Below are 72,089 nucleotides of genomic sequence, written 5' to 3'. Positions count from 1 at the left end.
TAAAATGACAAGAAAAGAAAAAGAAAAATTTACATCTCCATTTCTTCTTCCTAGTGCTATCTCCCACACCTCTCTCTTCTCTCCCATCTTTCTCTCACAAACAACCATTAAAGCTCATTTGGAGCTTGATTAAACACCAAACTTAGCCCTAATTTCCCAACTCACTTAATTAAACCATGCCCTTGCAACTTGAAAAGAAGATTGAAGAAGCAAAATGTAACATCCCTCACCCGTCTACAGTATAGCCGAGCAAGGCATGCTACTCGGCATGCCGGAACACCTAGTCTGTGATTATCTCATTTCTTGAACTCAATTTGATTTTAAGAAGTCATTTATGTAATATTCATATCATGTTGATACTATTTTCATACTTTGTTAAAATCAGTGTTTCAAGACCGGTAATAAAAATTTGGCAAGGTGCCGTCTATATTTAGGACAAACTGTCCTTCCAAACCTGTTGAAAACAGTTCAATATGATAATGTCAAAATCTCAAACATTTCAAAGTCTCTATTTCTCAGTAAAGTCAATAGACTTTTACAGTCATTAAACAGTTCTATAATACAGTCCATAATAATTTAAATATATACAGAAAATCTCCATGTTATTTAATATGTACAAAATATTACAAACTTTAGAGCTTTCATAACATTACAAAATACAGGGCCAAATTTCAAATATACAACAAAAGTACAAAATACAAGATATCCTAAGTCCTACCATGTATGCAATGCAGTGCAGATGACTCTGGACTCCTGTGCAGATCTGATATCTCACCTGGTCGTAGGTCTGCTGGGCTCCCCAGCTGTATCTCCAATACCTACGTGTTACAAAAGCAACGCGCTAAGCAATTTTGCTTAGTGGTGCCAAATATAAAGAAATATATACTAAAATAAAGTAAATAAAGTGTTTACAAATTTTTGGTGGTGCTGTATGTCAGTAGACTGGATTTAGGTATTTGAATTTAATAGTACTTGAATTCTTGCCGTGTAGCCTATATCTTGACGGTGGATAAGCGGATATCACGGCCTTTGGGTACCTAGTACCTCGGGCCGTCACACCATCGGTCACAAAGTGTCTCCCGGTGTGCAAATAGCGTGGCTAAAAAGCCATATAGTCAATCTGGCGATAAGCCAAAAATAAATACACAATATGTATAGCCATAGGCTATTAAAGTCACAGTGCGACATAACAGGCCGTAAAAACACAGTATGGCATAAAGCCATTTACAGAACAGCTGTCAGAATCCTATTGGCATGCCAACCTATCCATACTAGTCAACTAGGCAAACTAGGGCACGTTATAAATTAATTGTTTAGTTCTTCAATCTTTGGAGTTTACTAACTATTGTATAATTCACAAGTCAATGCATATGTTGACCTTTTTAGGTAATATGGACAAGTTGTTTCTAGCATCAATATGTCACAATTTATATCTCAATATGCTGCCAATATAGTACAATTTACCATTTTTACAAGTTGGCATTCATTGCCAAAATGCTTCAAGCATCATTGTATGCAAAATGTCAAATTCTCAATTTTTGTGTGCTAGATTTGTCTAGCTTATAGTCCTATTTCCCTTGGTTTTTAGCTTCTGGTCAAAGAGGAAAAATTGTAGCTCTATGTCTTATTGCACGCGGGGCAAAATTTCAGGTCATTCCGAGTTGTGTAGACCAAGATATGGTCAATTTGCTAAAGCTGGACAGATTGCACTTTTAGTGCACAATTTGGTCAATTTTTTTGGTCACTTTTGGTTCGGCAGTTTTTGTGCGCGAACCTGTGCAAGCCATTTGACTTGGTTCTGGTCATTTCTGGGCTTTGGTGTCTTCATAAGACTTGTAGATATAGGTCTTATCTATTCATGGTCAAAATTTCAGGTCAATTGGACCTGTTTTGCTTGAGTTATGGCCTAAACACTAACTGCTGCCCAAATGGTCAGTTTTCAAGCCTCAAATGCAATAATCCGGATTTGGTCACTTTTTAAGGTCAGTTTCTAGGCAGAATTTTGGCAACCTTTCTACATGAAAGTTGGCCTATTTGGTGTCTAGTTTCACCCCATATTGGCCTCATACCAATTGGGTTCATAGTTTGGCACTTATGGCCTCATTTAGGTGCTGCCTTCAACACACAACCTGCACAAAGCTCATACACTTCCAATTTAATGTTCCTCCTCCTCCTCATTACTACAATATTCAATCAACAACGCTTCTATACATATATTGTACACAATTTCAGCAACAATTCTGGGCAGAATGTTCAAGTACTCAATGCACACAATCCATCATTAAGTTCAACATTCACTTCCACCAAAATTCAACATACTTCAATGTTAATATTACACATATACTTCAACATATTTATACTTCAACATCACTTACACTTGCTGCCCACAAATTGACATTAACATATATCATTAATAACCATATATTCACACACAAATTCATGCTATTAGGGGCTGCCAAACATGGCAGTTTGCTCAAGGCTTCAAGGTTCCATTTCACACCTTAAATCTAAACACTACATGTACATACTTATGCACAAACTTACTCTAACTTTCATTTGAATCAATCAACCTTCATTTTCATTCATTAGAAGTAAAAATAACTCAAGCTCAACAAGGGTTCATGGCTGCTGAAAATGGACAAGTCCATTTCTCACTATTTCTTTTATTTCTCTTCACTAAAACACTCACCTCAACCTAAACACAAGCTTTACTAAAGCAATGGAGGGATTTTGGACACTTACCACTTTTGGAGCTTGTTAAAACTTCACCAAATCTTTTCTTTTTTGTTCTCTACAATCTTCCCAAGAGGTGTGGACCAAGTTTAATGAAAGAATTTAAGTGGAAACATGGCGTGAAGGTGCTTGCATGAGAGATTAGGAAGCTTTGCCCATGGTGTTTTCATGGTGGTCCATTTCGGCTGGAGAAGATGATGCAGAAAACTAAAGTGTTTAGTGGACATACACATGTCCTTTAGGTGTTTAAATACCCCTTAGTGCCCCACTCACTTTTAATTAAGTAATTTTATATGTTAAGATTTTAATTATTCACTTTATACCCCATTTCTTGCACTATTAATATAATGTACCACAATTTTAATTTTTAAGACATTTATAAAGTGTAATATCATTTATTTTTAATGGAAAATGAGGTCAAAAGGCAACTCTAGGTGTCAAATGACCAAAATACCCCACTTCGGGTTATATTCCCGATTTTTTCGGTAATACCGATTTTTTGTCTGTTTCTCGATTTTTCGTTTTTCTTTGTACTAATTTATTAATTTTTCTTTGATATTTCTAGTGTCAATTACATTTCAATAAATCTTTATTTATGTCTCAAAATTAAATTCAGAGGGTTCCCTGCGGTCCTGGGGTCGGCAATGGGCTTCCCGGTGCGGTTACCCATCGCTGTGATGCCGGCTCGTTTAACTTAGCTTCGTTTTCTCTCTTTCATTTTTGTTTGATTTTTCTTGTATTTTCTTTTTATTTATTTCATCATTATATGTCTGTTCACCATCACCGAAGTGTAGTTCCAGACATCCTGACTTGCCTGGACTGTTATTTGACTACTGGAGCAACAGAACGTACAGAACACGTGCAATGGGGATGTTACAAAAAAGGAAGAAGAAATTGAAGAAATTAGAGCTTGGGAAATTGAAAAAAGAGGTTAGTAGTGAATTTCAATTTCTCTCTTTAAATTTATGCACATATAATTGAATTAACTTAGGAATTGTGTAAAAAATCAAACAAAAATGTTGGATTAAGGGACGAATGGAATTTCGGCCAAATAGAATTTCGAAAAACATTAGAAGAGGTAGGGTTTGATGGATTTTGAGGGAATTAAAAGTGTAATTAAGCTTAATTTAGTCTTCAGATAGTGTTTATACACTTTAATTGCAAGAATTTAATCAAGTAGAAAAATTAGGGTTCTTGACCCTTAGGGTTTGGGGGGAAAAATTTAGAATTTGGTAAATTGATTTACTTTGACCTAAGTGAGGTTTAAAATGGTTAAATGGTGTAATTTAGAATGTGTTGAATGGTGAGAAGTTAAGTCAAATTCGGATTGGTGAGGGGTCACTACTGGACAGCCTGACCTAGGTCCATTTCAGGGACTAAAACTGAAATTTTACCAACCCAATTGGTATGAGATCAATTAGGAATGAAATTAGACACATAAAGACACAATTTTTATTTGGAAAGCATGCCTAGAAAATGCCATTTAGATAGTGAACAATTAGGTCAAATCCGAGTAATGTGCACTGCCACTGTACAAAAATGATCAAATGAACAGTGTTTGTTCATTTGGCTATAACTTGGCCTAGGTAGGTCCAAATGACCTGATTTTTGTGGCATTGGAAAGGTATGACATAACACTACAACTTTCATGGAGAACACCAACCCAAATTCTGCCCATAACCAAATGAAATTGCCGCCCAAATTTAGTTGTCCAAAACTGCCAGAATCTAAACAAGCCCAGAAATTCTGGGTAACACCAATCCGGCTAGACTTAGTAAAATGGCCATATCTTGGCCCAAAAAACTCCAAATGGAGTGATTCAAAAAGGGAATTAAATATAAGACAATAAGGAACAACTTTGATGAGGGACACTTAGCCAAATTTCCACAGTAACCAGACCAATGGAATAATGCAAAACAGGGGATCAAAACTGAAAAATGGCAATTTCTCTTAGGAGAGTTAGAAATTGAAATGGCAACCAAGACCAACAAATTTGACACTCAAAATGTGGTATGTGGGTGTAATTGGAATTCACATACCTATTAAGCATGAGAAAGTCAATATTTTGACTTAAATAGTGCCATGAATAGTAACCCCAAAATGCAAATTTCAAAGAACGTTAATTTAAGCATATTAGGACTAGAATTCAGTAGATATGAATTATTTATTGGATTTATTATAAGTTATGATACTGAAACACTGTAAATTGTGTGTTTCTGTTGAAAAAGAGACTAGAAAGGGATCTTTAAGAAAAAACCGAAATTTGGAGTAAACTAGTCAACAAAGAGGTTTGTGCACAACTTGTGTTTTTATTGGTTATGTTTCTTCATATGTCTTTTGACTAAATGATTTCATTTCTTATTGTATTATGTTTATCAAATATTGAATTTATCTCAACAATTATTGAAATGTGTTATGGTATGAATGAGTTTAGTTTTAGAAAATGAAATTAGTTATGATTTTATTTTGTCATGAATTGAATAAAGTTAGCTTTAAAAAAATTTTGATTGAAACATACTTAACATGGGAATGGATAAAATTTGTTTTGAATTGTGATGAGCATAAAAGTTTTTGGATATTGGAATTGACATTGAATTGAATTGTGTTGTGATTTATGCTTATAAAAAGGATAAAGAGATTCATGATATTGTTTTATATCTCACTATAGATGCTTGACTAGGTTATTACTCATCTCTCTCATTTGTTGAGGAGACAATGGAGTTAGCTTTGTTTTGTTTTGAATACCATGGTATGTGCACAGGCTTAGATTCTCCTCTTATTAGAGATTAGATCTAAGTTTTTCATTGGCCCTTTTAGAAGTTGCATTATTGTGGTGTGTACTGTGCACGATGTTCCGACCTCCCCGACCATAGGGAGTTAGAATCCCGATTCGACCTCCTCGACCATAGGGAGTTAGAATCGCCCCGAAGATGGCCCTTACGGATTAGTCTTGCATAGTTAGTGAGATAAAGAATGGGTTTTGAATAGTAATAATTATGATTTCAAATGGGATTTATGCATAATTGATTTTATTGAAATTAAGATTTGTTTCCATAAATTACTGGAATTACTTTAAATGTTCAATTATGATTTGATAAATTGAAATTCTTGAGCAGAGTCATTTTAACAAATGATTTATTTTATTGGCAACGAATATTTTGATTTTTGGAATTTTGATTGAATTTCAAGATTTCCAAATTCTTTGCTAAAATTTTGGTAAGGTATTGTATATTATGTTTTAAATCATGGTTGTGCACCACTGAGTTCACCACTCAGTGATAGCTTTGTATGCTGTCACAGGTGAAAGTAAAGATAGAGTAGCTGAGTGAGATTTCTGGTAGCTGCGCCTTGAAGACTCATTGCGATTAACTTTGGATATATTAGAGGTATACCCTTGTACATTAGATTTTGATATATGCATGTAATTATATGTATGTAAATTGGTTGAGTAGTTGTACAAGAACTTTTGTAATATTATTTTGGGTATATAATTAAAATGCAAATTATTGTAATATTCAAATTTATTTTTGAGTTTTGTAATCAATGTAAATAATTAAATTTTTTTATTTTGCGAATGAGAAATTTTTTTTTTTTTTAAATGAGATGCTTCGAATTGCATTTGATTTTGAGTTGAGCTTCTTATATGAGATTGTGAGATGAAATGGATTTGTATTGGAGTTATGGTTGAGTAAAAATATTGGAAGTGTGTTTCTTTTTAGGTTTTGAAGAACTGTTTTCTCAAAATACAGCCAGTACTCTACCGAAATTTTTGTAAAAATTGCGGTAGTTTTAAATATCCAAAAATTTGATTTGTGACTTACTGTCAATTAAAAGTTTTAATATTTGTGAAAAAAATTTACCCACCAACTTAAAAATGTATAAAAATTATTTTAAAATCCCTTGTAGTATATTTAATGGGTTACCGATAGGCGAAGTATGGTAATTCGTTAGGTATACTACGAGATCATGTTATGCCTTACAGAGGAGTAGGGTGTGACACGCCATTTTGGCAATTACTTATTGCAGTATCCTTTAATCAGTCAGGACGTTAGTCACGATAAAACTATTTAAAGAAATAAAATTGATAATACATTTTCTCTACAGGAAACCAATATTGCTCCCAACAAAGAAAATCCGATTGAGCAACCAGTTGTACTAAGAAGAGTTTGCTTAACAAGATCTCGAACGAAGAAGATAATAGAAGAGCAAGAACAAGTATAAAACTTGTAAGGGCAGGTCTCAGAATTAAAGGAACAAGTTTTAGAACTAATGAAAATGATGAGAGAAGCGTTCCAAAATAAAGAAGCCACCAGACCCTCGCAAGAACCAATTCTACCAGTTATCACCCCACCCACAATAATAACTGACTCTCATGCCCAAAGGCTTCATGATCAAGCCTTAACTTCCTTCACCTTCCAACCTCCTATTTCTAATCCAGCAATTACTTTCAGTCCAACTTTTCCAGTCAACGAGCCATCTGTCTCCTACCATCAGACTATCCCAAATGTAGAATTTCACCCTTTAGTGCCAGTCCCTTCAGTTTACCCTATGGTTAATCTCCTGATCGGAGGAATAGTATATGCAGTAGGGGGAGAAAATAGAAAGAAAGAGAATGAGAAATTGTCTACTCTGGAGGAACGACTAAGAGCCATCGAGGGATTAAATATGTATGGCTCAGTAGATGTGTTTTCACTGAGACTGGTGCCAGATGTGGTGGTACCATCAAAATTCAAAGTCCCAGAATTTGACAAGTATAGCGGCAATTCAGATCCCTGTATTCACTTGGCTACCTACATAGCCAAGATGTCAGCCCTCACAGAGGATGATAGGCTCTTGGTCCATTTCTTTCACGAAAGCCTTTCAGGGGTAGCATTATGATAGTGCATACAATTGGATAGGAGTAAATTACGCTCCTGGAAGGATTTGGCAGATGCTTTCCTCAAGCTATATAAATTCAATTATGATATCACCTCCACTTAGAGAGATCTCCAAAACCTAGTGTAGAAAGAAAGGGAGAGCTTTAAGGAGTACGCCCAGAGATGGAGAGAAAAAGCGACTGAAGTCTATCCTCCAGTGACAGACAATGAACTCTGTTCTTTGTTCATTGAGACCCTGAAGGCCCTGTATTTCAACTTAATGATTGGGAACACTTCCAATAGCTTCTCTGATATTATTCAGAAGGGGACAGGATTGAAGAAAATCTCATGTAACACCCCTATATTCGATAGTGCGTTCTACTATTCTGGTGACTAGTGTCTGTCTAGAAAGCTAGGATGCTTAGAATTATACTTAAATGTTAGTGAGAAGACATAAAATAATGAAATACAATAGAGGAAAATACAAGAAAAATAAAGGAAAAATAAGATCAATGAAATGTGATTAAGTTAAACGAGCCAAAAACCGTAGCGATGGGTAACCTCACCGGGAAGTTGAGGCGAGGACCGTTGACTAGCCCTGGACTGCGGGGAACCCTGAAAAATATTTTTGGGACCTAATTAAAAATCTATTGAGGTATAAATGACATTAAAAATGTCAAAGAAAAATTAATAAATTAGTACAAAGAAAAACAAAAAATCAAGAAATAAAAAAAAAATCGGTGTTACCGAAAAATTAGGAATACAAACTGAATAAGGGCATTTTGGTCAATTGACACCTAGAGTTACCTTTTAACCTCAATGTCCATTAAAAATGAGTGATAGCACACTTTAAAAATGTCATGAAAATTAAAAATGTGGTACATAAAATAAATGATGGAAGTTTGGGGCATAATTACAATTAAGGAAAAATTTGGATTATTAAACATTTAATCCACCTTAGTAGAGCACTATGGATTTGTATATTGATTATGTAACACCCCTAAGTTCGGTAGTGCGTTCTATGTTCCGGTGACCAGTGTTGTCTGGACAGCTAGGATGCCTAGAACTACACTTCAATATGAGTGAGGAGACATAAAATAATGAAATACAAGAAAAGAAAATACAAGAAAAACAAAGGAAAAATAATAGCAAAGAAATGTAACCAAGTTAAGCGAGCCGAGAACCCTAGCGATGGGTGACCGCACCGGGAAGTCACGGCGTGGACCGTTAACTAGCCTTGGACTGCGGGGAACCCTGGAAAACATTTTTAGGACTTAAATAGGCCCTTATTGAAGAATAAATCTCATTAGAAAGATCAAAGAAAAATTAAATAATTATTACAAAGAAAAGTGAGAAATTGAAAAATAGACAAAATCCGGTGTTACCAAAAAATCGGGAATGCAACCCAAACAGGGGCATTATGGTCATTTGACATCCCGAATTGTCTTTTGACCTAAATGTCCATTAAAAATAAATAATATTACACTTAGAAAATAAAATGAAAAATTAATTTGGGGCTACCTAATACAAATAGCCAAAAGTGGAGTGAAAAAGGTGTAAATAACACATTTAACTTATTATATGATTTAATAAGTGTGAGTGGGCCACTAAAGGAATAAACTAAGTTAAATGGGGCATGTGTACACCAAATATGCAATCTGCAAATTCATTTCTTCAAAGTTCCTCAACCATGCCGATTTGAGAAGAAAGAAGAACTCCATTGCCGTTTCACTTGGAGCTTGATCCATCCCTCCATTTCATCTCCAATCACTTAGATTGCTTCATTAAAGATTGTCTACACATCATAAGGAAGAGCTTGATACCAAAATCAAGAAGTTTAATCAAGGTTTAGCAAGTTCCAACCATAGGTAAGTTTACATTTTTGAATATTGCTTTCTTAAACTTTGTGTACATGTTATGGGTGTTGGATTTGTGAAGAAAATTTTCAAGTTTGAGGAGTTATTGATATGTCCATTTTGGACAGCCATGGAGTTATGTATTTAATGATTTATTATTACATATATTTGATGTAAATTCATGTTGAGTAGAGGGATTTAATATCCTAGTAAGTTATTTCCATGAAAATGTGGTGATTGTGCACTTAAATTGGAGATTGACGAATTGTGGGACACTTTGGCATTGTAGAACATTTCGGCAGCCTTGGGACACTTTGATAAATGTATGAGTTCATGAAGGTATTGGCAGAATATTGACATTGAGGATTGATGGATATGTATATAGATTGGTTGTGTAAAGTGTATGTAAGAATGAGTAATGTTTAGGTGTATATGTGATTGTACTTAGACTTTGTAAATTTGAGTTTTAATTGGTGTATTGAGGATAATTGTAATCTGCCCAAAGTGACTTTAAAGTGAAGAGGTATGTGGTTTTGGTAATGTACCAAAACAGAATTGGTAAGGGAAGTGGACATATAGCAATTAAATGTGTAATGGATACATGTATAAGTAAGGTAATTAAGGGCAGTATGCATTTTAGCCTATAACTTTAAATGTGTAATCTCAATTGGTATGAGACCAATTGGAGGTGAAACTAGGCACAAAATTTGCCAACTTTCATTAAGAAAGCATACCAAAATTCTACTTGCAAGGTGACATAAAAAAATGACCAATTCGGATTAGGTGCAATTGAAACCTGAAAACTGACCAATTGGGCAGCAGTTAGTGTTTAGGCCATAACTCACTCAAAACAGGTCCAATTGACCTGAAATTTTAACCATGAATAGTTAAGACCCATACCTACAAGTCTTATGAAGATGCCAAAGCCCAGAAATGACCATAAGCAAGTCAAACAGCTTGCACAAGTTCTGGTCCAAAAACTGGCCGAACCAAAGTTGACCAAATTGACCTAAAATTGACCTAATTTGATGCCATTTGACCAGCAATAGTATAATGACCATAACTTTGTCTACTTAACTCAGAATGACCTAAAATTTTGCCTCGCGTTGCATAAGACATAGATCTACAAGTTTGTAGTTTTGACCGAAACTCGAAAACTGAGGGAACTAGGTCGTCCGGCTAGGTCAAACTAGTATACCGAAATCCAGCAAGTTGCATTAAAATGCACTAAACAAGGAAATGAGTTTGGTAAAACATACCAACCCTAAAACCCTATCAAATGTGACATATTAATGACACTAAAACCTAAATTACCTAGAACACATCGAGGGTCAGTATATTAGGTGTTTAAGCAAATAATAGCTTTCAGTGAATTATTTGTCAAACATTATCGATAGAGACAGTTTAATTTAGTACTGAAACACTTCAAATTGTGTTTCTCAGTTAGTAAAGAATCAGGGAAAGGGAAGGAAACACTGAGTCCAGACCAGGAGACAGTCATCAGAGGTTTGTGCACAACTAGTTTTTAACTGATTTTGTTTTGAATATTTCATATGATTAAATGACATATTTTTCTTATGTATTATGTTTAACAAGCATCGGATTTAATTCAATGATTATTGAAATTGTTATAGTATGTATGAATTTAGCTTTGTGAAATGGTATTTCCACAAGTATTAAGCATTGTTATGGATTGAATAAATTATTTTTTGAAAAATTGTGATAGAACATGTTTTGAATTGTAATGGTAATTTTCATGGAAAAATGCAAATTTATAATTTGAATTGTGATGAGCATAAAAATTATTGGATATTGGAATTGACTTTGAATCGAATTATATTGTGAATTATGCTCACTAAAAGGATTGTGATATTGTTTTATATCTCACTATACATGCTTGACTAGGTTATTACCCGTCTCTCTCATTTGTTGAGAAGACAATGGAGTTAGTTGTGTTTTGATTACCATGGTACGTGCACAGGCTTAGATTTTCCTCTGATTTGAGGTTAGATCTAAGTTTATTTTATCGTTATGGCCCTTGCGGAAGATTCCTTATTGTGATGGTACTGTGCACGATGATTCGACCTCCCCGACCATAGGGAGTTGGAATCTGATTCGACCTCCCCGACCATAGGGAGTTAGAATCACATCGAAGATGGCCCTATCGGATTAGTCTTGCATAATTAGTGAGATAAAGAATGATTTGTGAGATACAGCATGGTTTTTGAGCTACAGAATGGCTTTTGAATGGTAAAGAATTGTGATTTCAATTATGGTTTATGTATAATTGATTTTGTTGGAATTACTTAAATGGTTAGTCATGATTTGATAAATTGAATTTTGTGATCAAAGTCATTTATACAAATGATTTACATTATTGGCAATGAATATTTTGAGTTTTGGAATTTGATGAGTATTCAGATTTTCAAATTATTTACTGTAAATTTTGTCAATGTATATTGTACTATGTTTTAAATTATAGTTGTGCACCACTGAGTTCACCACTCAATGACAACTTTGTATCTTTGTCGCGAGTAAGAGCATAGAGCGATGAGTAAGTTTCTTTGAAGACACTTTGGACCAGCTCCAGGTATATTATAGGTATACCCATGTACATAGGTCTGATGTATGCATGTAATAATATGTATGTAAATTATTTGAGCAGTTGTAAATTAAAATTGTACATTGAAGTTGTAAAGTGAATTATGAGTTATTTTGACTTGCAAAATTTGTATTATATTTCTTTTATCTCATCCTTTGAAAATACTGAAAAATTGTTATGGATTGAGTTGAGAAAAATATTGTGTTGAATTTTGTTGGAGTTGAGATTTGGAAAAATATTGAAGTGCTTTTTCTGAGTTTTACAAGAAGCTGTTTTATCCAAAATACAGATGGCACTCTGCCAAAATTTTTACAGAAATTCCAAATAAGTCAAATGTGTTAGTTCTATCACTTCAGTTCACAAAAGTTTTTAACACCTGTAAATAGTGCTCACCACTGTGAAAGAAGTAAGAAAAGTTTTTAAAATCTCTTGTAGTGTATTTAATGGGTTATCATTAGACAGAGTTGATAATTCATTAGGTATACTACGAGATCATGTCATGCCTTACAGAGGGGTAGGGTGTGACAGATTAAGTGGACAACATATCCCACTTCTACTTCTTCATTTCATCTTCAAGCAGAATCCAATCGTCCTTGTAACACGCTAGGCAAATCCCACATCGACAAAACATGGGAGAGATGTTGGGTTCATAAGATGGAGGTTCTTAACCCCGATTGACGCGTTTTAAAACCGTGAGGGCTTCGGCCCAGAGCGGACAATATCACTAGTGGGCCGGGCCATTACATTTGTGGTATCAGAGCTGCTCCGCGTGCAACCTTGAACGATGGTGGGGCAAACCTCAGCGAGGACGCTGAGTCCCATAAGGGGGGTGGATTGTAACACCCTAGGCAAATCCCACATCGACAAAACATGGGAGAGATGCTGGGTTCATAAGTTGACAGTTCGTAACCCCTATTGACGCGTTTTAAAACCGTGAGGGCTTCAGGCCCAGAGCAGACAATATCACTAGTGGGTCAGGCCATTACATTTGTGGTATCAGAGCGGACAATATCACTAGTGGCCGGGCCATTACATTTGTGGTATCAGAGCAGAGGTTTAGGCGGTCCTAGACCTAGATAGATAGAGAGAAATAGTTGCATCACATGCATGGGCCTTTAAATAGAGTCGAGGTGACACTAATGCAGATCTGTTTCTTTGTCTGTTTTATAGGATCGATGGCATCTGATCCTTGAGCACTGACCTCGAACCGATAGAGGAGGAAGTAGAGAGTCACGCACCGCACTGCGTGTAGTCGAGCGCAGATGCGATGAGCAGAACCATCGTTGGGTACTTTAGTAAGGACACAGCAAGCCTTCCTAGAGCAAATGACTCAATTGCTCTGTCAGGTCACCAGAGCTATGCCACCAACTCCCCAACCAGTATATAGGACCCCAGTAGAGAGAGTTAGAAATGATGAGCGATTCGGGAGAGGGACAGCGGCGCAAGAGAGGTGCAGACACAGCTAGTCAGCGCGATTGCTACAGAGAGCAAGAGACCCGAAGTGCGAGGTGGTCGAGCAGAGAACATAGGCAGAGGTTCCAATTTACCCCGAGGAGAGGAGGTCAAACGGGTGTATCAATTGGAAATTCTGCGGGTCCTATAGCACAGAGATCAACCCCGATGCCAGTTTGTACACATTGTGGGAAGAACCACAGAGGAAAGTGTAGATTGCTAATGGGTGGATGTTTCAGATATGGGTCCACAAAGCATTTTTGAGAGATTGCCCACGGAGGAGTGCTCCCACAGCTCCACCACAGACTCAGAGGTCTGCCCCCACAGTACAGAGGGGTAGAAGACCAATGAGACCATAGATAGCTGGTACATCATAGAGAGCTTCTGAGACTATAGAACAACCCGAGGTTGAAGTAGCACCCTGTGTGTACACTATGGCTCGATAGGAGCCAGACCTGGTAGACGTTGTTAGAGGTACATTCTCTAATTATAATACCTTTAAGTATGTATTGATAGACCCTAACTATGTTCACCCCTATATATGCATTGTACCTCCTGTTGAAAGATGATACCAATAGATGGGTCAGAAGATGACATACTTGTCACCAACCCTTTAGGTCACCAGATGATTGTAGATTATCAACCGAAAAGGATCGTGTTAAAGATAATAGATGGAAATGAGAAGGGGGCTGTATGTGAGATGAAAGAAGATGAGCACAGAACTGGTTGAAAAAAAAAAAAGAGATAGTCTATTGGGATATACCGTGGTAATTATGCAATGCTCTTGATGTTTGTGCTGTAAGCTGCAGATTACAGTACCGACTTGGGACTATTGTGTAGAGCTACGTATTTCCAATAGTAAATCGAGATAAGGATAAGATTGTAGAACTAGGATTAATAAGACAGACTAAAAAAAGTAAAGTATTATAACATAAAAAGGTGAAAAGACGAGGAGATAGCGGTCCCTCGATTAATTACACTGTGTAAATTTCGAGGACGCAATTTTATTTAGAGGGGAAGAATTGTAACGTCCTCACCAAAGGTAGTCCGTACATTTTACTGTTCTGATAACTAATGTCTGTTCGGACAATTAAAATGTCTGGAACTACACTTAAACTATAGTGAGGAGGCATAAATTAATGAAATAAATATTAAAAAAAATATAGGAAAAATTTTGAGAAAATAAAATAAAATTTAGAGAATTTATTTATTTGGTACAAAAATAATAAAAATAACCCGATATGCACCATGAAGGGCATTTTGGTCATTTCACCCATAGAGGTGAATTTTGACATAAATGTCAAATTAAAATTAGGAAATAAAATAAATAACATAAATTAAATTTATGAATTTGAATTTGAAAAATGAGAAGAAAAAGAAGAAGAAAAAAAAAAAAGGAAAGAAAAGAAATGAAAGGAAATAGATTTATGAAATTTAAAAACAATAAAGTACACATAAATGTATATATATAAATACCCACAAGAGACAAAACCCCACCAACCATCTTCTTCTTCCCTCTTCTCTCTCTCTCTCTCTCCTTGCCGTCCACCATGGGAGCTCTCTCCCTCCATTTTTGTCTTCCCTAAAGCTTGATTTTCCAAGCTTCCTCCTCACCAAAACCCATAGACCCCTTCATTAAAAATTTAGCCCACTCCATAAGGAAGCCATTGATAGTGAAAAGAAGAAGAAAAGTTGAAGTTTAACAAGTTACCCAAGAGGTTAGTGCCTAATCTTCCTTCCTTCCTTTATTAATCCTTGAGTTAAGGTTAAAATGAAGTGAAATTTGTAAGAAACTAAAAGAAATAGGTGAGTTATGAGGGAAGTGAATTTTTGGTACCCATGGTGAGTGATGGTTTTTGATGACTATGATGTATATAAAGTGATTTAATGATGTTGGTTGATGCATTTATAAGTATTAGAAGTTAATTTACATTGAGATTTTATGAGGTTGAAATTGTGAGTTAGGGTTTGGCCTAACTTTGGTATTTTTGTATTATACCATGCAATTGGGATTGTTGAGATGTGTTGATGATATTTAGAAGTGCCTTGAATGTCAAATTGAAGCAAGGAAGTTGGAGGAGAAATGAATTATTGGAAGTGTTATTTTCTGCAGGTTGTGTTGTTAAGGGCAGTACACATTTTAGGCCATAAATGAAATTGTGTGACCCCAATTGGTATGAGGCCAATTGGGGGTGAAACTAGACCCAAAATATCCCATATTCTATGAAGAAACCATGCCCAAATTCTGTCCAAAACTTGACCTAAATTCTGCCCAAATTCGGATTACCCTGCAACCCAACCCAGAAAATGACCAAATGAACAGTACGTGTTCATTTGGTCATAACTCTCTCTATACTGGTCCAAATGATCTAAAACTTCACCCATGGAAAGTTTAGACATAGGGCTACACTTTTCATGAGGACCACTTAACCCAGTTTTGCCTTTAACCAATTCAAATTATACAAGTTGGGTCACTGAAACTACCAACCCAGAAAATGACCAAATGAACAGTACGTGTTCATTTGGTCATAACTCTCTCTATACTGGTCCAAATGACCTAAAATTTTACCAATGGAAAGTCTAGACATAGGGCTACACTTTTCATGAAGACCACTTAACCCAGTTTTGCTTTTAACCAAATCAAATTGTTAGCAAAAATTGAGTCACTAAAACTGCCAACCCAGAAATTGTCCAAAATACTGTTCCTTTGGTATGCTTGACCAGTTTTGACAAAAATTCCATAACTTGGTCTCCAAAGCTGCAAATTGAGTGAAACTAGTGCCAAAAGTTTTATAAGACATAGCACAACAATTTTTATGTTTTGACCAAGCTCTAGAAACTATTGCATCCTAGGGAAAATATTAGCCAAAGTTAGGAATTGAAATCTAGAAAATGTTAAGTTGAACCCAGAATGCCATTTGATACCTATGTGTTCATTTGGCCATAACTCCCACTAGGAAATTCCATTTGAGATTTGCCAATATGATCTAGAAACATGATAATTAGGGATACAATATTGATTTAGACACCTTTGCCAAATTCTAAGTGTAAAGACCCTAAAAAGAGGGTCAAACATACTTCCCTGAAGTTGATTTTTGCCCTTATAGGACTGAGAGTCCAGGTTAATACCTTGACCATAACTCACTGTATCAAGCTTGAAAATTTATGAAATTGTACCTGGGAGTCCCTAAGACATAGGGGAACATATCTTGTGAAGGAACCTAAGTCTAAAAATGACAATAAAATGATCAAATGACTAGTCAAAGTTTATTGACTATAAATTGTAAATTCTGGACAGCTTAGAGGCAAAGGGACCAGTTATGGTATTTTGACCATAACTTGAGTTCTATAACTCCAAATTCAGTGATTCAAAAACTGAAATTCAAGTTTAAACATAGAGGAACAATTGTTATGAAGGAAGTGTGACTAAATAGACATCCTAACCTAGTCAAATTCCTAGATAAAGATAACACATCAACATGAACCTAAAGAAAGGTTCATGGGAAAAATGCTATATATGATAATTAAAATACTCATAAGGATAATTAAATATTAAAAATGATATGAATATGTAAATTGGGACTAATGTCCCATTAATATGAAATTAATGGTACCAATGAACAGTACTAGAAAATAGTAACCGTAAATAGTGCTAAAATAATTAAAAATGTTTAATTGCCCATAGTATACCTAGACTTATTTATTTAGTTTGGATAAATTGGTATACCAATTAGGGACCACAGATAGCAGTACTGCTTATAGAGCAAATCATGAACTGACAATATATGTCTGATATGATTGTTCTACAGGCTATATGCCTACTTCGCCATTGTGCCTACTTTATTTACGGCTTTACAAGCTGATGGTGGTCGTGCGTGCGGCCAGCGGGCCTCGTGCACGACAGGATGTATCTGAGGTAGACATATGGCTGTCTAACCCGTATACTCCCGTGTATCCAGCTTTTATAATTTGTTATAGGTTTCTTGGGCATTGATAATAGTTAATTAATACTGAATATACAATAAGTAAACAGGAAAGACCCCAATAATTTTAATTGATTCCAAAGTATAAAAAAATGTAAAAGACCCAGAATTTATGATTTGTAAATATTATTTCAATTGTTTAATTATTATTATTATAAATTATGCACCACTAAGCGTTATGCTTAGCGCGTTGGTTTTCCATCGCGTAGGTACTGAAGATCAGCAGCCGCCACAGTAGTATTCGGACAGAGTTCTGACCAGATCTGCCACCGATCAGAGTCACCTCATCAGTCTTTTGTATTTTGGTAGGGCCCATGTGTAGACTAGTATTTTGGTTCATTAGGTCTAGTCATGATGTCATTACTAGTTTATGATGTATTTTATTTTGGACTTGAAATGAAAACTTATAATTTATTATTTATAAATTTCCATATGAATGTAATAGATGACACTTCATTTTGAGATCTCATAAATAGTTGTGAATGATATGATAAAAGAAAATATGATATGGAAATATGTGAGATGACTATGAATATGTTAACACATGATAGTGGAACCCGCCAGATGCTAATAAAACAAAGGAGGATCTGTCTGGGTCTCCACAGAAATAAGATATATGTACAAAAAAAAAAAATTCTACACATAAATTACCTGATTTAAATGACATTAAAATTTACAATAGACATGACAAGACAATATAGGGTGCTCCGGCACCGAATGTGGCACTTCTTGCTCGGCTATACAATAGACGGGTAAGGGGCGTCACATTTAGTGGAATGTAATGGCCCGGCCACTAGTGATATTGTCCGCTCTGATACCACAAATGTAATGGCCCGACCCACTAGTGATATTGTCCGCTCTGGGCCTGAAGCCCTCACGGTTTTAAAACGCGTCAATAGGGGTTACGAACTGTCAACTTATGAACCCAGCATCTCTCCCGTGTTTTGTCGATGTGGGATTTGCCTAGGGCGTTACAGTCCCAAAAACTCCATGGATGGACAAAGCTTCAAGCTCTCATCCACTAAGATCAAGCCATGAAATCTTCAAGGTTCTTTCATTAAACTTTATCCTCAAACCTTGGGCAGCATATTGGGAGCAAAAAGAAGGAGTTTTGTTAAGGTTTGAGCAACTCCAAAAAGAGGTAAGGGTCCAATTCACTTCCTTTCTTAAATAAAGTTTATGTTTACCTTGAGATGAGTTGATTGGTGATGAAAATTGATGGAATTGTTGAGTTATTGGACTGCCCAATTTTAGGCAGCCATGGGAGCCTATATTATTTGAGTATTCTGCCCAATTTACTTTGCTAGAATTGTATTGAATAAATATATAAGTGCCAAGAATGAATATTGAAGTATTGGGAGGAGGAGAATTGCCAAATTGGGAGTGTAAATTCTCTTATGCAGGTTGTGATTGTTGGTAGTGTAACACCCTCACTTTACGTAGTCCATACACTCTGTTGCTCTGTTGACCTAATGTCTGTTCGGACAAGTCAGGATGTCTAGAACTACACTTCAGTGATAATAAACAGACATAAAATGATGAAATAAATAAAAAGAAAATACAAGAAAAATTAAAGAAAAATAAAAGAGAGAAAGCGAAACTAAGTTAAACGAGCTGACACCAAAGCGATGGGTGACCGCACTGGGAAGTTACGGCGAAAGCAATTGCCGACTCCAGGACGGCGGGTAACCCTCGAAAATAATTTTTGGGACATAATTAAAGGCCTATAGAGGTGTAATTGACATTAGAAATGTCAAAAAAAAAATTAATGAATTAGTACAAAGAAAAACAAAAAATCAAGAAACCGACAAAAATCGGTGTTACCGAAAAATTGAAAATATAACTCGAAGAGGGGCATTTTGGTCAATTGACACCTAGAGTTGGATTTTGACCTAAATATCCATTAAAAATAAATGGTATTAAATTTTGGAAATGCCATGGAAATAAGAAATATTACACATAATATAAATTAAAGGAATATAAGGGCATTAGTGCAATTAAGGGAAACTTTGACGTATTTTAATGTTAATGGTGGTTAGTGCTCCACTAAGTGATTATAAAAGGCACAAGAAGACAAGGTTTTGGCCACTTCACGTCTTCTTCTTCTTCATCATCTTCAAATAGCAGAATTCAATTCCAAAGGGAAACTCTATGGATGGCCAAAGCTTAAAGCTCTCATCCACTAAGATCAAGCCATGAAATCTTCAAGGTTCTTTCATTAAAGTTCGAGTACACACCTTGGGCAGTATTTTGAGAGCAAAAAGGGAAGTATTTGATGAAGTTTTAGCAAGCTCCAAAAAGAGGTAAGTATCCAATTCACTTTCTTTCTTAAGTAAAGTTTATGTTTAGCTTGAGATGAGTTGATTGGTGATGAAAATTGATGGAATTATTGAGTTATTGGACTGCCCAATTTTAGGCAGCCATGGGAGCCTATATTACTTGAGTTTTCTGCCTAATTTACTTTGCTGGAATTGTGTTGAATAAATACAGAAGTGCCAAGAATGAATATTGAAGTATCGGGAGGAGGAGGATTGCCAAATTGGAAGTGTAAATTCTCTTATGCAGGTTGTGATTGTTGGCAGTGTATAAATTAGGTTATAAGTGTAAAGTTGTGACTCCAATTGGTATGAGCCCAATTGGAGGTAAAATTAGACTCAATATAGACCAACTTTCATGTAGAGAGCTTGTCCAAATTCTGCCTAGAAGTGACCTAAAAGAATGACTAACTCCAGAATTGCATGACATGAAAACCCAAAATTTTGACCATATAAACAGTAGTCAGTATTTTGGCCATAACTCACTCAAAACAGGTTCAAATGACCTGAAATTTATACCATGGAAAGGTTAGTGTAACACCCCTATGTTCGGTACTGCGTTCTACTACTCTGGTAACCAGTGTCTGTCCGGACAGTTAGAATGCCTAGAACTATATTTAAATATTACTGAGGACATATAGAATAATGAAATACAAGAAAATAAAATACAAGAAAAACAAAGGAAAAATAATAGCAATGAAATATAACCAAGTTAAACGAGCCGAGAACCCTAGCGATGGGTGACCACACCGGGAAGTTGCGGCATAGACCGTTGACTAGCCCTAGACTGCGGGGAACCCTGGAAAATATTTTTAAGACATAATTAAAGACTTATTGAAGTATAAATACCATTAGAAATATCAAAGAAAAATTAATTAATTAGTACAAAGAAAAGTGAGAAATCGAGAAAACGATAAAAATCGGTGTTACCGAAAAATCGGGAATGCAACCCAAACAGGGCCATTGTGGTCATTTGACACCCCGAGTTGTCTTTTGACCTAAATTTCCATTAAAAATAAATTATATTAAAGTTTGAAAATGCCATGAAAAATGAAATTTTATGTGTTGTATAAATAAGAAAAATTATGGGGTATAATGTTGAATAATTAAAAGTTTAACATTAACTTAATGTTTTAATAGTGTTAGTAGACCACTAAGCATTATATTAAGTATTAAAAACCAGATTCCTTCCACTAACTCTCTGCATTCATCTTCTTCTTCAATTAAACTTCATTTGGCCAAATCAAAATCTCTCCCAAAGTTCATCCATGGCCGCCCCATGCATGCTCCATGCTCCCATGATCAAGCAACAATTTCTTGCAAGAGTCTTCATCAAAGTTGGTCTATACAACTTGGGCAGCCATTTGAGAGAAAAAAGGGAGAGATTTGAAGAAGATTTAATAAGCTTCAAAGATAGGTAAGTGCTTGTTTTCCATTTTTGCTTCATTAAAGCTTGTGAGGATGTTATGGGTACTTGAATTGTGGAAAGAATTTTGGAGTTTGATGTTCTAAGGGAAATGTGTATTTTTAGCAGCCATGGAAACTCTTTAAGGGCATTTTATTCTTGCTTGTAAATGGTAGATTAAAGGGTTGATTAAGTGTTTATATGTGTAGGAATAAATTAGGTGATGTATACTAAGTATATGTGAATGTATACTTGAATTTGGAAGCTTGGAACTTTATTCAAAGTGAGGTACAAATCGGCAGCTTGAATTGTGAACCAAAAAAATGTTGTTTCATGGTTTGGTTTATGGAATATTAGTGTTGTATTGTGGTACTTATTATGGTAGCTTGTGCATGTGTATGAGGGTTTGAGTTTGGACATGTAAATGAGCTAGGTTAGGTGATTGAATTGTTTGTAATTTGAGCTTAAAAAAATTCTATCCTATATGGTGCATATTGAGTGTGATTATAAGCTGCCAAAATGACCAACAATATGTTATGAAATGTGTTTAGGTTATGGTACAAAACAGAAATGGCATGAATGTGTAATTTGGTAGGTGTTAAATGTATCCTTGATGAGTGATGGACAATGTGCAATAGGGCAGTGTGCATTTTGGCCTAGAACTTTAAGTGTGTGGCTCCAATTGGTATCAAACCAATTGGAGGCGAAACTAGGCACAAAATGTGCCAACTTTCATGAAGGAAGCTTACCAAAATTCTGCTTGTAAGGTAACTTGAAAAATGACCAAATCCGGATTAGTGCATTTAAGGCCTGAAAATTGACCATTTGGGTAGCAGTTAGTATTTTGGTCATAACTCACTCAAAACAAGTCCAATTGTCCTGGAATTTTTACCATGAATAGTTGAGACATATATCTACAAGTCTTATGAAGACACCAAATCCCAGAAATGACCATAAGTAAGTCAAATAGCTTTCACAAGTTTGTGTCCAAAAACTGGCCGAACCAAAATTGACCTAAAATGACTTAAAGTGACCAATTTTGATGTACTTTGACTAGCAATAGTAAAATGACCATAACTTGGTCTAGTAAACTCAGAATGACCTGAAATTTGGCCCCGCGTGCAATAAGACATAGATCTACAAGTTTTTAGTTTTGACTGAAACCCAAAAACCGAGGGAACTAGGTCATCCGGCTAGGTCAAACTAGTATCCTAGAATCCAGCAAATTGCAAGAAAACGCAATATACATGGAAATGAATTGGGTAACATGTACCAACCCTAAAAGGCTATAAATGTGACATATTAGTAACATTAAAACCTAATTTACCTAGAATGGATCGAGGGTCAACATATTAGGTTGACTAAGCAAATAATAGAATTTAGTGAATTAATTATCAAGCATTTTCATTAGAGACAGTTTAAATGAGTACTGAAACACTTCAAATTGTGTTTCTTAGTTAGCAAAGACTCAGGGAAAGATAAGAAAACACTGAGTCAAGGCCAAGAGACAGTTATCAGAGGTTTGTGCACAATAGTTATTTCTTTTCAATTTTTCAATTGAAATAAATTATGATTATTTGTATGTTATTGTTTTAAAATGTGTTTGTGCACAATAGTTATTTCTTTTGAATTTTTCAATTGAAATAAATTATAATTATTTGTATGTTATTGTTTTAAATTGTTTTTGTGCACAATAATTTTGATTTCTTATTTTCTACTTAAAAATTTATTTGAACATTAAAGTTTTAAATTGTCTGTGCACAATACTTTTTATATTTACTGCTTTTACTAGAAAATTTATTTGGAGAAATGAGTTATGAATAATTTTTTATTGTTTTGGCTTTGAGAATCTTATTCGGAAATTATTGGGTTGCCTACTTTGCAAATGGAAATTTTGAGATAAAATATGATTTGTGGTTTGTATGAAATATTTAAATATTGTGATTTGAAATTGTTTTGGTTCACACTTGGCATGACACTGTTACTATGCTCCTCCTCCATTTATGGGGTGAGTGTGATTATATTTCTCCCTCTTTGACTTATCAGTATGGGGTGAGTATGATTATTTTCCTCCCTCTCTGGTTTACCAGTTGAGGTTGTAGATCGGATGAGTACTCATTAGCTAGCTAGCCACCTCCCTCATTGATTTCGATTAGTGGGGTTGTAGATTGCTTTGTCGTGGTGTACAACACAGCATTGATCAGAAATTTTGTGTCATGGCTTAAGTTGTGTATGAATTGGCAACACTGTGTTTATTAAATTATTTGACCCAAAATTTTTCTATAATGAGCTTTGATAATTTGTGAAATGTAATTGTGCAGTATTTAAATTGTGTTATTAATTTGCAAAACGGTATTATTCAGTTATTTGATCAAATTGTGTTAATGATTGGCAAAACTGTATTATTCAGTTATTTGATCAAATGGTATTATTGATTTGCAAAACTATATTATTCAGTTATTTGATCAAATTTGTGTTATATGAACTTTGTAAATTGTGAAATGGAATTGTGAACTATTTGATTTGTGAATTGTCAATAAAAGATTTATATATCGCATTTTAAATTGTTATTGTGCACCACTGAGTAAATTTTACTCAGCGATAGCTTTTTATTGCTGTCGCAGGTTGACAGACTGACAGGGCAGCAGACTAGGCTGCTAGTACTACACTGAGAGATCATCAGGTATATTGAGTATACCATAGTTTGCATTTTATATTGTAATGTATGTTCACTGTATGTATATAGTGTTCTTGATTTTGAGCAGTTGTATATTAAAATTGTACATTGAAGTTGTAAAATAAATTATGAATTATTTTGGCTTGTAAAATTGGTACTATATTTCTTTTATCTTAGCTTTGAAAATACTGAAAAATTACTGTGGATTTGAGCTGAGAAACATATTGAGTTGATCAAATATTGGAGTTGAGATTGAGAAATATATTTGAAGTGCTTTTTATAGGTTTTTGAAGAACTGTTTTATTCAAAATACAGATGGCACTCCGCCAAAAATTTTACAGAAATTACTAATAATTCAAATGTGTTAGCTATTTCACTTCAGTTCAAAAAAGTTTTTAACACCTGTAAATAGTGCTCACCACTATAAAAAGAAGTAAGAAAAGTTTTAAAATCCCTTGTAGTGTATTTAATAGGTTACCAGTAGACGAAGTTGGTAATTCATTAGGTATACTACGGGATCATGTTATGCCTTACAGAGGGGTAGGGTGTGACAGTTAGACATAGAGCTACAACTCTTATGAAGACACCAAAGCCCAGAAATGACCACAACCAACTCAAAATGCTTGCACAAGTTGGGTAACAAAAACTGGCCGAATTGACTTTGACCTAAAAATGACATAAACTTTGCAATATAAGTGCAACTTGACCAACAATAGTAAAATGACCATAACTTGGCCCATAGACTCCAAATGATATGAAATCAGTCCCAAAATTTCAATAAGACATAGATCTACAATATTGGTAATTTGACCAAAACCCAGAAATCAAGGGAACTAGGTCAACTAACTTGATTATGTTGGCACACTAAATCTGGAATTAGCACAATTGACCATAAAATCTAGAAAATTCAAATAAGCATATCTCGTACCACAAGTGTCCGATTTAAATGAGCCATACCAATCTGGAAAGCTAAGAAAGAGACTTAAAACATTGTTTTAGACAACTTCCTCAAATTATAAATGTATAAGGTTAGAATTTAAGGTCAAGGCATTGACCTAATTGAGGACCATGCCAATATAGGATCTTTGAGTCCAAGTTAACAATTTGTCTATAAAGAATTCTATAAGACTTAAAAAATGGTAAGCAAAATTTTTTGTTGTCCCTAAGACATAGGGCAACAATACTTATGAAGAATGCTAGACCTCAATGTGATTAAAAACAGTCTAAATAAATTAGTAAATTCATAACCAAAAATGCCTAAAAAGGAAACTAAAATTTAGATTTGACTTAATTATGGTTAATTGACCATAACTTGAGCTATACAACTCCAAATGGAGTAATTCGAAAAGGAAATTAAAGAAGACCCGATGAGAAACAATTTAATAAAGAGAAATCTGCTAAATTTACACTGTAGCTTGGTCCAATAGACAATAAACATTGGCCATGAAATCTGAATAATTACAATAAAATGCAATAAGCTTTGAAATGAAATTGGCAACATATGTCAACTTGTGAGGAATGAAAAATGGAACATATTAGTGACATTAAAACTAATTCACCTAGTGTGCATTAAAAGTCAACATTATAGGTTGACTAATGAAAGGAATAATATTAATAAAATTTAATTATTGAACCTTATTATTAGAAACAATTTAAATGAGTATTGAAACACTTTAAATTGTGCGTTTCAGTTAGAAAAGACATTGGGAAGGGAAAAGACACACTGAGTCAAGGCCAAGAGGCAATTCATCAGAGGTTTGTGCACAACTAGTTTTTAATTGCTTTTGTTTAGAATATTTCATATTACTAAATGACGTATTTTCCTTATGTATTATGCTTATCAAGTATTGGATTTAATTCAATGATTATTGAAATTGTTATAGTATGTATGAATTTAGCTTTGTGAAATGGTATTTCAACAAGTATTAAGCATTGTTGTATATTGAATAAATTATGTTTTGAAAAATTACGATAGAATATGTTTTGAATTGTGATGGGCAATTTGCATGGAAAAATGCAAATTTATGTTTTGAATTGTGATGAGCATAAAAATTATTGGATATTGGAATTGACTTTGAATCTAATTGTGTTGTGATTTATGCTCACAAAAAGGACAAAGAAATTTATGATATTATTTTATATCTCACTATAGATACTTGACTAGGTTATTACCCGTCTCTCTCATTTGCTGAGGTGACAATGGAGTTAGCTTTGTTTTGATTACCATGGTACGTGCATAGGCTTAGATTCTCCTCTTATTAGAGGTTAGATCTAAGTTTATATGTTATGGCCTTTTTGAAAGTTTCATTATTGTGATGTGTTCTGTGCACGATGATTCGACCTCCCCGACCATAGGGAGTTAGAATCCGATTCGACCTCCCTGACCATAGGGAGTTAGAATCACCCTGAAGATGGCCCTTGCGGATTAGTCTTGCATAGTTAGTGAGATAAAGAATGGTTTTTGAAGAGTAAAGAATTTCGTTTTTAAATGGGATTTATGCATAATAGATTTTGTTGGAATTAATCTCTATTTTCATGATTGCTGGAATTACTTTAAATGTCCAGTTGTGATTTAATAAATTGAATTTCTTGCTCAAAGTCATTTTAACTAGTGATTTATATCATTGGCAATGAAGATTTTAACTTTTGGAATTTTGTTGAATTTCGAGACTTTCAAATTAATTGTTATAATTTTATCAATATATATTGTACTATATTTTAAATTATAGTTGTGCACCACTGAGTTCACCAATCAGCGATGGCTTTGTATGCTGTCGTAGGTGAAAATAGCATAGAGCAGTTGAGTAAGCTTCTATAAAGACACATTCAGATCAGCTGCAGGTATATTATAGGTATACCTATGTACATAGGTTTTGATGTATGCATGCAATAATATATATGTAAATTATTTGAGCAGTTGTATAAAAACTCTTGTAAAATATTTTGGTATGTAATTAAATGTAAATTATTGTAAATGTAAATTTGAGATTTCATTTACCTGAATAGTTTTGTAATATTAATTTTTGAGTCTTGTAATCAATGAAATGTTTCTTTTATGATGAGGTTGGTTTGAAAATGAAATGATTTGATTATTGAGATTGAATTGTGAGATGAAATGAAGTTTATTAGAGTTGTATTTGAGAAAACATATTGAAAGTGTTTCCTTTTCAAGTTTGAAGAACTGTTTTCTCAATATACAGTAGGTATTTTGAAAAATTTTTTATAACACTAGATTTTAATCGATAATTTAAATTTCACGAAAATTAATTTAAAATCCCTTGTAGTATATTTAATGGTTTACTGGTAGTTAAAGTACGATAATTAATTAGGTGTAGTACAGGATCATGTTACATCTTACAAAGGAGTAGGGTGTGGTAGGCAGTGTATAAATTAGGTTATAAGTGTAAAGTTGTGACTCCAATTGGTATGAGCCCAATTGGAGGTGAAACTAGACATAAAATAGGCAAACTTTCATATAGAAGTGTTGCCCAAATTCTTCCTAGAAGTGACCTAAAAGAATGACCAAATCCGGATTAGCATAACATAAGAACCTAGAATTTGATCATATGAACAGTAGTCAGTATTTTGGCCATAACTCACTCAAAACAGGTCCAAATGACCTGCAATTTATACCATGGAAAGCTTAGACATAAAGATACAACTCTTATGAAGACACCAAAGCCCAAAAATGACCAGAACCAAGTCAAAATGCTTGCAAAAATTGGGTTACAAAAACTAGTGGAATTGACTTTGACCTAAAAATGACCTAAACTTTGCAATATAAGTGCAACTTGACCAGCAATAGTAAAATGACCATAACTTGGTCCATAAAACTCCAAATGACATGAAATCAGTCCCAAAATTTCAGTAAGACATAAATCTACAATATTGGTGATTTGACCAAAACCCAAAAATCAAGGGAACTAGGTCAATTAACTTAATTAAGTTGGCACACTAAACTTGAATTGGTACAATTGACTATTAAGTCTAGAAAATTCAAATAAGCATATCACCCACCAAAAGTGTCCAATTTAAATGATCCATACCAATCTGGAAAGCTAAGAAAGAGACCTAAAACATTGTTTTAGACAACTTTCTCAAATTATAAATGTATAACGTCAGAATTTGAGGTCAAGGCATTGACCTAATTGAGGACCATGCCAATATAGGACCTTTGAGTCCAAGTTAACAATTTGTCTATAAAGAATTCTATAAGACTTGAAAAATGGTAAGCAAAATTTTTGGTTGTCTCTAAAACATAGGGCAACAATACTTATGAAGAATGCTAGACCTTAATATGATTACAAACAGTCTAAATAAATTAGTAAATTCAAAATCGAAAATGGCTAAAAAGGAAACTAAAACTTAGATTTGACCTAGTTATGGTTAATTGACCATAACTTGAGCTATACAACTCCAAATGGAGTGATTCAAAAAGGAAATTAAAGAAGACACAATGAGAAACAATTTAATGAAGATAAATCTATTAAATTTACATTGTAGCCTGGTCTAATAGACAGTAAACATTGGCCATGAAGTCTGGAAAATGGCAATAAAATGCAATAAGCTTTAAAATGAAATTGGTAACATATACCAACAATTAGAGGCTATAAAATGTGACAAATTGGGAACATTAAAATTGACTCACTTAGAGTGCATCAAAGGTCAACATTATAGGTTGAGTAATGAAATGAATTGAAGGGAATAGTATCAAGAAAATTTGGATATTGAATTTTATTGTCAGAAACAATTTAACTGAGTACTGAAACACTTTAAATTGTGTGTTTCAGTTGAAAAGGATATTGAAAAGCATAAGAAACATTGAGTCAAGGCCAAGAGGTGACTCATCATCGGTTTATACACAACTAGTTTTTAATTGATTTTGTTCTAAATATTTCATATGATTAAATGAAGTTATTTTCCTTATGTATTATGTTTATCAAATATTGGATTTAATTCAATGATTATTAAAATTGTTATAGTATGTATGAATTTAGCTTTGGGAAATGGTATTTCAACAAGTATTAAGCATTGTTGTGGATTGAATAAATTATGTTTTGAAAAGTTGTGATAGAATATGTTTTGAATTGTGATGGGCAATTTGCATGGAAAAATACAAATTTATGTTTTGAATTGTGATGAGCATAAAAAATTATTGGATATTGAAATTGACTTTGAATCGAATTTTGTTGTGATTTATGCTCACAAAAAAGACAGAGATTGATGATATTATTTTGTATCTCACTATAGATGCTTGACTAGGTTATTACCCGTCTCTCTCATTTGTTGAGGAGACAATGGAGTTAGCTTTGTTTTGATTATCATGGTACGTGCACAGGCTTAAATTCTCCTCTTATTAGAGGTTAGATCTAAGTTTTTATGTTATGGCCCTTTCGGAAGTTTCATTATTGTAATGTGTACTGTGTACGATGATTCGACCTTCCCGACCATAGGGAGTTAGAATCCAAATCGACCTCCCCTACCATAGAGAGTTAGAATCACCCCGAAGATGGCCCTTGTGGATTAGTCTTGCATTGTTAGTGAGATAAAGAATGATTTTTGAATATTAAAGAATTTTGATTTCAAATGGGATTTATGCATAATTGATTTTGTTGGAATTAATCTTTATTTCCATGATTATTGGAATTACTTTAAATATCCAGTTGTGATTTGATAAATTGAATTTCTTGCTCAAAGTCATTTTAACTAATGATTTATATTATTGGCAACGAAGATTTTGACTTTTGGAATTTTGTTGAATTTCCAGACTTTCAAATTAATTGTTATAATTTTGTCAATATATATTATGCTATGTTTTAAATTATAGTTGTGTACCACTAAGTTCACCACTTAGAAATAGCTTTGTATGCTGTCACAGGTGAAAAGAGCATAGAGTAGTTGAGTAAGCTTATTTGAAGACACATTCAGATCAGCTCCAGGTATATCATAGGTATACCCATGTACATAGGTTTTGATGTATGCATATAATAATATGTATGTAAATTATTTGAGCAGTTGTATAAAAATTCTTGTAAAATATTTTGGTATGTAATTAAGTGCAAATTATTGTAATGTAAATTTGAGATTTCATTTACCTGCATAGTTTTGTGATATTAATTTTTGAGTCTTGTAATCAATGAAATATATTTTTTTTTTTATGATGAGGTTAGTTTGAAAATGAATTGATTTGATTATTGAGATTTGAATTGTGAGATGAAATGAAGTTTATTGGGGTTGTATTTGAGAAATCATATTGGGACTATTTTCTTTTTCAGGTTTGAAGAATTGTTTTCTCAAAATACAGTTGGAACTCTGCTGAAATTTTGAAAATTTTTTATAACACTAGATTTTAATCGATGATTTAAATTTCATGAGAATTGTTTTAAAATCTCTTGTAGCATATTTAATGGGTTACCGATAGGCAAACTACGATAATTCATTAGGTGTACTATGGGATCATGTTACATCTTGCGGAGGGGTAGGGTGTGACATCTCAGGTTGGGGAGGTTACAGGAAGTATCAGGGGAAAGCTCTTGAAAAAGACTACTAACTTTGGGAAAAAGAGAGAAAGGGATGTACACTCCATTTCCAAGCAAACTCACTCATCATCCTAAAACAATTTTCGCCCATACCCTCCGTTCCATAGTCCAGTGGTGGCAAACGTTCCTCTCCCATTCTAAAATTATCCTCATCCTCGCCCATAATATCCACCCCAAGCTGCTTATAATCCTAGACCACCTGCCCAACTTGCTCCATTCAAACCACTTGCTCCTCAACCTGGCCCAAGACCACTAAGGAATCCTAACCTGCCACTACCCCTCCCACTTAGGGAAATCTACCATTACTTGCTGGGCATCAATCAAATTGTACCCATCCCATTAGACCCCGTACAGCCACCATATCCAAGGTGGTACGATGCCAATGCTAGATGTGAATATCATGGCGGTGCTGTGGGGCATTCAACAGATAACTGTGGAGCACTTCGGGGAAGGGTGCAGTTCCTGATCAGGAATGGGTGGTTAAAAATTGAAGGAAATGGTTTCGCTCCTAACGTGACTTCAAACCCATTGCCCAACCATGACACTAGAAAGAAGAATGGCATAAATATGGCGGAACCTCTAGAGGGGAACCTGATTTTGGAAATGAGTCAGTTGATCTCATATTTTAATGAAATTTTCATCATGGCAGTACGAGAAGGGTATATAAGCCCACAAGGATCCAACTCTGAAATTGGTCGGCCCGGTCCAAGATGTCGCTACCACAATGGAGTAGTCAACCATGAGCTAGAAAACTATAATGAATTAAAGGAAGAAATTCTGAGAATACTATCACTCAGAATCTTGAGGTGTCAGCGGAAGTCAAAAATAGAAGATGAAGTCAATACAGCTAGATTTAGTGAATACACCTCAAGTTCTACCCCAAGACTAGTTTTTTCTGCATCTACCACACCAACACCACTAGTACCACCCCTGAAAGTCATACAAACCCCACCACAACTGCCCGTTACCAATACTCATGCTGTACCTTGGAATTATAATTTCCAAGTTTTCACACAAAGTGCGTCTAGCAACACTTTTACTCCTACCCTCAACCATAACTACACTCAACCCATCACAACCCCTAAACCATGTTTCACGCCCTATGCTCACTTCAAAATGACCTATATGGGTCCCTCTAATGATATTGCTCTCCAATTCACATCAAAACCTATCCTAACAAATGACTCACCCCTACCAGATCAAGAAGTAGAATTTATCATTAGAAGTGGGAGGTGTTATGGAACTGATGAAAAGAAAAATAAAGGGAAAGTAGAGGCAGGAGAGTTGCCCGTGAATGGAGAAAAAGGGGGGAAAGTGGTAGAGAAAGGAGAGTCCAATGAAAAGAAAGAGGACGATGAACTGTTGTTACAAATCATGAAGCAAAGTGAGTATGATGTGATCGAACAATTGAAAAAGACGCCTGCTCGAATCTCATTGCTATCATTAATATTGAGCTCAGAAGTGCATCACCATGCATTAAAAAGGATTCTAGATCAGGCCTTTGTAACCCTCAACATCACACGGGGGCAATTCGAGAAGATAGTTGGACAAATCCAGGAATCCAATTTCGTCACTTTCTCAGAAGACGAAATAGATCCAGCTTGTGACACCTCTTACCCGTCTATAGTATAGCCGAGCAAAATATGCCACACTGTGTACCAGAACACCATATTTTATCTCAATTATTTTTATTCTTCCTTAATTTATTTATTCATGATGATGAAATGCAATTTGGGAGATTTTACTCATTTAAGTCGTTTATTAAAATTATAAATTCATTTAAGGTTCCAAACATTTTATAGAAAATCCAGCAGAGTACTGGCTAAAAATGGAGAAAACAGTTATTCGGAACCTGTGAAAAACACTTCCAATAATCATTTTATTCCATAACTCCCAATTATCACATCAATTTTCAATAATTTCTCATCAATTTCTCAAACTTTCCAATCATTCAATTCATATCATGTTTATACTCAAATCATAAATAAATACTCAACTTTCATTTACGAACACCATTTACAGATAATTTCATTAATACATAATCACATAAGTTTCAAAATACATGACAAAATAAAAGTTTAATTACCAAATTTATAAAAAATACAAAACACAAAATACAAAATGTAGCCTAGCATCCTACCAATGCACTATAGCTGAGAGGTGACACAGGACACTAGCAGATCTGACTCTCACCCTAACTGGGGTCTACTGGGATCGCGCTCCGTATCTCCAGTACGTATGCATGGCAAAAAGCAACACGCTAAGCAATAATGCTTAGTGGTGCCAATAATAAAATAAAAAGAACTAAAAGAAAATAAATGTGCATTGTGTATATTGATGTCTCATGTAGACAAATTTTTGGTAATTATTTATAGTCTTATTTATATGGTACTTGTTATATCCATTATTTCATTAAATTTATCAACCTCCATTTTTGGTTGCCCAAGTAACCTATACTGAATGACTGGACTGGATAAATGGGTAAACTGGCACTGGGTACCAAGTACCTCGAGCCATCACACCCTTGGTCACATATTTATCTCCCGGTGTGCAACAGAACAGCTAATAAGCTGTAATAATTATTAGGCACAAGGCCAGAGTTTCACCATAATATCAGAATGGCTAAAAGCCATAAAATCACATAATGGCATAATGCCATGTGCAGTACTGCTTACTGAACCCTATTGCTATGCCAACCTATCCAAACCAATTTTACTAGGTGTACTAGGGCACTTTACAAAGTTATTGATTAAATTTTCATGCTTTACATGTAAGGTTACTATTCATTTTACTATTCAAGTCAAATTATTGACTTTCCAATGCATAATAGCTACATGAGTCCTAATCACATGAATTTACCACACTTTGGTTCCCAAAAGTGTTGGCATTAGTTGCCAATCCATACTCCTAACCAATGGAGAATAAATAAAAATTTTAGTTTTTGAGTGCTAGAGTTCACTATTCCATTAGGCCATTCTATAGTGCAATTTTGGCCAAGTGTTCTAAATCAAAGTTGTTCTTTATTATGTCTAGTTACATTTCACTTTTTGAATCACCCCATTTGGAGTTTTCTATCTCAAGTTATGGCCTAAATACCATAATTGGCCGGATTGCAATTTTTCCTGAATTTGTGGGCAGAATCAATTCTACAGTTTTTGTATACTGACTGTAGGTGGGTTTTTGGTCATGTTATGGTCAAAATTTGGGTTTTTTTTCTTCATGGAAGTTGTAGGGCTATGTCTCAACTTTCTATCGGTATAAAATTCAGGTCAATTGGACCTTTCTACACTGAGTTATGATCAAATGAATGAACACTATTCATTTGGTCATTTTGCCTAGGCAGAATGTAAGTCACCTGAATTTGGTCAATTTTTAGAGCATCCTATATTTATTTTCTGGATAGAGTTACTTCACCAAAATTGTACCATTATGTGTCTAGTTTCATGTCCAATTAGCCTTGCACCAATTGAACCTACACAACCCAAGTTATAGTTGCCCAAACATGCTGGACTCACATCCAGACTTGCAGGGCACTCAAGGCAGCACCCTCAACCTCAAATCCCAAACTACTATTCACTTTAATTCCTCATTATACTCAGCCAAATGGTCACTAATTGATCATTAGAACTTTCATTTACCAACACATAAGTAGAATCCCATGTTTTCCCCCTAAACCCTAACTCCAATAACTTCAATGCTTCATATACATGCAATCAATGAGTTAAGGCATCAAATTCATATTCAATGGAAGCCATGTACAACTATAATTCATTCAAATTAAAGGAACCTTAATGTACCCTAAGGCTGCCAAAATTTGGTGAAATTCAGCCATGTAAAATTTATTTAAATTAGCTTAGTTTCATACTCAATTCATGTTCTCCATGATGTATACACAAAGTAATTAAGACTAATTAGCACTAACCTTGATTTAGCTAGTTCCCAAAGCTTGAGAACTCCTCTTTTCCTCTTTCTTTTTGCTGCCCAAAACTTGTTCTAGGTGTAAAGGTAAATATTTGTGAAGGAAAGCTAGGGTTTTGGGGTGATTTAGTGGGTTAACCAAAGCTCTATCAAATTTCAGCTGACAAGCAATTTCTAAAGCAATTTCTACTGACAAGGTTGAAGATGGCTGCTGATTTTTTTTCTTTTTTGTTTTTATCTTATTTGTTTCATTTTTATCCCTTTAGTCATTTTGTTAAATTGTGATTGGGTGGAAATATTTTAATTACATAGGCATGAGGTCATAATTCCCTATTTAACTCATTTTCTCTTCTTTTCTTTTCTACTCATTTTCAAATTAATTTTTAGCAATATTTATTCATATTTTATGTCATAATAATTATTTATTTAACTGGACAAGTCGGCCAAAAATCATCTCTAAAGACGAAATGACCAAAATGCCCTTCGTTTAGCTTATTGAGCCAAAATCGTCTGTACCAATCGAAAAATTTTTCTAAGCATTTTCTTGGCATTCTAATGCCATAGAAATCTCAATGACTCTTCTCTGGAGTCCCAAAAATTATTTTATGAATTTTCTCCCGAGTTTAGGACTCATAGTTGCGAAGACCGCAACTTTCCACTAGGTTACCCATCACTAGGGCACCGGGTCATTTAACTTGGTTGTATTTTATTTCTAAAATTTTTCCTAAATTTTTCTTATTAATATTTAAGTTAATTATGGCTTCTCACTTTAGTCTAAATATTTTTCCAGATGTTCTAGTTGTCCGGACCACCCCGATCACCCAAACAGTATAATGTACGGAATTGCTACAGTAAGGGTGTTACACGGCTGGCTGGAAGCATACCAAAGTTCTGCACGTGACAGTTAAGTGTAAAGGATGTATGTTTGCTAAAGTCTTGATTGACAATAGCTCAACACTCAAAGTTTTGCCTAATGCAACCCTGGCAAGACTCCTAGTAGACCCATCTGAGGTGCACTAAAGTGCCTTGATTATGAGGGCATTCGATGGCACAAAGAGAGATGTACTGGGAGACATTGACTTGCCACTTGAAATTAGGGTATGTACTTTTAATGTTACATTACAGGTAATGGATATTGAACCAACATACACTATGCTATTAGGAAGACCCTGGATCCATTCGACAAATGTGGTGCCCTCAACTCTGCACCAGAGAATCAAATACGTCATGGATGGCAAAATCATCACAGTGAGAGGAGAAGAAGCTATGCTAGTCACTAAGCCCCAGTCAGTTCCTTATGTAGAAGCAACTGAACGATCCTTAGAGAGTTCATTCTAAGCATTGGAATTATAAAAGACGGCCCTAGGAGATGGGGGAGCTACAACCATGGTTGCAAAGGTGATGCTGAGAAATGGCTATGAAGAGGGCAAGGGATTAGGCACTACATTGCAAGGAATTGTCGAATCCGTATCAGCTACTCAGAGAAATGGTAGCTCTGGGTTGGGATATAATAAGGATGCTTTGAATGACGGAAGGTTCTAGATGAGGAACATGCTCAGGGATCGAAGATTTGACAAATCACTCAGAATAATGAAAAAGGTTCCAAAAATTACAGATGTTTTTACCAGGCTAATCATTGAAAACATAGAAGAAGAGAATGGAGAATCTCCCTTAGAGCTATCTATCAATGTCCTACAACTAGATCCCACGTCCGAAATGTTGATCTCACCGACTGCTGAGGGGCAAGAACTGGATAATTGGGAAGTAGAGGATATCCCTATGCTTTATTTCGAGTATAGTATATTTTGTTACCAACACTTGATTACTCCGTCCATGGTGACAAGTGTGATTATGTAAATGGACATTTTCTTATGATAAATGATTAACAAATTAATAGCGCACTTTCCTAAGTTCTATGTCCAATATTTTCTTTTAAAAGTTCATTGTTAAAATTTGTTCTTTAATATACTCTATTTTTCATTTCTTCAGGACCATTGACCAACCCAGCCATGATAATCCAATCAAATCTGAAATTCCTTATATTAACTTTGAGAGTCCCATAATCGCCATTGACACAAGTGATTCCGAAGAAGAGTCTGTGAAAGAGTAGGTGGAAGCGAATGAACCCACTCTGGTACCCTGTAGAGATGAAATGAGCACCTTAAATTTGGGGATAGAGGAAAATAAAAAGGAACTCAAAATTGTGAATAACAAAGAATTTGAAGACATAATCCAATTGTTAAAGGAATTCATCGACGAATTCTCTTGGGGTTACGATGATATGCTGGGGTTGAATCCCCAAATAGTCACGCATAAAATTCCCTTAATTCTTGGGACAGCCCCAGTTAAACAAAAATTGAGGAGAATGAACCCTAACACACTGCTCAAGGTCAGGGATGAAGTTAAAAAGCAATATGATGTCGGATTCCTAGAAGTGGTAAAATACCCTGAATGGGTAGCTAATGTCATCCTCGTAATGAAGAAGGATGGTAGGGTAAGGGTATGTGTTGACTACAGGGACCTTAATAAGGCGTGTTTGTGTGACATCCTCACTTTAGATAGTCCGTACGTTCTACTGTTCTGGTAACCAATGTCTGTCCGGGCAGTCAGAATATCTGGAACTATATTTAAACTTGAGTGAGGAGTCATAAATAGCTTAAATAATGATAAGAAAATTTAAGGAAAAATTTTAGAAAATGAAATGCAAGAAGGTTAAATAAGCCGAACCTACGGAGATGGGTGACCTAATGGGAAGCACCTGTAAAAATAGTTAGCAATCCTAGACCCGTGGGAAAACCCTGTGAAACAATTTTTGGGACTTCAGTGAAGAGTTATTGAGACTTAGATAGCAATAGAATGCCAAGAAAATGCTAAAAAAAATTTCTAAATTGGTATAGACAATTTTAGCTCATTAAGCAAAACGAAGGGTATTTTGGTCATTTCACATTCAGAGATGATTTTTTATCAACTTTTCCATTCAAGTAAGTGAGGAATATAACATAAAATGTGAATAAATATTGATGAAAATTTAATTAAAAATGAGTAGAGAAAAGAAGAAAACATAAATGAAATTAAATTGAATTATTACATAAGCATGATGTGAGCATGATGCAATTAAAAAAAAATGAGAGTTATTAATTTAATAAAGTTAGATCAGTTTAATTAATTGAGATTATGAAAATTAAATATAATTATTAAAAAGTCAAATTATAATTATTAGAAACTTTAAAATAATTACAAAATTGCCATTCTCTATATTTACAAAATTGCCATTGGGTATTAAATTAATAGATAAATGAATTATTGAGCTGAAATTTTCAGCTTTTCTCATTCTCATTCCCATCCATCCTTGTTCCATCTCTCTTTCTTACATTTTCCTCCATTAACACACCAAATTGAGCTTGAAATCCTAGGTTTCTCACATGATTTCTTTAGGAAATCAATAGAAATCACTAAACTTAGCCTTGAATTGAAGAGAGCACTCAAAAAAAAAAAAAAAAAAAAGCAGAAGAAATTGAGAGTTTAGAAAGCAAGAATTTCAGCCAAGGAGGGTTTCATAAGGGGGAGTGAAGTTTGGTTAGATTGAAGGTTGTTTGAAGCTAAGGAGAGCTTGAAGACGATGTTAGTGCTATCAAATCCCTTTACCAAATTGATTTAGGGTTTGCTAAATTTGGAAATTTTAATTTTCGTGTTCTAAATGATGTAATTATGCCTAAATTAAGTTAATTTGACACCCAATTGTTATATGAATTGATGAGATGACCAAACTATTGAGTGGGTGTGATGTTGTGTGTTGAGGTAGAAACTGGACCCTTGAGTCCAGCAGGTTTGGATGGCCATAAGTAGAGCTAGACAGCTCCAATTAGTGTGAAGGTAATTGGAGGTGAAAATTAAGACATAATGCCAAATTTTTCATGACGAGACCTTACTCAGAAAACCAACCTAGAGTGACCTAAAATTTGCCTAAATCTAGGTAACTAAAATCTGGACCTGGAAAATGACCAAATGAATAGTATTTATTCAATTGGCCATAACTTTGTGTAAAGAGGTCCCAACGACCTGCTTTTTAAACCCATGGAAAGCTTAGATAATTTAGAACAACTTTCATGAGAACCAGAAATCCAAATTCTAACCATAACAAATTCAAATTGCCAGCCAAAATTAGGACACCAAAACTATCATAACCAAATTTGCCCAGAAATTCTGGGAATAGACTAATCCAACTAGTTATGGTAATTTGACCATAACTTAAGCTACAAAACTCCAAATAAAGTGATTCAAAAAGAGAATTAAAGTAGAGACATTAAGGAACAACTTTGATGAAGAAAGTTTAGCCAAATTCCCACTGTAAATAGGTCCAATGGAACAGTAAACTTTGGTGACCAAAACTAAAAATTTGGAAATACATCTAGGGAACTTTGAATTATGATTGGCAACTAATGTTAATAAATTTGGAACCCAAAATGTGGAATGATAGTGTGTTTAGAACTTACATACCTATTATTTATTAAATAATCAAATTTTGCATGAATAATAAAGTGAATAGTAATCCTAAGGATATGAAAAATTAAGATGAAGGCCTAGAATCTTATTTTAGGGACCTAGAACCAATTCTAAGCCTAAGTGCTTGGAATTATATGACAAAGGAGATAGAAATTTCTGAAATTCATAGACTGTCTAGGATCATTAATCAATTAATTATGTCTAGAATTATACTATTTTAAGGTGAATGATTTAAAAGGAAAGATTTAAATTGACACATGAAGCAATAACTTCCAAGAAGGAAGTATGGCTAATGGACTATGCATCTTGGCCAAATTGTTAGAGGGAAATTAAGTCCAAAAATTTGAAATCCATGAAATGTTCATGAATTACTTGAAATATGAATGGTAATTCACCTAAATTATGTGAATAGGTAGTTAGGGCTTATATTCCCATCACTAATAGAATTCATAATATATTAGTCATGTCACACCTTACCCCTCCGTAAGGCATAACATCATCTCGTAGAATACTTAATGAACTACCGAACTTCGCCTACCGATAACCCATTAAGTACCCTACAAGGGATTTTAAAATGATTTTCTTACATTTTGGAAGTGGTGAGCATTTTAGTGAGAATTAAAAACTGTTTATTCAAAGCTTAAATACTAGTAAAAATTTTGTCCATTTTAAATTTTGCCGCAAAATTTTATAAAAATTTTGACAGAGTTCCGTTTGAAAACTGAAGAAAACAGTTCTTCAATTACCTAAAAAAAAACACTTCCAAAAATATTTCACAACTCCCAACCTTCAATAACTCAATCAACTCAGTTCAACACACTTCAAAATAATTTCACAATACAATTCAAGATTTCTCATCTCAAAATATTTAATATTTCCATTCACAAAGCATAAAGCAGGAAATTTATATGTACAAATATTAAATTTCCAGAAGAAAATCCAAAATAATATTATTACAATTTATTTACAACTACTCAACTACATTGATACACACAACATTTTTATATTTACATCAAGATTATCTACAAGGGTATAAAATAATACCCGTACAAAACGGTCAGAGTAGTCCTCGATTTAACAGCAGCTCACTTTGCTGCTTTCTCCTTGCTCTTATCTGTGACAGCAAAATAAGCTATCGCTGAGTATAAAAATACTCAGTGGTGCACAATAAAAATTTAAAATACAATAAATAAATCATTCATTGCCAGACACAATTTAAATGTTTCTCAATCACATTTCACAAATATTAAAGTTCATAATAATATCATTTTGTCAAATAATTTATTAAGCATAGTTTAGTCAAACAATTTCACAAACACAGTGTTGCCAAAGTCATACACAACTTAAGCCATGACACAAAATTTCCGATCAATGCCGCGTTGTACACCACGACAAAGCAATCTCAACCCCATTAATCGAAATCAATGAGGGAGGTGGCTAGCTAGCTAATGAGTACTCATCCGATCTACAACCTCAACTGGCAAGCCAGAGAGGGAGGAAAATAAACGATCTCAACCCCATAAATGGAGGAGGAATAATGTGGTACTGTCATGCTAAGTGTGAACATAAAACCAATTCAAAACAATTTATACAAACAATTTATGAGAAATTTGATCAATTTTCAAAGTCACATTTACGATTATAAAATGGCAACACAGTACATAACTAATCAAAGAAGTCAAATTTTTTAGATTAAAATATTTAAACAATTATTATTGTGCACAAACCTGACTGGAGTCGCCTTGAAGCCTTGACTCAGTCTCTTTGAGTTTCCAAGTCTTTTTCAGCTGAAACACACAGTTTCACAGTTTTTCAGTACCATAACTTAGCATAAATCCAAAAATAAGTTTCACTTCATTTTTACCTAGCTCTAATGTACTAATTTCGACGTTCTCGAAGTTTTTGTGTTTCGGGTTACTATTCATTACACTATTCAAGTCAAATTGTTGACTTTTTAAGGCTTAATAGGTATGGGAACTCCAACTTCACCCACATACCACATTTTGGTCACCAAACTTGTTGGTTTTGGTCATTTTCTAAAAGCTTAAGTCCTTTTTGCAAAATTGTCAAATTTTAGTTTTGGTGCTCTTAGTTGCACTATTCCATTGGTCAATCTACTGTTAGAATTTGGCAAACCTTCCTTCATAGAAAATGTTCCTTATTGTCTTAAGTGTATTCTCATTTTTGGATCACTCCAATTGGAGTTTTGTAGCTCAAGTTATAGCCAAAATACAATTACTGTTCACGTGCACTGTTCATACTGCTATTTTGGTTATGGCAGATTTTTTTATCCAACTTCGTTCAGTAAGTTGATCAAGTTAAGTCCACAATTTGGTCTAATTTCCTTCATTCGAAATGTTCTACTATGTCTTAGGTTTCCATCGGTTCAAGAATCGTCTAAATCGGAGTTTTCTAGAGAGAGTTATAACCATTGGAACTTTACTATTCAAATGGAAATCTGCAGTTTTGGAGGTTCAGTAACTCAACTTTGCCCAATAATTTGATTAGGTTAATGGCATAATTTGGGTTGGTGTTCTTCAAGAAAGTTTTAGATCTATATCTTATCTAATTACTGGTAAAATTTCAGGTCATTTTGACCTGCCTAACTCGAGTTATGACCAAATGAACAAATACTATTTATTTGGTCAGTTTATGCAGTGGCAGCCTGCTCTTATTTCACTTTGGTCAATTGGTTCACTCAGTTTTACTCAGTTTTTGGGCATGGTTCCTTAATGAAAATTGTGCCATTTTATGTCTATTTTCATCCCCAATTGTTGGCATATAAATTGGACCTATAAAATTTCCGTTTTGGTCCTTCAAAGTTGGTTTGGTCATGCTGCCAGCAGCATGACCATTTACCCTACGAATTTGCCTTCCATTCCAACAATTCCCACACATCTCCTTTGGTCATTATTGACCATTTTTCAGCTCACAATAGGTCAAAGTCATCATTTATGCATTTCTCCAAATTTTGGTTCACAAACCCTAACATTCAAACCCTAACTCATCCATCTCATGCATTTAATCACAATTAGTGCACTTAACTTTAACCATTCAACTAATCAAAGCTTTTAAACTCATTCAAACTCATTAAATTCATTCAATTCATACTACTTTCAACAGGTCAAAATTTCAGTTTGGTCCCTCAAAATCTTTTTCTTTTAATTTTAAGTTAATATCTAAGTTACTTGAGCTAAACACATAAATAAGAAACTAAAATTTTCAAAGTAAATTGCTTACCTCCACTTGAATTTCAATTCTTCAATTTCACTCCCTTATTCCCTTTCTTTCCTTCTTCTAGAGCTTCCTCAAGTTGAACTAACAAGTTTTTATGGTTTAGTTTGAGGTCAAAGTGGATTGAAGTAGTTGGAAGAAAGCTTAACTCAAGCTTTAATGGAGTTCTTCAATGGAGAGGTGAGGGAAAGGTGGGCGGCACAATAGGAAAAAGAAGACCAAAATTGATTTTTTTCATTTCTTTTCTTTATTTATTTTAGTTGATGGAAGACCACAAAATCCCATTTAATAAATAATTTAATTAATTCTTTTATGACATCATGCATGAGGTCATGCATGATGTCATCACCTTTTTAGTTTTTCATTTTCCTTTTTTTTCTATTTTTCTATTAATTCTTTAATTTAATTCTCGATCTCGAAATTTACTTTTCCCCGATTTTATTTGACAGTTAGGTTAGGAGTCAGCTCTCGGGGTCAATTGACCAAATTGCCCCTCGCCGGTTCATCCCGGTTTGCAAATAATCCAATATTTCTTCCGGCTCTCTGACCTAATTATTTGACTGCCTTAACAGTTCTTTTTCGTGATTTTCTCTTTTTCATTGTGTTCATAATGGTCCTAAGGACTGCAGCGTCACATTTTACGGTTCGAAATTTGAGTTTAAAACGACTTCGTAGTCGTTCCCGAGGAGGTCACCCATCGCTGTGACTCTCGGCTCGTTTAACTTCTTATGTTTAGTTTTTCTTATTTATACTTAACTAATTGAACATTACTAATTATTTGTGTTTATGGCTTCTCTAGTTGTCTTAAGTATGGTTCTAATCCCCTTAATTGTCCGGACCGACATCGGTCACCGAAATAGTGAAATCTACCAGGCTATGTAAACGGGGGTGTTACAATTCTCCCCCCCTTAAAATAAATTTCATCTCGAAATTTTGCCTGGTATCAATCTCTGAACAGCTGTGGGTGTTGTCTCCTCATGTCCTCCTCTCGTTCCCAAGTAGCTTCTTGGCCCTAATGATGGTTCCACAGCACTTTTACCAATGGTATATGCTTGTTCCGTAGCTGCTTCACCTCATAAGCTAGAATCTTTATGGGTTCTTCTTCATATGTGAGGTCTGGATTCACTTCAATTTCCTCTACTGGTAGTACATGAGATGGTTCTGATCGATACCTCCTCAACATCGACACATGGAAGACGTTATGTATCTTCTCTAACTCTGGAGGTAGTGCCAAACGATAAGCCGAAGGACCCACTCTTTCCATTACCTCATATGGCCCGATAAAACGAGGACTTAGTTTCCCCTTCCTGCCAAATCTCATAATTCTCTTCCAAGGAGAAACCTTGAGGAACACTTTCTCACCCACTGCATACTGAATATCCCTTCTTTTCAAATCAATATAGGACTTCTGACGGTCTGATGCAGCTTTAAGTTGACCTCTGATCACCCTGATTTTCTCTTCCGTTTGTTGAACTATTTCGGGTCCAATCATTTTTCTTTCACCCACGTCATCCCAACACAACGGGTTCTACATTTTCTGCCATACAAAGCTTCATATGGAGGCATCCCAATGCTTTATTGGTAGCTGTTGTTGTAAGTAAACTGAATCAAAGGCAAGTGTGTATCCCAATTACCCTCAAACTCAATCACACAAGCCTGTAGCATGTCCTCCAAAATCTAAATTACCCTCTCAGACTGGCCATCTGTCTGTGGGTGGAATGCAGTACTGAAGTTCAATCTAGTTCCTAGGGCTCTCTGAAGACTACCCCAGAATCTAGAAGTGAACCTAGGATCTTTGTCTGATACAATGGATACTGGCACTCCATGAAGTCTCACAATCTCATCGATGTATAACCTAGCCAATCTGTCTAAACTGTAGTCCATTCGGACTGGCAGAAAATGAGCAGACTTAGTCAGTCTGTCAATAATGACCCATACTGCATCATGACTCTTCTGTGTCCTCGGAAGTCCCATTACAAAATCCATCGTTATTCTTTCCCATTTCCATTCTGGCACTAGTAGTGGATGTAACAACCCAGTGGGTACTTGATGCTCTACCTTTACTTGCTGACAAGTTAGGCATTTGGATACAAACTCTGCCACATCTCTCTTCCTACCCATCCACCAGTAATGCTCCTTTAGTCCTCTATACATTTTTGTACCACCAGGGTGCATGGTAAAAGGAGACTCATGTGCTTACTTCAAAATAATCTGCCTCAAATCAACATCATTAGGAACACACATTCTGCCTTGGTGTAGCAGTAAACCATCATCTCTTATTGAGAACTCTGGTTTCTTGCCCTGCCGGACTTCTTCCAATAGCTTCTGATACCTTTCATCATTCTGAGCAGCCATTCTGATCTGATCAATGAACACTGGTTGTACATGCCATGCAATTGCTGTTTGCCCCTCATCATTAATCTCTAAACTGGCATGTAATGATCTCAACTCATGTACCAAAGACAAAGGAGTAACCCGTAGACTTGCCATAGTCTTGCGACTTAAAGCGTCAGCCGCAACATTAGCTTTCCCTGGCTGATAGTCTATTAGACAATCATAGTCTTTTATCAACTCTAACCATCTCATCTGTCTCAGATTTAACTCTTTATGGGTGCCCAAATACTTCAAACTCTTATGATCTGTGTAGATGTAACATTTCTCCCCATACAAATAGTGCCTCCAGATCTTAAGAGCAAACACAATGGCTGCAAGCTCCAAGTCATGTGTCGGATAATTCCTCTCATGCGGTTTCAACTGGCGTGATGCATAGGCAATAACATTTCGATCTTGCATCAACACACAACCTAACCCATTGTGAGAAGCATCGCTGTAAATTGTATATTCTTTACCCGGTGTAGGTAAAGTCAGGACTGGAGCCTCAGTTAAACATCTCTTCAATTCATCAAAACTTTGCTGGCATTTGTCCGTCCACTGAAATTTCACATCCTTTCTAAGTAGCTTGGTCAATGGAGATGCCAACATAGAGAATCCCTTCACAAATCGACGGTAGTATCTAGCTAACCCCAGAAAACTACGAATCTCTGTGACATTTCTGGGTGGCTTCCAATTAAGGACAGCTTCAATCTTGCTAGGATCTACCTTAATACCCTCTGCTGATACTATGTGCCCCAAAAAGGATATCTCCTTCAGCCAAAATTCACATTTCGACAATTTGGCATATAGCTATTTCTCCCTCAAAGTCTGCAGTACAATTCGCAGATGTCTATCATTTTCTTCTACATTCCTCGAATAGACCAATATATCATCAATAAATACCACAACAAACTGGTCGAGGTATGGTCTGAAGATAGTGTTCATCAAATCCATAAAAGAAGCCGGAGCATTAGTTAACCCGAATGGCATGACCAAGAACTCATAATGGCCATAGCGGGTTCTAAAGGTAGTTTTAGGTATACTCTACTCTTGTACTTTCAACTGATAATAACCTGATCTCAGGTCAATTTTGGAGAACACAGCTGCACCCCTCAACTGATCAAACAAATCATCAATACGGGAAAATGGGTATCTGTTCTTTATCGTCACCTTATTCAACTGCCGATAGTCAATACATAACCGGAGAGTGCCATCCTTTTTCTTTACAAATAACACCGGCGCTCCCCAAGGTGACACACTAAGGCGAATGAAGCCCTTATCAAGCAGCTCTTGCAACTGCACTTTCAATTCTTTTAGTTCTGCTGGTGCCATTCTGTATGGTGTTATGAAGATTGGGTCCACACCAGGCATAACATCAATTTCAAACTGCACTTCTCTTTCTGGAGGTAATCCTGGCAATTCATTAGGAAACACATCCGGAAAGTCACATACAGTAGGAATGTCCCTCAGTGCTGGACTCCTCACTTGGGTGTCTATCACATGTGCCAAGTACGCCTCACACCCTTTTCTAATCATTTTTCTAGCCAGTGCAGCTGAAATGATGTTTGAAGGCAATAACTGTCTCTCCCCATGTATTACTACATCACCATACTGAGGAAGACCAAAAGTGACTGTCTTCAGTCTACAGTCAATCATGGCGTGATGTCTGGCTAACCAATCCATGCCCAAGATAATGTCATAATCTCTGAAGGGCATTTCAATTAAGTCTGACAGGAAAATATGTCCTTGGATCACCAAAGGACAATTTCTATATAGCCTATTTACCCTGACCTCCTGGCCTAATGGACTAGTTACTAGCACATCGTAGTCCATTGGTACACAATGAATAGCAGTAGAACACATCACACTAGCACTGACATATGAATGTGTGGAGCCAGGATCAAATAACACATACACATCTTGGTCAAGGATGGAGAAAATAACAGCTACAACGCGTCGATGTTTGACTTCTTCCTCGGCGCATGGTATACACTCTGACTGGTGCACCACTGGGTGCTGGCTGGTTAACAGTGCTTTGACTTCCAGGAGTGTTACCAGGACCCCTACCTTTGCCTCTACCTCTAGCAGCTGACGGTGGCCCTCTAGGTACAGAGACTTGGGCTGATCCTTCCGATGTAGCAAAAGATCCAGACCGGCGCAGACTAGTGCAATCCTTCGCAAAATGTCCGCTCCCTCCACAGTTAAAACATGCACCAGTGGCTTTGAAATAAACCCCGCCATGAGTTTTACCACAAGTTTCGCACTGCCGGACTGATAAAGATCCTCGAGAAGCTTGTTGGGTCGGCTGACCAGATCGGGGTGGTCTTTGGCCAGAAAATCTGCCTCTGCCGGATCTACGGGAGCTGGATCCCCCAAACTGTTTCCTCTTGCCAGAACCACTTTCAGATGCTTGTCCAGTAGTCTTTTCAGTTTTCTCTTGTGGACCCTTCTTCACTGCCCCTTCTAATTCTATCCTTTCCAGTTCCAGGGCCTGTGAGATCAATTCAGCGAAATTCTGATGTCTGAAACCCACAACTTGCATCCTCAGACTTGGCCTTAGCCCGGACTCAAACCTCTTGCATCTGTCTCTGGGGGTGGAGACTAAGCTTCCCGCATAGTGGCTTAGCCTTGAGAAGTCTCTCTCATACTCTGCTATGGTTCGGTCCCCTTGCTTCAAACTCAGGAATTCTTGCAATTTCTTATCTACATATGCATTAGGAACCCATTTCTGCCTGAATTCCCTCAGGAAGTCTGTCCATGTCAGCACAGGTGGCTCAACCAGGCTGTGGGGGATGGTCTTCCACCATTCATATGCATCCCCTTGGAGAAGAGATACTGAATACTCGAACTTCAGCTCTTCCATACACTGCAGCTTTCTAAAAACCCGTTCCATTCTTTCCAACCACTGTTCTACCTCCAGTGGATCCATAGTGCCTTTGAACTCGGTGGCCTCAAATTTCATCAATTTTTCATATTGTCGAGCTGAGGGCTATGGTTGTGCTACAGGTACTGGCATCTGAGCTTGGTGTGGCACATTACCCGCCATTTGCTGGAAAAATGCAGCCATCTGCTATACAAATTGAGCAGGAAACTGCGGTGCTGGAGCAGGAGCTGGAGTGGCTAACCCACTCACGTTCTGGAGTGCTGGGGCTTCCCCTTGAACCTCAGCCTCAATAGATTGTTCTTCGGAATGATCTCCTCCTTCCATTCCGTTTTCCCAAAATTTCTACTTCCTGAGATCAAACACAAGGAGGTTGACCTCCGTTAGTGCATATTCATGATGTAAATATGTCATATGTATCAATTAAAGACACTTGAGCAATTGGACTTATCAATAAAATATTCATACAAGTAGTTAAAATTTATTGAAAAACCATGCTCTGATACCACTAAAACATGTCACACCTTACCCCTCCGTAAGGCATAACATGATCCCGTAGAATACTTAATGAACTACTGAACTTTGCCTACCGATAACCCATTAAGTACCCTACAAGGGATTTTAAAACGATTTTCTTACATTTTGAAAGTGGTGAGCATTTTAGTGAGAATTAAAAACCATTTATTCAAAGCTTAAATACTAGTAAAAATTTTATCCATTTTAAATTTTGCCGCAAATTTTATAAAAATTTTGTGAGTTAGTTTGAAAAGCGAGAAAACAGTTCTTCAATTACCTAAAAAAAAACACTTTCAAAAATATTTCACAACTCCCAACCTTCAATAACTCAATCAACTCAGTTCAACACACTTCAAAATAATTTCACAATACAATTCAAGATTTCTCATCACAAAATATTTAATATTTCCATTCACAAAGCATAAAGCAGGAAATTTATATGTACAAATATTAAATTTATAGAAGAAAATCCAAAATAATATTATTACAATTTATTTACAACTGCTCAACTACTTTGATATACACAACATTTTTATATTTACATCAAGATTATCTACAAGGGTATAAAATAATACCCGTACAAAATGGTTAGAGTAGTCCTTGATTTAATAGCAGCTCACTTTGTTGCTTTCTCCTTGCTCTTATTTGCGACAACAAAATAAGCTATCGCTGAGTATAAAAATACTCAGTGGTGCACAATAAAAATTTAAAATACAATAAATAAATCATTCATTGCCAGACATAATTTAAATGTTTTTCAATCACATTTCACAAATATTAAAGTTCATAATAATATCATTTTGTCAAATAATTTATTAAACACAGTTTAGTCAAACAATTTCACAAACATAGTGTTGCCAAAGTCATACACAACTTAAGCCATGACACAAAATTTCCGATCAATGCCGTGTTGTACACCACGACAAAGCAATCTCAACCCCATTAATCGAAATCAATGAGGGAGGTGGCTAGCTAGCTAATGAGTACTCATCCGATCTACAACCTCAACTGGCAAGCCAGAGAGGGAGGAAAATAAACGATCTCAACCCCATAAATGGAGGAGGAATAATGTGGTACTGTCATGCTAAGTGTGAACATAAAACCAATTCAAAACAATTTATACAAACAATTTATGAGAAATTTGATCAATTTCCAAAGTCACATTTACGATTATAAAATGGCAACACAGTACATAACTAATTAAAGAAGTCAAATTTTTGAGATTAAAATATTTAAACAATTATTATTGTGCACAAACCTGACTGGAGTCGCCTTGAAGCCTTGACTCATTCTCTTTGAGTTTCCAAGTCTTTTTCAGCTGAAACACACAGTTTCATAGTGTTTCAGTACCATAACTTAGCATAAATTCAAAAATAAATTTCACTTCATTTTTACCTAGCTCTAATGTACTAATTTCGACGTTCTCGAAGTTTTTGTGTTTTGGGTTACTATTCATTACACTATTCAAGTCAAATTATTGGAGAAAGGAATAATGTTTTGAGTACATTGGTATGTGAAACAATTAATGTGAATTGTAATTAATATAGATAATATAATGAATGTGTAAATTACGTATTAATGTGAGTTAGAAATTATACTTACTGTAACATCCCCACTGTACGTATTCTGTACATTCTATTGCTCTAGTGGCCAAATAACAATCCAGGCAAGTCAGGATGTCTGGAACTACACTTCGGTGATAGTGAACAGACATATAATGATGAAATAAATAAAAAGAAAATACAATAAAAATCAAAGAAAAATGAAAGAGAGAAAATGTGACTAAGTTAAACGAGCCAAACCCGTAGCGATGGGTGACCGTACCGGAAAGTTACGGCGAGGATCGTTGACTAACCCTGGACGAGGGGAAACCCCGAGAAATATTTTTGGGACATAATTAAAGGTTTACTGAGGTGTAATTGACATTGAAAATGTCAAAGAAAAATTAGAAAGTTAGTATAAACCAAAAAAAAATAAAAATTAAAGAAATCGGCGGTACAAGGAGTAAATCGGTGTTATCGAAAAAGTCCGAAGTTGACCCGAAGAGGGGCATTTTGGTCAATTGACACCTAGAGTTGACTTTTGACTTAAATGTCAATGAAAAATAAGTGGTATTATATTTTAAAAATCCCATGAAAAATGAAATTCAAGATAACATGTAATTTAAGGGAATTGGAGGGCATAATTACAATTAAAGGAAATCATGAATTAATGTAATTTTTAATTGTGATTAGTGGGGCATTAGTGGAGTATATAAGGACCACTAGGACAGATTTTTCCACTATTCATCTTCTTCCTCATTATTCTTCTTTGCCGAATTGAAATTTCTCCAAGCTTCATCCATGGCCGCCCCATATACAAACCTTCATGCACCATTGATCAAGCCATGATTCCATGAAAGTATCTTCATTAAACTTAGTCTACACATCATGGGCAGCATGTAGGAAGCAAGAAAGAGGAGTTTTGGTGAAGTTTAATTAAGCCCAAGTTGAGGTTAGTGCTTAATCTCCCCATTTTCTTTCATTAGATCTTGTTTTGAGCTTTGGGTGAGTTGATTTGTGAAGAAATTGAGTAAATTAGTGTATATTTGGTGAGCCCTTCATTTTGGTAGCCAAGACATTCATGGGATTTTGATGTGTTTAAATGATGTAGATGAGTTTAAAGATGATGTTTGATATGGGTATATGTATGGGAAGTGATAGGACTTGAATTGATTGAAATTGAGAAAATTAAATTATGGTTTGAAACGATTATTGGAGATTTGTGTTGTTTCTTCATTTTGGGCAGCCATGAACCCTTGTTGAGCTTGAGTTATTTTTACTTCTAATGAATGAAAATGAAGGTTGATTAATTCAAATGAAAGTTGTAGTAAGTTTGTATTTAAGTATGTGCATGTAGTGTTTAAATTAAAGGTGTGAAATGGAACCTTGATGCCTTGAGCAAACTGCCATGTTTGGTAGCCCCTAATAGCATGAATTTGTGTGTGAACATGTGATTATTAATGGTATATGGTAATGTTAAATTGTGGGAAGCAAGTGTAAGTGACATTGAAGTATGAATATGTTAAAGTGTATGTGTAATATTGACATTGCAGTATGTTGAATTTTGGTGGAAGTGAATGTTGAACTTAATGATGAATTGTGTGCATTGAGCACTTGAACATTCTGCCCAAATTTGTTGCTGGAATTGTGTACAATAGATGTATGGAAGTGTTGTTGATTGAATATTGTAGTAATGAGGAGGAGAAGGAACATTAAATTGGGAGTGTATGAGCTTTGTGCAGATTGTGTATTGAAGGCAGCACCTAAATGAGGCCATAAGTGCCAAACTATGAACCCAATTGTTATGAGGCCAATATGGGGTGAAACTAGACACCAAATAGGCCAACTTTCTTGTAGAAATGTTGCCAAAATTCTGCCTAGAAACTAACCTTAAATAGTGACCAAATCTGGATTAGTGCATTTAAGGCCTGAAAACTGACCATTTGGGCAGCAGTTAGTGTTTAGGCCATAACTCACTCAAAACAAGTCCAATTGACCTGAAATTTTGACCATGAGTAGTTAAGACTTATATCTACAAGTCTTATGAAGACACCCAAGCCCAGAAATGACCATAAGTAAGTCAAAAAGCTTGCACAAATTCGGGTCCAAAAACTGGCCGAACCTAAAATGACCTAAAATGACCTAAAGTGACCAATTTTGATACATTCTGTCCAGCTTTAGTAAATTGACCATATCTTGGTCTATAAAACTTAGAATGACCTGATATTTTGCCCCGAGTGCAATAAGACATAGACCTACAAGTTTGTAGTTTGGACCAAAATCCAAAAACTGAGGGAACTAGGTCGTCCAACTAGGTCAAAATAGTAGACCGAAATCCGGTAAATTGCAATAAACTGCAATACACTTGGAAATGAAATTGGTAACATATACCAAAACTAAAGGACTATAAAATGTGACATATTGGTAACATTAGAATTGACTCACGTAGAATGCATCAAGGGTCAACATTATAGGTTGACTAATGAAATGAATTGAAGGAAATAGTACCAAGAGAAATAAGACTTTAAGCTAGACAAATCTAGCACACAAAAATTGAGAAATTGACCAAATTTTGCACCAAAGGTGCAATCTGTCCAGTTTTAGTAAATTGACCATAACTTGGTCTATACAACTCAGAATGACCTGAGATTTTGCCCCGCGTGCAATGAGACATAGAGCTACAATTTTTCTTCTTTGACCAGAAGCTAAAAACCAAGAGAAATAGGACTTTAAGCTAGACCAATCTAGCACACTAAAATTGCAAATTGGTAAGTTGTAACATGTTGATGCTAGAATCAACCTATCCATGATGCATAAAAAGGTCAATAATTTTATTGACCAGTGAAAGGCATAAAGATGTATAAACCCTATGAATAAAGAATTAAATATGTAACATTGTAATATGCCCTAATTTGCCTAGTTGACTAGTTTGGATAGGTTGGCATGCCAATAGGATTCTGATAGCTGTTCTGTAAATGACATTACGTCATACTGTGTTTTATGGCTTATTATGCCATACTATGATTTTAACAGCCTATGACTATATAGTTTGTGTTATTATACTCGGCTTAATTCCTGATTGATTATATGACTTTTTAGCCACACTGTTTGCACACCGGGAGATACTTTGTGACCGATGGTGTGACGGCCCGAGGTACTAGGTACCCAGTGCTAGTATATCCGTTTATCCAGTCTAGTCAGTGTATAGGCTATATGGGCAGTCATTTAAAACATTATTCAATTCAGGAAGCTAAGTTAAGTTAAGTATAATGAAATTTCAGTACAATTAAATTAAGTATTGAATGAATAAGTAAAAGAAATTAGCAAAAGCAACATAACAAAAATATAAATTGCAGAATCGTAGAGACTTGAAATACAATACAGTTAGAATAATTTGTATATTGGGTAGTATTACTGAAAAGTTATAAACTAAGCACTTCCGAAGAAGAACAAACTAGTATATAAGATCGTTGATACTAGAAATACCATACCAAATTAAATTGATTCTCGAGTATCCGAATTATGATTTATTTCTTTCTTTATTTGTATATATTATTTCTTGTTATACTATTGCACCACTAAGCAGAAATGTTTAGCGCGATGGAATTGCTTCCTCGCGTACCTCCTCGCGCAGGTACTGAAGGTAAAACCAGTAGACTATCAACTGAGATTTTTGGAGTCCAGATCTGCAAAAGTGTCAGAAGAGTTCAAGATTGTCACCTCCTCAGCAATGCATGTAGATAGGGCTCATTTTACACATGTTATGTATATTGTTTATTCCTAGCACATTGTAAATTATTTGTATATCTTGTACAAAATAAACTCATGTAATTAACCTATGAATTATGGAAGCTACTCAAAGTAAGTATTTTAATATGTGAATTGAATTTGAGATATAATGGGACTGTACTTGTGAGTATTGAGATGTTGAAAATCTGATGAGATTTCTGAGAAATCTGAATACCGTATTGAGATACATTATGTTTGAAAATTTTTGAGACTATTAAGTTTGAGAAATTGAGTATTTATTGAAATTGTTTTTGGCAGGTTCAGAAGAACTGTTAGTCCAAATTACAGTCGGCATGTTGCCGGATTATCGTTAAAATTTTTGAAATTTCCAAATTAGTTAGATTTTGATAAAAGTAAAAATAGCCTAAACCTTAAATAAAGTTTTTGAACAAGTAAATTAAGAACTGTAATGAAATCAGATAAGATCAGGTGCTCCGGCACGCCGTGTAGCATACCTTGCTCGGCTACACTGTAGTCGGGTGAGGGGTGTTACACTTCCATCATAATTAGAATTTAAAATGCTATAAAATACAAATAAAAAAATATATATAATGAAATAATAAAACATAAGAACATTAAATGGTACTAATGTGCCCATGAATTGCCTTGACACGTGTGTTAGATTGGATATATTGACATGCCAATAGGGTATTGTTTGAGCAGTACTGCGTAAGGCTTTATACTTGTATTTATGGCTTTATGCCCTCCTTCATGGCTTGTATGTTCGATTATCTGTTACCATGACATTTTAGCCATATTGATTGCATACGTGGTTGACGTTCCGTATTTCACGTCCCATGGTATAACAGCTTGAGACACCACGGTGTCCAGTGCTCAGAGACCCACTTATCCAGTTTAGTCAGCCTATCATAGGTTACTTAGGCAGTGAAATAAATTAAAAATATTAAAAATTAAAATATTGGAAATTAAATAAATGAGTTAGAAAGACCTGAAATTGTCACACCGTACTCCTCCGTAAGATGTAACATGATCCCATAATACACCTAATGAATTACCATACTTCGCCTACCGGTAAACCATAAAATATACTACAAGGGATTTTAAATCAATTTTCGTGAAATATAAATCATCAATTAAAATCTGGTGTTATAAAAATTTTTAAAAATTTTGGTAGAGTGCTGGCTGTATTTTGAGAAAACAGTTCTTCAAACATAAAAAAGAAAACACTCCCAATATGATTTCTCAAATATAACTCCAATAAACTTCATTTCATCTCACAATTCAGATCTCAATAATCAAATTAATTTATTTTCAAACCAACCTCATAATAAAAGAAATATTTTATTGATTACAAGACTCAAAAATTAATATTATAAAACTATACAGGTAAATGAAATCTTAAATTTATATTACAATGATTTGCATTTAATTATATACCAAAATATTTTACAAGAGTTTTTACACAACTGCTCAAATAATTTACATACATATATTTACATGCATACATCAAAACCTATGTACCCATGTATACCTATGATATACCTAGAGCTGGTCTGAATGTGCCTTAAAGGAAGCTTACTCAACTGCTCTACTCTCTTTTCACCTGCGACAGCATACAAAGCTATCGCTGAGTGGTGAACTCAGTGGTGCACAACTATAATTTAAAACATAGTACAATGTACATTGACAAAATTATAACAATTAATTTGAAAGTCTCAAAATTCAACAAAATTCCAAAAGTCAAAATCTTCGTTGCCAATAATATAAATCATTAGTTTAAATGACTTTGAGCAAAAAATTCAATTTATCAAATCACAACTGGACATTTACTATTCAAAAACCATTCTTTATCTCACTAACTATGCAAGACTAATCCGAAAGGGTCATCTCCTGGGTGATTCTAACTCCCTATGGCGGGGAGGTCAGACGAATTCTAACTCTCTATGGTCGGGGAGGTTGAATCATCATGCATAGTACACATCACAATAATGAAACTTCCGAAAGGGCCACAACAAAAAAAAAAAACTTAGATCTAATCTCTAATAAGAGGAGAATCTAAGCCTGTGCACATACCATGGTAATCAAAACAAAGCTAACTCCATTGTCTCCTCAACAAATGAGAGAGACAGGTAATAACCTAGTCAAGCATCTATAGTGAGATATAAAACAATATCATAAATCTCTTTGTCCTTTTTGTAAGCATAAATTACAGCACAATTCGATTCAAAGTTAATTCCAATATCCAATAATTTTTATGCTCATCACAATTCAAAACATAAATTTGTATTTTTCCATGCAAATTGCCCATCACAATTCAAAACATATTCTATCACAATTTTCCAAAACATAATTTATTCAATCCACAACAATGCTTAATACTTATTGAAATACCATTTCATAAAGCTAAATTCATACATACTATAACAATTTCAATAATCATTGAATTAAATCCAATACTTGATAAGCATAACACATAAAGAAAATAATGTCATTTAATCATATGAAATATTCAGAACAAAATCATTTAAAAACTAGTTGTGCACAAACCTCAGATGAGTCACCTCTTGGCCTTCACTCAGTGGGTCTTTTCCCTTCCCAGTGTCACAATTTAAAGTGTTTCAGTACTGATTTAAATTGTTTCCAATAATAAGGTTCAATAATTAAATTTTATTGATACTATGTCTTTCATTAGTCAACTTATAATGTTGACCTTTAATGCACACTAGGTGAATTAGTTTTAATGTCACTAATATGTTCCATTTTACACTCCTCACATATTGACATATGTTGCCAATTTCATTTCAAAGCTTATTACATTTTATTGCAATTATTCTGATTTCATGGCCAATGTTTACTGTCTATTGGACCAAGCTACAATGTAAATTTAACAGATTTCTCTTCTTTAAATTGTTTCTTATTATGTCTTCTTTAATTTTCTTTTTGAATCACTCCATTTGGAGTTGTATAGCTCAAGTTATGGTCAATTAACCATAGTTAGGTCAAATCTAAATTTTAGTTCCCTTTTTAGGCATTTTCGATTCTGAATTTACTAATTTATTTGGACTGTTTATAATCACATTGAGGTCTAGCATTCTTCATAAGTATTGTTGCCCTATGTCTTAAGGACAACCAAAAATTTTACTTTTAATTTGTCAAGTCTTATAGAATTATTTATAGCTAAATTATTGACTTGGACTCAAAGGTCTTATATTGGCATGGTCTTTAATTAGGTCAATAGCTTTGACCTTAACTTCTGACCTTATACATTTATAATTTGAGGAAGTTGTCTAAAACAAAGTTTTAGGTCTCTTTCTTAGCTTTTCATATTGGTATGGCTCATTACATTGGGAGATTTCTTGTGGGAGATATGCCTATTTGAATTTTCTGGACTTAATGTTCAATTGCACCAATTCCAGATTTTATACATCAACTTGATCAAACTAATTGACCTATTTCTCTTAGTTTTTGGGTTTTGGTCAAATTACCAATATTGTAGATCTATGTCTTATTGAAATTTTGGGACTGATTTCATGTCATTTGGAGTTCTATGGACCAAGTTATGGTCATTTTACTATTGCTGGTCAAGTTGCACTTATATTGCAAAGTTTAGTTCATTTTTAGGTCAAAGTCAAATCGGCCAGTTTTTGTAAGCTAACTTTTAGCGATCATTTTGACTTGGTAATTGGCATTTCTGGGCTTGGTGGTCTTCAGCAAAGTTGTAGCCCTATGTCTAAGCTTTCCAACGGTATAAATTTTAGGTCATTTTGTGTGAGTTATGGTCATTTTAATAACTATTGTTCATATGGTCAATTTCTGGGTTCTTAAAGTTTCAATTCCGGATTAGGTTATTCTTTTAGGTCACTTTTAGGCAGAATTTGGGTAGCACTTCAACATGAAAGTTGTCCTATTTTATGTCTAGTTTCACCTTCAATTGGCATCATACCAATTGGAATCACAACTTTACACTTATAACCTAATTTATACACTGCCAACAATCACAACCTGCATAAGAGAATTTACACTCCTAATTTGGCAATCCTCCTCCTCCCAATACTTCAATATTCATTCTTGGAACTTCTATATTTATTCAACACAATTCTAGCATAGTAAATTGGGCAGAATACTCAAGATTTCAAGGTACACAATACTCCATTAATATTCAACATGTAAGCCAACCCAAATTCAATATACATACTCATCAAATGGTCACATACACTTCCATAACAAATACACATATACTGTCCCCAATTTAACTCTATCATATTTCATGAATAATTTTCATCAATTCACATACAAATTCAAGGGTTTACAAGTGGCCAACCATGGCAGTTTACTAAGGTATTCAATTCCCTTTTTAAACTCCTAATTTCAAGCACTAACATATATATACATGGGCATTAACTTTCTACACTTCAAATTGACTTAATCAACCTTAATCCATTAGAGGTAGGAAAAACTCAAGCACATCAAGCTTTCATGGCTGCCGAAATTAGCTAAATCCAATTACCCAACAATTCATCAATTTTTCTTCATCAAACATCATCCCTCACCTTAAACATCATTTTGCCCAAAGAAAGAAGGAGTAATTGGACACTTAACTCTAGTTAAGCTTGTCAAAACTTCTCCAAATCTCTCTCTTTCAGCTGCTAATATCCTTCCCCAAGTTTGGTGATAAATTTTAATGAAGCAATCAAGTGGAAAAAGGGCTCACTTCATGGTTGCATGGAGAGGTTAAAGATTTTAGCCATGGGAGTTTTCTTTGGGATCCATTCAACTGGTTCAAGTGCTGAAGGTTGAAGATGATGTTCAGCTGTCCAAAGTGTCTTTTACAGGTAGTCTAATCTGCCTTAGTGGAGCACTTAACTTATTTTAATGTTTAATTATTCAAACTTTCTCAATTTTCATTTTTATGCCCCAAACTTCCATTATTTATACTATGTACCACAATTTTAATTTTCATGACATTTTCAAAGTATGCTATCACTCATTTTTAATGGACATTAAGGTCAAAAGGAAACTCTAGGTGTCAAATGACCAAAATGCCCCTCTTCGGGTTGCATTCCCGATTTTTCGATAACACCGATTTTTATCGATTTCTTGATTTTTTCGTTTTTCTTTGTACTAATTTATTAAATTTTATTTGACATTTATAATGTCAATTACACCTCAATAAGCCTTTGATTATGTCTCAAAATTTATTTCTGAGGGTTCCCCACGGTCCTAGGGTCGACAATTGCCTTCGCCGTAACTTCCCAGTGCGATCACCCATCGCTACGGTGCCGGCTTGTTTAACCTAGTTTCATTTCCTCTCTTTTATTTTTTTCTTAATTTTTCTTGTATTTTCTTATTACTTATTTCATCATTTTATGCTTGCTCACTATCATTGAAGTGTAGTTCCAGACATCCTAACTACTTGGACTGACATTAGGTCACCGGAGCAGCAGAAGGTACAGACTATGTAAAGTGAGGGCGTTACAATTCTTCTCCTCTAAATAAAAATTTCATCCTCAAAATTTACTTGATGTATCTGTTACTTCCTTGCTTCTTCATTTCCTTGTCTTGTTTCATTAATATTTAGGTTCGACTCCTCTCTAGCCTTCATGGCATCCACCCGTGGTGTCATCCTGACTTCGGGCCTTTCGACCGTCTCAGAAATAGCCTTCTGTAAAATCTCAGTTGTCTCTGCTCTACTAGGTGTTCTACCCCTTTACATTGTGGGGGCAGGTCTATGTGTCCTACCATAGTGCATACATTCTGGCATTGGGGTTGATCCCTTAGTTACTGTGCCCGGGGAGTTAGCTACAAAGATTCCAAACTGGCCTCTTTGGCCTTGTCTGGTCCTGTAAACCTTTAAGCTTTTTACTTTCAGTCGGTATACTTGACTGCCTTGATCCAACCTCCCTCTTACCTTGATTTGCAATCATTTTATACATTATATTTACCATCCATAGCATCCTGTCTCATTCCGGGGAACAAAATTTGTCTTTGTACCTTGTTGTTCTACTAATATAACACTGTATTTCGCTAGACTTTAGGCGAAAGATCCATAACAATACCAAAATAATTATACCTCCATATCCAAGACCGGATGACCTTGCACTATTAATGTTATCGTTAAGTTATGACAATATCGAAATCTCTAGTCTTATAGAAATTCCTAACGTATCGTAGTTCGGATTAGATAACTGAGTTAATGACTCTAGCTATCTTATAACTATAACCACTCGATATTCAGTTTTTTTGTTTTTTTTTTAGTTTTAAATCTCAGGTTAAGATTTTCAAACTCATTTCCAATAATAAAATTTTATCCTGGCAGAACTCTACTAAAATAGATGTCGTTTGCAACTATTCTTATCTTGGTGTACTATTGAGTAGTATGTAGCTCTACACAATAATCCCAAGTCGGTACTGTAATCTGCAGTTTATAGTACAAAGATCAAGAACATTGCATAGTTACTACAATACATCCCAATATATCAAATTTTCCTATATCTTATCCTTCTCTAATCCACTAATATCCTAAACTTATTCTGATTACAATATTCATTGATAATTACTAACTGTAACATCTTTGCCCTCATCTAGAGCAATTTTATTGCTGCAACCTACTTTTAGATCCTCTTGCCTTACATTAAGTAGGCTCACCAATTAGCTTTATAATTTATAATGTGTTAGAAAATACTTTTAGCTGACAATTCTTCCAAAATTAATGTCAATCATACTTATTATCGTAGTTTTTATCCTAAAGGACTAGTCACTAATACATCAAAATTTATTCCCATGTAAAGGAATAGCAACAGAACATATAATTCTAACACTAACATACAAATAAGTACTGCTGGGATCAAATAATAACTCATTGTTTCTTTCAAAAATTAAGAACTTACTAGCAGCTACATCCAAAGTTTCTGTTCTTTCTCCTTGATGCATAGTGGACGCCTTGACTGGTGCGCTACTATATTCGGGTTGATTCACTGTGTTATGGTTGCGAGGAGTACCAACTCTATTTCTATCTTGACCTCTACTGACTGTCTGTGAAATTTGGAGAGCAGATTGAGCTGCTCTAGTACAATCTCTAGCGAAATGTCCACATTCACCACAATTATAGTAGGCTCCAGTGGCCTTATAACAATTACCTCCATGTAGCTTGCCACAAACATGGCAGATATGGGTAGAATAGGCATTTTTGGTTGTTCGACGACTAAGTCTTGGTGATCTCTACCCTGAAGATCCGCCTCTATCATATTTATGAGTTCAGGGTTCCTCAAATCCTTTTCTCTTTACCAAATGACTATTCGAGCTCTGAATCATAGGTCTCTCCCTCTTCTCTATTTCATGCTGCCCTTGTAGGGGTTGGGTTGGTACATGGGCTTGGGCTGACAAATTATCAGCCATTTGTTGAAAGAAAGTGGCCATTTTCTAGGTCATTTATTTAGTAATTTGTACAGGTGGGGCTGGTAAAGTTGGGCTTCTGACTCTCTGAGAGGCTGGGGCCTCACCTTGTACTTCTGCCGTCATAGACTGTTTTATTGTCTCATTCTTCTCTTCCATATCTTTTCACAGGATTTTCTATTTCTTGTACAACCAACAAAAGGAGATTTCTCTCCATTAGTTCATATTTATAATGCAAATGTACTATATGTATCAAATATTTGAGCAGTTATATTTACCGACAAAAAGACTTCAAATTCACAGTTTAAAATTTACTTTAAAACCATTGCTTTGATACCACTAAACATGTCATACCCTACTCCTCCGTAAGATGCAACATGACCCCGTAGTACACCTAATGAATTACCACACTTTGCCTACCGGTAACCCATTAAATATACTACAAGGGATTTTAAATCAATTTTCATGAAATTTAAATCATCGATTAAAATCTGGTGTTATAAAAATTTTTCAAAATTTCGGCAGAGTGCTGGCTGTATTTTGAGAAAATAGTTCTTCAAACCTAAAAAGGAAAACACTCCCATATGATTTCTCAAATACAACTCCAATAAACTTCATTTTATCTCACAATTCAAATCTTAATAATCAAATCAATTTATTTTCAAACCAACCTCATCATAAAAGAAACATTTCATTGATTACAAGACTAAAAAATTAAAAGTATAAAACTATACAGGTAAATGAAATCTCAAATTTACATTACAATGATTTGCATTTAATTACATACCAAAATATTTTACAAGAGTTTTTACACAACTGCTCAAATAATTTACATACATATATTTACATGCATATATCAAAACTTATGTTCATGTGTATACTTATGATATACCTGAAGCTGGTTTGAATGAGTCTTCAAGGAAGCTTACTCAACTACTCTATGCTCTTTTCACTTGCGACAGCATCCAAAACTAGCGCTGAGTGATAAACTCAGTGGTGCACAACTATAATTTAAAACATAGTACAATATACATTGACAAAATTATAACAATTAATTTGAAAGTCTCGAAATTCAACAAAATTTCAAAAGTCAAAATCTTCGTTGCCAATAATGTAAATCATTGGTTTAAATAACTTTGAGCAAGAAATTCAATTTTTTAAATCACAACTGGACATTTACTATTTAAAAACTATTCTTCATCTCACTAACTATGCAAGACTAATACGAAAGGGCCATCTCTAGGGTGATTCTAACTCCCTATGGCAGGGAAGTCGTATCGGATTCTAACTCCCTATGGTCGGGGAGGTCGAATCATCGTGCACAGTACACTTTACAATAATGAAACTTCCGAAAGGGCCAAAAAAAAAAAAAAAAAAACTTAGATCTAACCTCTAATAAGAGGATAATCTAAGCCTGTGCACGTACCATGGTAATCAAAACAAAGCTAACTCCATTGTCTCCTCAATAAATGAGAGAGACGGGTAATAACCTAGTCAAACATCTATAGTAACATATAAAACAATATCATAAATCTCTTTGTCCTTTTTGTGAGCATAAATCACAACATAATTCGATTTCAAGTTAATTCTAATATCCAATAATTTTTATGCTCATAAAAATTTAAAACATAAATTTGTATTTTTCCATGCAAATTGCCTATCATAATTCAAAACACATTCTATCATAATTTTCCAAAACATAATTTATTCAATCCACAACCATGCTTAATACTTGTTCAAATACCATTTCACAAAGCTAAATTCATACATACTATAACAATTTCAATAATCATCGAATTAAATCCAATACTTGATAAGCATAACACATAAAGAAAATAACATCATTTAATCATATTAAATATTCAGAACAAAATCATTTAAAAACTAGTTGTGCACAAACGTCTGATGAGTCGCCTCTTAGCCTTGACTCAGTGGGTCTTTGCCCTTCCCAGTGTCTCTTCTAACTGAAACACACAATTTAAAGTATTTCAATACTTATTTAAATTGTTTCTAATAATAAGGTTCAATAATTAAATTTTATTGATACTATTCCTTTCATTAGTCAACTTATAATGTTGACCTTTAATGCACACTAGGTGAATTAGTTTTAATGTGACTAATATGTTCCATTTTACATTCCTCACATGTTGACATATATTGCCAATTTCATTTCAAAGCTTATTGCATTTTATTACAATTATTCAGATTTCATGGCCAATGTTTACTGTCAATTAGACCAAGCTACAGTTTAAATTTAACAGATTTCTCTTTATTAAATTGTTTCTCATTGTGTCTTCTTTAATTTTCTTTTTGAATCACTCCATTTGGAGTTGTACAGCTCAAGTTATTGTCAATTAACCATAACTAGGTCAAATCTAAATTTTAGTCCCCTTTTTAGGCATTTTCTGTAATACCATCGCTGTAGCAATTCCGTACATTCTACTGTTCCGGTGACTGGTGTCGATCCGGACAACTAGAATGTCCAGAAAAAATATTTAAACTAAAGTGAGGAGCCATAATTAACTCAAATATTAATAAGAAAAATTTAAGAAAAATTTAAGAAATAAAATACAACAAAGTTAAATGAGCCAGTGCCCTATCGATGGGTAACCTAGTGAGAAGTTGCGGTCCTCGGAACTAAGAGCCTTAAACCTAGGAGAAAATTCATAAAATAATTTTTGGGACTCCAGAGAAGAGTCATTGAGGTTTCTAAGGCATTAGAATGCCAAGATAATGCTTAGAAAAATTTTTAGATCGGTACAGACGAATTGGCTCAATAAGCCAAATGGAGGGCATTTTGGTCATTTCGTCTTCAGAGATGATTTTTTGCCGACTTGTCCTGTTAAGTAAATAATTATTATGACATAAAATATGAATAAATATTGCTAAAAATTAAATTAAAATTGAGTAGAAAAGAAAAGAAAAAGAAAAAGAATTAAATGGAAAATTATAACATCACATGATGTCATTAGTCTGCCTCCACCCATTCACATGGTGACACATAGCTATAACTCACTTAAAATGAGTTAAATGGGTCGAAATGAAAGAAAAAATCAGATTCCTTTCTCCCTCCTTCTCCCTTCCGAAACTCTCTCCTTCTCCCTTCCACCATTAAAGCTTCACCAAGCTTGAGTTCACCACCGAAATCACCCCAAAATCCTAGCTTTCCTTCACAAATATTTATCCTTACACCTAGAGCAAGTCTTGGGCAGTAAAAAGAAAGAGAAAAAGAGGAGTTCTCAAGCTTTGGGAATTAGCTAAATCAAGGTTAGTGTCAATTAGTCTTAATTACTTTGTGTATACATCATGGAGAACATGAAATGAGCATGAAACTCAGCTAAATTAAATAAATTTTGCATGGCTGAATTTCATCAAATTTTGGAAGCCTTAGGGTACATTAGGGTTCCTTTAATTTAAACGAATCATAGTTTTACATGGCTGCCATTGAATATGAAGTTGATGCCTTAACTCATTGATTGCATGTATATGAAGCATTGAAGTTGTTGGAGTTCGGGTTTGGGGGAAAACTTGGGATTCTGCTTATGTGTTGGTAATGGAAGTTCTAATGATCAATTAGTGACCATTTGGCTAAGTATAATGAGGAATTGAAGTGAATAGTAGCTTGGGATTTGAGGTTGGGTGTGCTGCCTTGAGTGCCTTGAGGTCTCGATGTGAGTCCAGCATGTTTGGGCAGCTATAACTTGGGTTGTGTAGGTTCAATTCTAACACCCCTATTTGTATAGCCTGGTATATTTCACTGTTCCGGTGACTGGTGTCGATCCGGACAATTAAGGGGATCAGAACCACACTTATGACAACTAAATAAGCCATAAACACAAATAATCAGTAATTGTCAATTAGTTAAGTATAAATAAGAAAAACAGAACATAAGAAGTTAAACGAGCCGAGAGTCACAGTGATGGGTGACCTTCTCGGGAAGGACTGCGAAGTCATTTTAAACTCAAATTTTGAACTGTAAAATGTGACATTGCGGTCCTTAGGACCATTACGAACACAGTAGAAAAGAGAAAATCACGAAAAAAAACTATTAAGCCAGTCAAATAATTAGGTCAGTGAGCCGAAAGAAATATTAAATTATTTGCAAATCGGGTTGAACTGGCGAGGGACAATTTGATCAATTGACCTTGAGAGCTAACTCCTGACCTAACAGTCAAATAAAATCGGAGAAAAGAAAATTTCGCAATCGAGAATTAAATTAAAGAACTAATAGTAAAATAAATGGAAAAAAAAAGAAAATGAAAAAGTTAAAAAGGTGATGACATCATGCATGACATCATGCATGATGTCATAAAAATAATAATTAATATATTTAATTAATTGGAATTTTCGGGTCTTCCATAAGGATAAAAACAAAACAAAAGAAAAGAAAAAAAAAAAACAAAAAGCCTCATCTTCCTCAAAGTGCCACCTCACTCTCCCTCATTTCTCCATTGATACACCTCCTTTAAAACTTGCTTCAAGCTTTGAAAATCCCTACTAAACCCCAACTTCTCCCATAATTGCTTCATAAAAACTTGTTTTAGTTACTTGAGAAGAAGCTTGGTCACCAAAGAAAGAAGAAAAGAAAGCTTAGAAACCCTCCAAGCAAGGTTAGTAATGCAAACTTCAAATTTTTAGTTTAATTAGTGTATGTATAGCATCAAGAACATAAAAATAAACTTAAAATGAGATGAAACAAATTATTGGGGGACTAAGCTGAAATTAGGCCAGCATGAAGGGGAGGGTGATTCTCATGATTGGAATGGTTTGAATGGGTATAGGAACTTTAGTTAGTTGAATGGTTAGGATTAAAGGCTTTGAAAGTAGCTAAATGCATAAGTTGTGAATTAGGGTTTGAACATTAGGGTTTAGAGACCAAAGATGTGAGGAAGTGGTAATTGGTGTTTTTGACCTAATGTGAAGTGAGAAATGGTCATTTGTGACCTAATGAAGAGTGTTAGAGTTGTTTGAATCAAAGCCAAATTCGGATGGAGTAAGGTCATGCTACTGGCAGCATGACCAAATTTCCTTTGAGAGACCAAAAATGAAATTTTATAAGTCCAATTAGTATGGGACCAACTGGGGATGAAAATAAACACTAAATGACACAATTTTCATTTAGGAAGCATGTCCAAAAAGTAACCAAAACCTAGTGAACAAATTAACCAAAATTAGAAAATTGCAGGCTGCCCTGTATAAACTGACCAAATGAACAGTATTTGTTCATTTATCATAACTTGAGCTAGGAAGGTCTAAATGACCTGAAATTTTGTCAGTGGTTAAACGAGATATAGACCTAAAACTTTCATAAAGAACACAAAACCAAATTCTGCCAGCAACCAAGTGATTTGGCCACCCCAAGTTTGTGACCCAAAACTGCCAGCACCAAAAATTGCCCAGAATTCTGGGTTGAATCCAATCCGACAACCATGGTTCAAATGGCCATAACTTGAGCTACAGAACTCTAATTGGAGTGAATCAAAAAGTAGAATAAACTTAAGACATTAGAGAACATTTTCTATGCAGAAAGTTTTGCCAAATTCTAACAGTAAAGTGACCAATAGAATAGTACAACCTAAGGCACCGAAACTGAAAATTTGCAATTTTGCCTAAAGGACTTAAGTTTTGAGAAAATGACCAAAACCAACAAGTTTGGTGACCAAAATGTGATATGTGGGTAAAGTTGGAGTTCCCATACCTATTAAGCCTTAAAAAGTCAATAATTTGACTTGAATAGTGTAGTGAATAGTAACCCCGAAACACAAATTTTAAAGAATGTCGAGTTTAGCAGATATAAGCTAAATAAAAGTGAAATTGAATTTATTTTTGTATTTATGCTAAGTTATGGTACTGAAACACTGTGAAACTGTGTGTTTCAGTTGAAAAAGACTTGGAAGGTCTGAGAGACTGAGTCAAGGCCTAGAGGCGACTCACGTCAGGTTTGTGCACAATAAACCTTATTTGAGTATTTTGTCATTGAAAAATTGATTAGTTTGATTAATGAAAATTTTGTGTTAATCATGAATTATGTTGCCACTTTGTGAATGAAACTATGACTTTGGAAATCTATCGGATTCCTCATGAATTATTTGAATAAAATGTTTGAAATAGATTTTTTATTCACACTTAGCATGACAGTGCCTTATTATTCCTCCTTCATTATGGGGTGAGATCGATTATTTTTCCTCCCTCTCTGGTTTACTAGTTGAGGTTGTAGATCAGATGAGTACTCATTAGATAGCTAGTCACCTCCCTCTTTGATTTTGATTAATGGGGTTGTAGATTGCTTTGTCGTGGTGTACAACACGGCATTGATTAGAAATTTTGTGTCATGGCTTAAGTTGTGTATGAATTGGCAACACTATGTTTATTCAATTATTTGACTCAAAAATTTTGCTATAATGAGCTTTGATAAATTGTGAATTTAATTGTGCAACATTTAAATTGTGTTTTGTCAATGAATGATTTATGTATTGTATTTCAAATTTTTATTGTGCACCACTGAGTATTTTTATACTCAGCGGTAGCTTATTTTGCTGTCGCAGATAAGAGCAAGGAGAAGGCAGTAGAGTGAGCTGCTACTGATATTGAGGACTACACTAATATTTTTGTACGGGTATTGTTTTATACCCTTGTAGTTATTTTTGATGTAAATATTATAATGTTTTATGCATCAATATAAAGTTGAGCAGTTATATAATAAATTGTAATGATATTATTTTTGGAATTTCTTTTTGTAAATTAAGATTTGTATTTGTGAATTTCATACCTTACGCACTGTGAATGAAGTAATGAAATATTTTGAGATGATAAACTTTGATTGGATTGTGAAATTATTTTGAAGTGGATTGAATTGAGTTGACTTGAGATTATTTGGAGGTTGAGAGTTATGGAAAATTTATTGGAAGTGTTTTTCTCAGGTATTTGAAGAACTGTTTTCTCCAAATACAAACGGCACTCTGCCAAAATTTTTATAAAATTTGCGAAAAAATAAAATGGATAAAAATTTTTACTAGTTTTTAAGCTTTGAATAAATGATTTTAATTCCTACCAAATTGCTCACCACTTCCAAAATGTAAGAAAATGGTTTTAAAATCCCTTGTAGTGTACTTAATGAATTATTGGTAGGTGAAGTTCGGTAGTTCATTAGGTATTCTACGGGATCATGTCATGCGTTACAGAGGGGTAAGGTGTGACATGTTTTAGTAGTATTAGAGCATGGTTTTTCAATAAATTTCGATTATGAGTATGAATATTTCTTTGATAAGTACAACTACTCAAGTGTCTTAAATTAATACATATGACATATTTACATCATGAATATGCACTAACGGAGGTCAACCTCCTTATGTTTGATCTCAGGAAGTAGAAATTTTGGGAAAACGGGATGGAAGAAGGAGATCATTCTGTGGAACAATCTATTGAGGCTGAGGTTCAAGGGGAAGCCCCAAAGACTCGAGCGTGAGTGGGTCACCACTCCGGCTCCTACTCGGCCAGTGATTTCGGCTCGGTTGCACAGTAGATGGCTGTGTTTTTCCAGCAAATGGCGGGAAATGTGCCACCCCAAGCTCAAATGCAAGCACCTATAGCACAACCACAGCCCTCAGCACGGCAATATGAAAAATTGATGAAATTTGGGACCACCGAGTTTAAGGGCACTGTGGATCCACTGGAGGCAGAACAGTGGTTAGAGCAAATGGAACGGGTTTTCAGGAAGCTACAGTGTGCACAAGAGCTAAAGTTCGAGTATTCTGTTTCCTTGTTGCAAGGGAATGCATATGAATGGTGGAAGACCATCCCCCACAGCCTGGTAGAACCTCCAGTCCTTACTTGGTTAGACTTTTTGAGGGAGTTTTGACAAAAGTGAGTCCTCGATGCATATGTGGATATGAAGTTGCAAGAATTCCTGAGTTTGAAACAAGGGGACAGAACCATAGCAGAATATGAGAGAGACTTCTCTCGACTGAGCCACTACACTGGAAGTTTAGTCTCCAGCCCCAGAGACAGATGTAAGAGGTTTGAGTCCGGGTTAAAGCCAAATCTGAGGATGCAAGTTGTGGGATTCAGACACCAGAATTTTTCTGAGGTGATTTCACAAGCCCTGGAACTGGAAAGGATAGAATCAGAAGGGGCAGTGAAGAAGGGTACACAAGAGAAAGAGAAAACTGAAAAGACTACTAGACAAACATCACAAGCCCTGGAACTGGAAAGGATAGAATCAGAAGGGGCAGTGAAGAAGGGTACACAAGAGAAAGAGAAAACTGAAAAGACTACTGGAAAAACACCTGAGAGTGGTTATGGGAAGAGGAAACAGTTTGGGGGATCTAGCTCCCATAGATCGGAGGCGATTCTCGGCCAAAGACCACCGGTGCAGTCAGCAGACTCGTGAGCACCAGAGGAGCTCTATCAGTACGACAATGTAAAACTTATGGTAGAACATACGGTGGGGTTTGTTTCAAGGCCACCAGTGCATGTTTTAACTATGGAGGGAGCGGAAATTTTGCTAAGGATTGTACTAGTCCGCGCCGGTCTGGACCTTCTGCTACATCTGAAGGATCAGCCCAAGTCTCTACACCTAGAGGATCATAGCTAGCTGGTAGAGGTAGAGGCAGAGGTAGGGGTCCTGGTAACACTGCTGGGAGTCAAAGCACTGTTAACCACCCAGTATCCAGTGGTGCACCAGTCAGAGTGTATACCATGCGTCAAAGGGAGGAGGCTGAAACATCAGACGTAGTAGCTGGTATTTTCTCCATCCTTGACCAAGATGTACATGTGTTATTGTCACACCCTACCCCTCTGTAAGGCATAACATGATCCCGTAGTATACCTAATGAATTACCAACTTCGTCTACTGATAACCCATTAAATACACTACAAGGGATTTTAAAACTTTTCTTACTTCTTTTTATAGTGGTGAGCACTATTTACAGGTGTTAAAAACCTTTTTGAACTGAAGTGAAACAGCTAACACATTTGGACTATTAATAATTTCTATAAAAATTTTGGCAGAGTGCCATCTGTATTTTGGACAAAACAGTTCTTCAAAAACCTGTAAAAAGCACTTCAATATTTTTCTCAATCTCAAACTCCAACATAATTCAACACAACATGTTTTTCAACTCAAATCCACAATAATTTTTCAAAGATTGAGATAAAAGAAATACAATACAAATTTTTCAAGCCAAAATACTCATAATTTACTTTACAACTTCAATGTACAATTTTAATTTACAACTGCTCAAAACCAAGAACAACATATACATACAGTGAACATACATTACAGTACAAAATACAAAATGTGGTATACTCAATATACCCGATGATCTCTCAATGTAGTACTAGCAGCCTAGTCTGCTGCCCTATCAGTCTGTCTACCTGCGACAGCAATGAAAAGCTATCGCTGAGTAAAATTTACTCAGTGGTGCACAATAACCATTTGAAATGCGATATATAAATCTTTTATTGACAGTTCACAAATCAAATGATTCACAATTCTATTTCACAATTTACAAAATTCATCTAACACAAATTTCATCAAATAACTGAGTAACACAGTTTTACCAATCAATAACACAATTTGATCAAATAACTGAATAATATCATTTTGCAAATCAATAACACAATTCGATCAAATAACTGAATAATACAATGTTGCCAATCAATAGCACAATTTGATCAAATAATTGAATAATATCGTTTTGCAAATCAATAACACAATTCGATCAAATAAATGAATAATATCGTTTTACAAATCAATAACACAATTCGATCAAATAACTGAATAATATCGTTTTGCAAATCAATAACACAATTCGATCAAATAACTGAATAATACAATGTTGCCAATCAATAACACAATTTAATCAAATAACTGAATAATATCGTTTTGCAAATCAATAACACAATTCGATCAAATAAATGAATAATATCGTTTTGTAAATCAATAACACAATTCGATCAAATAACTGAATAATATCGTTTTGCAAATCAATAACACAATTCGATCAAATAACTGAATAATACAATGTTGTCAATCGATAACATAATTTAGGCCATGACACAATTTTTTTCCACACATGCCGTGTTGTACACCACGACAAGACACACTCACCCCAATAATCGAAATCAATGAGGGAGGAAGCTAGCTGAATAATGAGTAATCATCCACACTCACCTCGGTGGGAAGTCAATGAGGAGGAACATAATCACACTCACCCTGCATCGATAAGTCAAAGAGGGAGGAATATCACACTCACCCCATAAATGGAGGAGGAACATAGTAACAGTGTCATGCCAAGTGTGAATCAAAACAATTTCAAATCACAATATTTCATACAAACCATAAATCACATTTTATCTCAAAATTTCCATTTGCAAAGTTCCAAATAATATTCCCAAAAACAAAGCAATAAAAAATTATTCATAACTCATTTCTCCAAATAAATTTGCTAGTAAAAGCAGTGAATATAAAAGTATTGTGCACGGACACAATTTAAAACAATAACATACAAATAATTATAATTTACTTCAATTGAAAATTTCAAAAGAAATACTTATTGTGCACAAACACAATTTAAAACAATAACATATAAATAATCGTAATTTATTTCAATTGAAAAATTCAAAAGAAATACTTATTGTGCACAAACACAATTTAAAACAATAACATACAAATAATTATAATTTACTTCAATTGAAAATTTCAAAAGAAATACTTATTGTGCACAAACACAATTTAAAACAATAACATACAAATAATCATAATTTATTTCAATTGAAAAATTCAGAAGAAATAGCTATTGTGCACAAACCTCTGATAACTGTCTCTTGGCTCTGACTCAGTGTTTCCTTCCCCTCTCTGAGTCTTTGCTAACTGAGAAACACAATTTGAAGTGTTTCAGTACTCATTTAAACTGTCTCTAACAATAATGCTCGATAATTAATTCACTGAATTCGTTTATTCGCTTAGTCAACCTACTATGTCGACCCTTGGTACATTCTAGGTAATTTAGGTTTTAATGTCATTAATATGTCACATTCGATAGTCTTTTAGGGTTGGTACATGTTACCAAATTCATTTCCGTGTATACTGCATTTTCTTGTGATTTGCTGGATTTCGGTATACTAGTTTGACCTAGCCGGACGACCTAGTTCCCTCGGTTTTCGGGTTTCGGTCAAAACTACAAACTTGTAGATCTATGTCTTATGGAACGCGGGGAAAAATTTCAGGTCATTCTAAGTTATGTAGACCAAGTTATGGTCATTTTACTATTGCTGGTCAAATTGCATTAAAATTGGTCACTTTAGGTCACTTTAGGTCATTTTAGGTTCGGCCAGTTTTTGGACCAGAACTTGTGCAAGCTGTTTGACTTACTTATGATAATTTCTGGGCTTTTGTGTCTTCATAAGACTTGTAGATATGGGTCTTAACTATTCATGGTCAAAATTTCAGGTCAATTGGACCTGTTTTGAGTGAGTTATGGCCTAAACACTAACTGCTGCCCAAATGGTCAATTTTCAGGCCTCATTTGCACTTAATCCGGATTTGGTCATTTTTCAAGCT

Source organism: Hevea brasiliensis, chromosome 2 (assembly GCF_030052815.1).
Source record: "Hevea brasiliensis isolate MT/VB/25A 57/8 chromosome 2, ASM3005281v1, whole genome shotgun sequence".
In the NCBI taxonomy this organism is placed as follows: domain Eukaryota; kingdom Viridiplantae; phylum Streptophyta; class Magnoliopsida; order Malpighiales; family Euphorbiaceae; genus Hevea; species Hevea brasiliensis.
This window is presented reverse-complemented; position numbering follows the sequence as displayed.